This window comes from Lissotriton vulgaris, chromosome 3_1, assembly GCF_964263255.1.
Source record: "Lissotriton vulgaris chromosome 3_1, aLisVul1.2, whole genome shotgun sequence".
In the NCBI taxonomy this organism is placed as follows: domain Eukaryota; kingdom Metazoa; phylum Chordata; class Amphibia; order Caudata; family Salamandridae; genus Lissotriton; species Lissotriton vulgaris.
The window spans coordinates 1952724835-1952796923 of record NC_141689.1 but is presented as its reverse complement, the minus strand read 5'-3'; positions in this window follow the sequence as shown (position 1 = coordinate 1952796923).

The window sequence follows — 72089 nt, the reverse complement described above, 5'->3', positions numbered from 1 at the left end:
AACCTTGCTATTATCGCAGAAAAGTCAGCGATATTCATGTATTATCGAGCAAATGCTCTTAGCCATGTTATCCACCTCCCATTGGATAACATGGCTAAGAACTGCTCAGGTCAGGTGTTAGCTTTTGGAGATATTCGCGCTTAGCGCGAATATCTCCAAAAGTTGGTAATAGGAGATAGCGATGTTAGGGACTGTTTCCAGTCGCTAACATCTTGGCACGCCCACTTTGCATGTCATTAGTGATAAGTATCACTGACATGCAAAGCGGGGCCCAAGATGGTCGCTATCTCCTTTTAGCTGTCACTAACTGGTGTTAGCGACAGCTTGGTAATAGGGAGATAATTTTATCTCCGCTTACTTGGCTTTTAAAGCCAAAAAAGCGGAGATAAACCCCCTTGATAATATGCCCCATGATTCCTCGGGGGTTTCAGCTGACAGGGCTTGGTATTGTGTTACGTGGTAATTCTTCCAGGAAACGTCAGAGGGTCGATGCAGGGGTTCTAGAAGGGGTGATAAACCATTTAAGCCTCATGAACAAGCGCATGGTCTTTTAAAGATCTGTGAAGTACTCGGGGCGGCGGTGTGTGTGTGTCCTCTTTCAGGAGCGGGCGGGGGGGGGGGGGAATGCCAGCAACTTCCAGGCTAGGCAGTGTTCAACACTTGCATCACCCTTTCTCTGCCTGCTATTGCGCTCCATGCTTCGGAAAGGTAAGAAAAAGAACGTGCATTTGAGTTTGAAATGTCCGATCCTGTAGCAGTACACTTGCAAAGCCCACACATGACAATAACCCGATTCAAGGCCCCATTCACCCGTTTAAAAAAAAATATATAACACTCCAACAAAGTAAGATTATAAAACTTTATTAACTTTTAAATATAATGAACGGAACAAAAACTGTAAAAACATTTAAACATTTTTCACCAAAAAAAGCAACAATGGTCAGAAGCTGTCTTTTGTGCGAATAGTCCCAAGGCAGCACAACGTGCTGAGTTCTGGACGGCACCCAGGTGATGTCGCCTGGGTGCCGCACTGATTTTGGTATCCTACAATGCTGCTCTGAAAATTGGCGTGGGGCGTCCCGGGTGGTGCGGGGGGAGGCCTCGTCAGTAGCGGTCTGTTGTGCGAATAGTCCCAAGGCAGCAGAACGCGCTGAGATGTTGATGGCACCCAGGTGATGTCCAGTAAACTGCCGCACTGGTTTTGGTATCCTACAATGCTGCTCCGAAAATTGGCGTGGGGCGGCCCGGGGGGGGGGGGGGCGTGGGGGAGGCGGCGTGAACGGGCCTCCCCAGGTGGCGGCCATCCAGCTGAGTTGCGCCCGCTCTTGCGGCTACACCGTCTCGCTCACCATGTTGTTGAGTTGCTCCCACTCTTGCAGTGCAGCGATAGGCGGCTGCCACATGACTCTTAAAATGGCGGACGGCTCTTCGGTTTTGGGCCTGGTCCACTAAAATGGCCCTGGGACAACTTGGAACTCAGACGCTTGCCTGCTAGGGCTTGGGCTCCATTCTCGAAAAGCGTCCCCTCAGCCGTGAAGATTCTACAAAAGTCTTGGGGGCCCTCGACTCCTGCAGGCTTCCGGTGGGGAGCGGCTGCCATGATTGCTCGCGGAATGACCACGACGGAGCCAGGAGATGGTGGTGCTCTCATGCTGACGCCAGCTTCAGTCTGAATGATCCAGAAACAAGGTGGGGCTTTCATCGTTTGGGAAAAAAAAATGTTCTAAACCAATGAAAAGTGTTATTTTTAGGTCATATGACCAAGCCTTCCATCTTTAGGAAACCAAAAGTAAAATGAACCAATGAAAAGTTTTATAAACAAGTCACATGACCTGTTATGCGGCATAGGGCTACAAAAAGCGTAGAAAATCCGTTGGCACGTGAGGCGGCGTCAGTAGCGGACCGATGTGCGAATAGGCTGAAGGCAGCACAACGCGCCGAGATCCGGTTTTCACCGAGGTGGTGTCCAGCAAATTGCCGCACTGGTGTGGCCATCCTACAATGCTGCGCCGAAAGTCGGCGTGGGGCGCCCCGTTGGCCTGTGAGGTCGCGTCAGTCAGTGGGGGCTGTGCGTCTCCTCCAAGATGGAGGCTCCTCGGCTGCAGTGCGGCGTCCCTTAGCGTTTCACTCGCCGTCCAACTGAGTTGCGTCCGCACTTGCGGCTACAGTAGGCCGAAGGCAGCACAACGCGCCGAGATCCGGATGGCACCGAGGTGGTGTCCAGCAAATTGCCGCACTGGTGTGGCCATCCTACAATGCTGCGCCGAAAGACGGCGTGTCCAGCTGAGTTGCGGTCACTCTTGCGGTACAGTGACTCGAACGCGCCGAGATCCGGATTGCACCGAGGTGGTGTCCAGCAAGTTGCCGCACTGGTGTGGCCATCCTACAATGCTGCGCCGAAAGTCGGCGTGGGGTGCCCCGTTGGCTTATGAGGTGATGTCAGTAGTGGACCGATGTGTGAATAGGTCGGAACCAGCACAAGGCGCCAAGATCCGAATGGCAAGTCCTGGATGTTGAGTGCCATAGTTGAGAGTTCTGAGTAGTGCTTGTAAGACTGTCTGAAGCTTATTTGCACCTGCTGCAGCTTCACTATTGCCCTGGTGTGGCCAAAGGTCGCACATGACATAGGCGGCCGGCTCCCGAGGTCCGGCGGAACTTTTTTCCTTTTCCTTTCTGCTTCTTGTCCTACAATCCGTTTCATCTGAAGATACGACCAGGTCCCTGAATGTGTGCAGGGGGACGCTATTGATTGAATGAAAATGGCGGCTTGACACAAAGCTGACTCAAGCGTTGCTGTTGATGCTATACAGACAAAAATTGGTTTTCAGTTTGTACATTCTTCAGGATTTTTTTTCCATCCAAGGCTGATTGAGAGTTTGTAGAAAAATGGCTTCAGATTTTCCACATACTACTCTTCAACATTCTTCCTAAATGTAACTATGTGAAACTCACTAGGAGAACGGCTGTTTATGTTTCCTTTCAAAATGCTGCCAACAATATTTTCTGAATGGAAGACACCATCTTGTAGCATAAAGGGCCGAAAGGGGTTCTGGTCTGGCCGATGGTTGGTTGAGACATTTTGACTATATCTTGGACCTGCCCGGCCTCGCCCAAAATGGCGCCGGTATAAATGGGACTCGTAACTCATTCTTGTGTACTAGTTGAACAACCTTGATATCATGAGATATGAATGCAGTTTTGATGCTCATGGCGGGCGGGGACGAGAATTGATTGAATATTTCGACATCCCTATTGATATTAAGTTCTGATGTGTTATTGATTACTGTACTATTGAAAGTTCGAATTAACGTCCCCAATGGTACTTGCACGCAAATGTATATCTAGATAACTTTTTTGTAAGTGGCCCTGTCGTATTTTAATTACAAAATGTACGTCCACCGATTCCGCAACTGTTAGACACCTTAGTTCTTGCAACCTAATGGCCCGCTCGTTACGTTCCTCTACAATGTAAATGTCTCCTCATCATATACGATTCCAGTTTGCTCCGTGGCCGGCCCACGTGGTTATAGGCCCGTATTTGTATACTGACATTTTCACAATAAAGGTTTTTAAAACAAAACATGGTAGTAGTATTTACATTGGTAAAGTTTTTACTTTTAGTCACTGTTTTCGAATCAGTAAAAGGCAAGTGAAATAAAGTAGTCCAATTACATGACGGATAAAAGGTATAATATGTAGGAACGCAGTAAAGATAAATGGTCAAGGGCAGTTGTGTTTTTCACTTCTGCAACATAAAGTGATCGATAAGAATCTGATATTCAGGCGTATCAGCGACTAAGACAGCAGGCCGAGCCTCTTTTGATCAACGGCTCCGTCATGGGACGAAGAAACGCCCTTTTTCTCGAAAAAGGAATATATTTTACTTGCAGGACAGTTGTAAATTTTCCGGGAAAGTACATTAGCCTGGAATATTATAACCTATATGTTTAAAAAAAAAAAATAATGTTCGAAAACAATAAAAAGCGTAATTTTTAGGTCATATGACCAAGCTTTTCATCATTAAAATAACAAAAGTAAAATGAACCAATGAAAAGTTTTATTAACAAGTCACATGACCTGTTATGCTTACGTTGCGCGCTGCGCGCCGCGCCCCGGATCACTTCCGGGTGCGCTAACGCGGCGTGTCATATAACGCATTACGCGACAACGTAGGTCAAGAATATAGTCAAAATGTCTCCACCAACCAGCGTTCGGAACACAACCCCTTTCAGCAGTCCAAAAAGTTCTGTTAAATGACAACAGAGGGGACAGGCAACAAGAACCATCAGTCAAAGAGGGGAGGGCAAGTTCTTCTCTTCCGGGTCATGTTGGGGCGCTACCGGAACTGATCGAATTGGTAGTCTACAGTGTTTCTGGATGTTTCAGACTAAAGCTGGCGTCAGCATGAGAGCACTACCATCTCGTAGCTCCGTCGTGGCCATTCCACGAGAAGACATGGCAGCCGCTCCCCACCAGAAGCCTGCGGGAGTCGGGGGCCCCCAAGACTTTTGTAGAATCTTCACGGCTGAGGGGACGCTTTCGAGAATGGGACCCAAGCCCTATCAGGGAAGCGTCCGAGTTCCAAGGTGTCCCAGGGCCATTTTAGTGGACCAGGCCCAAAACCGAAGAGCCGGCCGCCATTTTGAGAGTCCTGTGGCAGCCGCCTATCGCTGCACCGCAAGAGCGGGAGCAACTTAACTACATGGTGAGTGAGACGCTGTAGTCGCAAGAGCGGGCGGTAAACAGCTGAATGGCGGAAGAGGCACAGTGTAGCAAAAGCGGGCGGAATGGCAACTAAAACGGTAAAGGGGCGCCCCACTACAGCGTGTCTTCAGGTCAAACGGATTATGGGACAAAGTCCAGAATAGAAGAGTCATCAAAAGGCAAAAAGTTCCGCCGGACCCCGGGAGCCGGCCGCCTATGTCGGGGGCGATCTCATGCTACACCAGTGCTATAAGACTTGGGGAGGGGGTCGGAGCCAAGCGTCTTCTCCGAGTCCGTGCCATCACACCGTCCCTCGGGGGCCTCCGTCAAGCGGTTTAGGGAGGTACCATATAACATTGTTTTCAAATGCAGTCAGGTCCACAAATGACCCTCACTTACTTTGAGAATAGTGAAGCTGCAGTAGGTGGAAATAAGCTTCAGACAGTCTTACAAGCACTGCTTTTGTAAACATTTTTTGATTTTTTTGTATTTTTGCACAGTTTTATATTTTTTTTTGTTTTTGATGGAGGGGAAACAACAAAGCACAGGCATTGAAAAAGGCTCAAACTCAGAACTATGAACTATGGCACCCAACATCCAGGACTTGCCATCCGGATCTTGGCGCCTTGTGCTGCTTCCGACCTATTCACACATCGGTCCACTACTGACATCATCTTATAAACCAACGTTATGTAAATAGTTATTTAATAAAATGTTTTACCCTGTTTCTTTGCTGGTGTGTTGTCTATATTTTTAATATTTGCATAGGGTTTGTCGTTATTTTGGGTGGGATGGGTGATGGAGCCGAGCTGTCTTGCAGCCCTCATGGTGTGGAGCTCAGTTCATCTCACTATTTTCGTATTTCTCATGAAGGGTTGTTTATAATATTTCTATTTTAGCGAGGTCAAAAAAAGATCCAATTAGTGGCCTACTGATTTTGCTCGATTACTTTTATTTTTTTAAACGATTTTTCACGATCTGCAAAGACTAAACAGAGTATTGCGACTTTGTGCTTGTTTGTAAATAGAGAATGAACCAAAGAGAATCAATTGTAAAACAGTAAATGCTTGGATAATAATCAATCAAATGGAGAGACAAGCAGGCAGGACGGATTACAACGGGGGTAAAGGCCTGCGTTAACTACTCTTCACTATCTGCAAAGAGAGAGTACTACTAAGAGAAAAGAGGGAAGGGGGGCAGCGTTCAAAGCACATCAGCGTGCATAAACACGAAAAAGTTTTTATCTATCACGTACTTGACATTTTAAAGCTTTTCATATTTGCTATTAAAAAACCATTGAAATTCACTGAAAAAACCATAGGTTATAGTCGATATATAGTTAGGAATTTGCATTTACAAAACCTTGAAAATTCAATGAAAAAACCATTGGTTTTAGGCCATATATAGTTAGGGATTTGCATTTACAAAACCTTATTTTACTTGCATAAAACCATTGAAATTCCATATATAGTTAGATGCGCTAACTATATATCGCGCACCCGCAATCCACTGCTGATGATGTCACATATTACATCATTCATGACATGGTCAGTGACATCACTGATGACATCACTGATGACAACTCAAATGACATCACTGATGACATCTCATTTGACATCACTGATCACATCACTGATGACATCACTCATGTGGTAATACAATGAACCTCTTCAGACTCTAATATAACCTTACATACACTCAGTATAAACAGACACTCACAGACTGTCACTCATCCATGGAGTTACTCACACACCTAGTCAGTCATGGAAAGAATCAATCACACCTCCATTTCCTCAACTATACAGTTATACACACCTTACTTATTCAAACATATTCTAACACATATTTACTCTCTTATACAATCCCTGATACAAGCTCACAGTGATCCATACAGCCACTCACACATTCACTGGCTCTTATCCACAGTTATTTATATATGTCAACTCTCACATGTATTGTGTTTTACATACGTATTTACTTGCACATGTAGCACTGAGATATCCATTCACTCACCAACACACCCATGCACAGTCAACCGCCCATATAGCTGTTTCCACATGCACTCTTGAACTCATACACCTAGTGAATCAACTGCTTACACATCTATGCACAGACTCACACACCTCCCAGCCACCCACACACATACTCAGTCTCCCATACAAATACTTGAGCAACCAATCAATAACCCATATAGTTATTCATATAGCTACTGATCAACACATGCAGCAGCTTACACAACAACAGACATACTGATGCACAAATTAAGACAGTTTAGTCACTAACCCATGCACTCAGTGAGACACATTTAATCACTCTTTCATACAGTCAGTCATGCACCTACTAAATTCTTCATCCAGACACTTATACATCCACTCATTCTTCAATATGTAAAACATATTTAAACTTTACAGAAACATACAGTCACTGGATGTTGTCATCAGTGATGTCATCAGTGATGTCACTGACCATGTCATGAATGATGTAATATGTGACATCATCAGCAGTGGATTGCGGGTGCGCGATATATAGTTAGCGCATCTAACTATATATGGAATTTCAATGGTTTTATGCGAGTAAAATAAGGTTTTGTAAATGCAAATCCCTAACTATATATGGCCTAAAACCAATGGTTTTTTCATTGAATATATATATAGATATATATAGAGATATATATATATATATATATATATATATATATATATATCTCTATATATATCTATATATATATATCTATATATATATATATATATATATATATATTACCTACTGGCGGTCGCCAGTAGGTAGTTATAGTTAGGATTATTTTCAATGCAAAATCTCAACATTCTATTGGGAATAACTTTGGCGCCGGTTGAGGAATCTGCCTGAAAATTTAATCAAATTTGCCTCGCGGCGCTCCGGTCCTTCCCTGAAAGTTTGGGGGGGATTCGTAAAGCGGGGGCCGAGATAAAAGGGTGGTCCCAAAACGTGTTTTCCCCATATTAATTTCCATAGGGTGGTCGACCTCACTTTTAGCCCGAACGGCTGAATGGATTTCCACCAAACTTGGCAAAATTGTAGGGACTGGTAGCCCGATGTGCCTTTGCTATGTCTCAAGATATGTGCTCCAGTGGTTTTTGAGTAATTAAGGTTCAAATAAATATCTATGGCTGCGCCCCGGTTCGCGCACCGGGGAGCGCACCGGGCGAGCTACGCGACTTGCGCGTGGAAAGCTGATTGGCTCTCGGGTGTCTGTAAACATTTGAAACAGTCCGGAGCGGCCACCATCTTGTGTCTTGGTAAGATCGAGACACAAGAGGTGGCAAAAACAAAGGGGGAAATGACCATAAGGGGGCAGAGTAGACCCCCCTGACCCGCTAGGTTTGATGTGGGGGCTATAAAAGGGCTCCACGGGAGAGAAAAACAAATTTAGAATTTCACGGGGGGCACCCGGTACACGCACCGGGGAGCGGACCAGGGAGCGTATCATGAGGAAAACCCAGTTTATTGACTGCGTCACCTCAACAACCCTTTCTTGCGTCAATACGCCCCTTTTGCGTACATAACACCTGACGTAGGTATAATGTGGCGCAGGGGTTTACAAAGTGACGCATCTACCTAGATGCGTCACTTTGTAAATATAACTCAATAACGTGCATGTTTTACGCTGCTGATGCGTCACAAAAACTGACGTACCTATAGCGTAAAAGTACAAAGTGACGCATCTACCTAGATGCGTCACTTTGTAAATATGACTCAATAAGGTGCATTTTTAACACCACTGGTGCGTCACAAAAAGTGACGTACCGGTGGTGTAAAAGTGAAGCATGGCCTTATAAATGAGGCCTTCAGTCTTCTACTCATGCATCATATTAAAAATATGACATATTATGTCGCAAGTACTTACAGATACGTCAGTATTTTAGACGTATCTGTAAGCGCAAAAGTGATTTATTGCTGGAGTGTGTCACAAAAATTATGCAACTCCAGCAATGCATCCTTTCACATGGGGCCAGGCCCATGTGAAAGGGCCTGCATCACTCTTACGCCTACTGTGAAACAGGCACAAGATTTGGACGCAACAGCGTCATAAAAGTGACGCAGTGATATCTCATAGATTTCACTGTGTCACCTCTACGACCCTTTCTTGCGTCAATACTTCCCTTTTGCATACAATACACCTGACGTAGGTATAATGTGGCACAGGGGTTTACAAAGTGACACATCTACCTAGATGCGTCACTTTGTAAATATGACTCAATAAGGTGCATTTTTTACAGCACTGGTGCGTCACAAAAAGTGACGTACCGGTGGCGTAAAAGTGACGCATGGCCTCATAAATGAGGCCTTCAGTCTTCTACTCATGCGTCATATTAAATATATGACGCATTATGTTGCAAGTACTTACAGATATGTCAGTATTTCAGATGTATCTGTAAGCGCAAAAGTGATGCATTGCTGGAGTGCGTTACAAAAATGATGCAATTCCAGCAATGCATCCTTTCATATGGGGCCAGGCCCATGTGAAAGGGCTGCATCAGTCTTACGCCTGATGTGAAACAGGTGCAAGATTTGGACGCAACAGCGTCATAAAAGTGACGCAGATACATCTCATAGATTTCACTGCGTCACCTCTACAACCCTTTCTTGCGTCAATACATCCCTTTTGCATACATTACGCCTGACGTAGGTATAATGTGGCGCAGGGTTTTACAAAGTGACGCATCTACCTGGATGCGTCACTTTGTAAATATGACTCAATAAGGTGCATTTTTAACAGCACTGGTGCATCACAAAAAGTGACGTACCGGTGGCGTAAAAGGGACGCATGACCTCATAAATGAGGCCTTCAGTCTTCTACTCATGCGTCATATTAAATATATGGCGTATTATGTCGCAAGTACTTACAGATACATCAGTATTTCAGATGTATCTGTAAGCGCAAAAGTGATGCATTGCTGGAGTGCGTCACAAAAAAGATGCAACTCCAGCAATGCATCTTTTCTTACCCTTCTACACCCCTGTTCCTTTTCTACATTTTCTTTGAATATCTACATTCCCCAAGTTCACTCTCCTTCTCCTTACTTTCCTTCCCAACACTCACCCTCTTTCAGTCCCCCTACTTCACTTCCTTTCTCCTCTCATACCTTTCTGTTCTTTCTTACTCATTTTCCTTTCCTTTAACAATGCACTCCACTTCACTTACTCTTTTTTTATTTTTTTAAGAATATAGCTCTTTGATGAGAATTGGAGGTAGTTCTGAAAAGAACTTTTTTTTGTTCTTCTTTTTTCTTTTTTTAGAACAAAAACAAAAACAGGGAATGAAAACTGCTCAACAGGAGCAAAAAAAAAAAGAATTAGGGCTGGGAACGGCAGCGATGGTTCTCCAATGATCGAACCATGAGCAGAACACTTTGCTCCCCAAAGCAAAGTAGCTGATCACAGTGTCTGCATTTAAGGACGCCTTTGTTAAATGCAAGCTGAATGTTCGGAACCAGCTCTTGTGATCTCCCCCTCACCGATGTTGTTGGTCCTCCGATTGATGTAGAGGCCCCATCACTGGGAACCTCTTGTGCCAGAGCCCTGACACTTTCCCGGGCAAAATTCTGGGGGGCCTCCTCTCCACATGGCGAATCATTGTGGAGTTCCCAAAAGAATATTTTTTAGTGGGGTCACCCCGTGACAGGACTGTGTGACAGATCCTGCACTCCACTTTTGGAGCATTTACCTTCTTCTGGTCATCAGGTATGGAAAAAAAATTCCAGATGAAATGTTCTTTGACCTTCAGCTGAGGAGGCTCTTCATCAAGGAATTCATTGGAGTCATCTTCACTGCTGGATGGTCTGGCAGCCATGATTATCCAAGATATCCAACAAAGAACCGAGAGCAAAAAGGCAGGTCTTTCAGTCACAAAAGTGAAAGAAGAAGTGAAGGAAATGGGTGGGGATTTCATTCTTTGCAAAAAGAACTGTTAGCAACCAATGAAAAGTGCTATTTTAAGGTCACATGACTTGACACGCTTACGCTGCGTGCACCGAAATGCTTCCGGGGGCGCTAACGCGGCGCGAACATAGGCGCTTCCGGGGCGCATACGCAGCGCGAACTAAGGCGCTTCCGGGGGCGCTTACGCGGCGCGCCTAAGTGACGTTTTGATAGTTTCAGGGAAATGCAAAATCATTTTCATTTCCTTATTCAAAAAAACTGCTTTTATATGTATGGTACTAAATGTCTTGCGTTATTATTTAATTTTCATTCATATTCTTTTTCACGAACGCAAATAGCGCTCTGGGTGCGCTTTCCGGAGAGCTTACCGGTGCGCGCACCCAGAGCACCCCAGGAAAAAATGATTAAAAAAATATATATATTATTATAAAAATAAAAAATAATAATTAATCCTTACACAAAACAGCAAATTTATAAAAAAAATCGTAGGTTAGAAACTCGATATAAAAAGGAATTAGCTTTTAAAAAACCTTTGAAATTCACTGAAAAAACCATAGGTTTCACACCAGTTATAGTTAGCTGGAAATTATACTGACATAAAACCATTGAAATTTCCACGTTATAGTTAGTTGGACTCACTATAACTTGCACGCCTGCAATGCTCTTCTGATGACGTCACATATTACATCACTCATGACATGGTCAGTGACATCACTCATGACATCACTGATGACACCATCCTTGTGACAGAGTAACAGACCTCCTTTCAGTGTAATGTAACCCTTGAAACACATATTCAAAAATAGAAACTAAAATTTTCATATAAATAGAGATACCCATACCAGTTACAACAACCAATCCAGTAATACCACCATCTATATACACATCCACTCATTTACCAACAGTTCTATATAGTCACTCATACATATACTCACTCATCATATGTAGTGATACACATATACATCCTGTTACACACCAGCAGTATTCCAAAAGTTACTCACACACATACTCACACATGCAAATAAGCTATTGAACATCCATTTATTTGCATATACAGCTATGCACACACTAGCACATTACTTCTAAGGAAACGTACGCATACTTACTCTCTTAAACAATCACTTATAGAAAGACATACTTATTTAAACAGGAACTCTTACAATCTCTCACTCTCACATATACTCACTTATAAACATCAATACTCACATATACTAGATTAAAACATATGTAGTTACTCATAAAGACACTAGTGATGCAGGCATTCACTCACTAACACACTTATATACACACTCATCCACCCATACAGTCCTGCACATATGCAGTCTTCAAAACACATACAAACAGTGAGTCAGTCACCAACCCATGCAGCCACTTATACACAAAGTGAAACACTGATACATATATTTAAATATTTAAAAATTACTTGCTAATATATGTATTCACTAAGATACACTTAATAAGCCAGTTAAACAATCAATTTTTTATTTAAAAAACATCCATTTACACACTTAACATTTATTCTTCCATCGACCTTTTCAAATACATATATAAAACATATTTATTTTTCAGAAAGACACACATTCACTGGATGGTGTCAACAGTGATGTCATGAGTGATGTCACTGACCATGTCATGAGTGATGTAATATGTGACGTCACTCAGCAGTGCATTGCAGGTGCGCAAGTTATAGTGAGTCCAACTAACTATAACATGGGAATTTCAATGGTTTTATGTCAGTGAAATTTCCAGCTAACTATAACTGTTGTGAAACCTATGGTTTTTTCAGTGAATAATATTTACATTTTAAAGAAACACATAATCAGTGGATGATGTCATCAGTGATGTCATTTGAGATGTCGTCAGTGATGTCACTGACCATGTCATGAATGATGTAATATGTGACATCATCAGAAGTACATTGCGGGGGGCGAGTTACAGTTAGCTGAACTAACTATAACAGGAGAATATCTATCATTTTGTATGAGTGAAATGTCCAACTAACTATAACGTCCCTGAAACCTATGGTTTCTTCAGTGAATTTCTAAGGTTTTTTAATGCTAATTTCTAACTATAACGTCTGTAAAACCTATGATTTTTTCAGTGCATATATATATATATATATATATATATATATATATATATATATCCAGCAAGTGCAACCTCCCAGGCTCCGACCACAGCGACCCAGGAAATCACGCAGGTCCAAATAGCTTACTTCAGGCACAAGTTTTATTAGGAGCTGAACCAAACAATCTGACGCGTTTCGGGCATCAGCCCTTGCTCACAGACAGTCAGTGTTGGAAATGGCCACATTTAAATACTCAATGCTTAACAGTGAAAGTGCATTTTTTTCGTTTTTTTGCTATACACCACGTGGTCATAGAAAGAGAGGACAAACTACCAGTACTGCATGTAGTAGTCTGTTTTCCAAACATTTCAAATTAGAAAAAATCGGAAATAAAGTTAAATTCCTGGTTAAAATCCAAAAATAATGCGACATTATTAGAACATGTAATACATGAAAAATGGTACAAAAAACATAAATGCATAAAATGCCTATATGCATAATACCTAATATTTACAATCCAAGCCCCAGCATATAAAACGAAGTTGCAGTGCAAAAATGCATAATAAAGTGCAAAGTGCATCATTAAAAATCAATGTCCGAATAGACGCAATAAAGATTAATAATAACAGTTATTTGTGCAAAATAAGCCATATTGTAAACATCATCATATTGCATCTATGCATATTTTTGTGCAAATCAGCGCTGTTTGTAAACATATGACTAGCAGCATATTGGTAGGGCAAAGACTGTTTGGTATAAATACCACAGGATTACTATTGTCACATATCCGATTATGTAAAAAACATTATTTCGGGAAAAACAGAAAAATGCCTATTGTCTATGTCCTCAGAAGATTAGTGTTAGCCAAAAAAAGATAATAAACCAACATAATTTGTGAATCGCCGTTAATCATTATTGAAATAATGAAAAAGAAAGATTGCGTGCATAAACCCAACAAGGAGATTTTTAAATTAATCATATAGGGATGGGCGGCAGCCTACCGAGACTCTCTTAACCAAAGCAATAAAGAAGGGGGGGCCAGTGCAGAACTAAATTACAAAAATACATGAAGATCCTCCGTGTTGTTAAGCCCATTTGGGGATCTGCTATCCAGCTCAAGAATAAAATGAGATTCCATTCTTCTGAGCATCTTGACCCTATCTCCGCCCCTTCTTGGTTTATCAATCGCAGAGATAACATAATAGGACAGGCACTCCAAATTATTATTATGTACAGCCTTGAAGTGCCTGGCCACCGGATAGGCTGGGTCATTATTAACGATGGCTCGTAAGTGCTGGAGGATCCTAACATGCACCGGCTGCCGTGTACTGCCGACATATCTTAATGCGCACGTGCAAGTTAGAACATAGATGGCAAATTCAGTTTTGCAATTGTATTGACCCTTGATCTGAATTGGGTCAGGACTGAACGGCGTATAATACTGCCGGGTACTTTTGCCAAATTTGCAGGCCCTGCAGGAGGTGCAGCGTTTAAAACCTGACCTAATTTTCATCCATTCCTGTTTTTTCCTGAGTTCAGGAAAGTCATGGCAGATGTGGGACCTGAGTGAGGGGCCTTTCTTAAAGGTGACAATGGGCGCTTCAGCAAGTTGGGGTTTAAGTACTGGATCTGTTTTAAGGACTGGCCATCTCTTGGTCACAATAGATCTTATTTGTCTTGCCTGTCTACTGTAAGAGGTTATGAACCTAGGATTTGTGGTGTTGTCATCAGTCGTTTTCGATGTTTCAACAGTGTTTTTGGTCTCCAGTAAAGAGGCACGGGATCTACATTTGGTTTTTTCTACTGCTGTTTTTAACACAGATTCACGGTAACCTCTTTCACGAAACCTCCCCAGGGCTTCGTCAGTGCAAGTTTCGAAATCAGATTCTGTACTACAAATTCTCTTAATTCTTAAGAGTTCACCCAAAGGGATATTATCAACTACATGCCGGAGATGTGCACTGCTAGCGTGAAGAATACTGTTGCCAGCAGTGCTTTTCCGGTGTAGCTTTGTCGCTAGCTGGCCATTGCGAATAAAGACTTTTACATCTAAAAAGTCAGCCTCACAGTCACTGATGGAACTCGTGAATTTGAGATTTTCATTATTGATATTGATAGAATCAATGAACATTTCTGCGCTATTCCTGTCCCCCTGCCATAACAAAAAAAACGTCATCAATATAACGAAGCCAAAGCAAAACATGATCAGAAAAAACGTTGGCGTGTTGCCGTCTGAGGACCTGCTCCTCCCACCAGCCCACGTGTAAACACGCGTAGCTGGGAGAGAAACAGGCCCCCATGGCGACTCCACGCTTTTGCAGATACAAATCACTCCCAAATAAAAAGAAATTGTTATTAAGACACCAAGATGTTAGCTCAATTAATACTTTGTTGTGTTGGTAACAATTCATAGGCCTTTTGCCAAGAAAAAAGTCCAATGCTTTCAGGCCGGATATAAGCTCTATGCTCGTGTAGAGCGATTCAATGTCTAAAGTAATCATGAGCATTCCATCATTCCACTGGGTATTTTGTATTTTGGCAAAGAAATCGCCTGTGTCTCTCACATATGTTGGTAGGTCCTGGACTAGGTCTTGCACGAAATAGTCTATGTATTCTGTGACATGCTCTGCCACACCCGCAATTGCCGAAATAATCGGTCGGCCAGGTACCGGTCTAGTCAACTTGTGGATCTTAGGGATATATATATATAGAGAGAGAGAGAGAGTATTATGTATGCATGTTTTAATTTTTTTCATTACATTTATTTGTTATATTTGTTAAGATGTATAATAAATCCACTTTTGTTTTTTTTTAATTATTGTTATTATTAAATATATTTTATATATAGATATAAAAATCGATATTTTGTACAACTTTATTTCTAACATTGACATTTTTTCGATGTTTTTGTACTTACCTATTAAATTATAGGGAGTCGGTATTTAAGCATCTATATTTTTTCATTGATATTTTTTACTTCTATCTTTGTACATCAATATTCTGTCAGTGAACCCTCCTTAATCACATAGTGTATAGAAGTCAATGGGACTGAGTAATCTGGTTGGATGGTTTTAACATGAAGAGAATTATTATGGCCTATTCCCTGTGTCCTGAAGTTTAAATTAAATACTCATATAAAAGGGATCGCTAGGGGTACCCTTATTCCCTGGCACTTCTGTGAGGAAAGGTCAAAATACCAAAAGTGACTGGTAGACAGATACTGCATGACTAAGGTAAGCGTCACAAATCGAATCTTGCATGGCCTCACATTATCAGGAAATGGCGCTTTGTGGGGGTACTATGGTAGTACCTTGGTACCAAGAAATATTTAACAAAATATGAAAGGTGAGGTAGGGGTTTGGGGGGTAGGCTGCATGTGGGTGGATGGGTGCAGGCAAGGTCAGGCTTTCCAACCAAGCTAGCACTGCACACTACCTTCTTTTTCCTGCCTGCAAAGGGTGGGCACATGACCCCATAGCATACCATGAGAAATGCAATATATGAGGTCATAAGCAATGCATGGTGAGGGTACAAGTTGTAGTTAGTTCAGTAAGGGAAAACTTGGAAATTTAAGAGGATATTGGTTTCTGAACATTAGTTTTTTTCCTTTTATGAACATCTAATTGTAACATTACTTTACTTTGTTTTTTTCAGTGCATATATATATATATATATATATATATATATATATATATATATATATATATATATATATATATATATATTCCATACCAAAGAAAAAATCGCTGCACACTTCTTGATATTTCATGCAGTTGCTTAATTTTCAAACGTGAGACAACTCCCTACACATTTCGAACTGTAGTTCCTGTTCACAGTAGTTTTAGTGATTTGTCCCTCTTCTATTTCTATGTTTCTGCCTGTGTACACGCCCTATTGTTAACTAGGGCATGCTGGGACTTGTAGTTTTATCAAATTTTGCCTAATGCTTTACATTACACATTGTGGGTTTTTACATGACAGCGAGGAGTCATTTTAGTTACTGCATATAAAAGCGTTCCCTCATTTTACAGGGATAATTACGCTTTTTAACGCTCGTGAAATTCACGTGCGTGTGTAATCAAGACTCAATGTACCTGAGAATTGATTATAATGCGCAACTTTTAGGACTGTAAGGTCCATTCACAATTATAGGCTGAGTGCCCTACGTCCCCGCTATATGTTCTAACCCGCAACCTGTGTTTCATTGTAGTCATTGGCTATATGTACGCAATTTTTCAACAATATAAATCAGTTTCTAGAGACAGCTATTTACAAGTACATTTCTAGTTCTTTTTAGAGAGACAGTTTGTATAACAGATGTCCAAATGTTTAGCAAGATTGTCAATTTATTAGTTTTTATAGATGAACATAAAGTTCTTCGTCACCATTGAGGCCAGCTGGCTGCTTCGTTCTGAACCTCATGATTAGTTTCGATTCCAATCGTCTCAGTTTTTGTATACGATTTCCCCCTCTTTCGTGCTGTTGGACGCTAGCAAGTCCAAAATATTTTACATCCAGCCAAGTTTTAGTTTCATGATTGGTCATGTGTTTTGCAATGGCATAAGAATGGTCGCCGTTCTGGATTGCACGAATATGTTGAAGTATTCTAGTTTTTAGGGAACATGTCGTACTTCCAATATAAGATTTTCCGCAAAAACATTGAAGCATGTAGACCACGAATGATGACTCACGGGTTATACTTGTTCTTATTACAAAGTTTTTCCCTTCAGGGTCCTTTAAGTTCTTAATATTTCGTCCAATCTTGTACGCCTTGCAGATTGCGCATTTACTAAATCCACGTTTTCTCATTTCCAACCAGGATTCTGGTTTCTTCATTTCGAAGTGACTTTGGGTTAGTTGGTCTGCGAGATTTGGTGCTCTTTTATACGAGATCAAAGGATGGTCTCCTATGGACATCCCTATGTCCGGATCTTTGCGCAGTACATGCCAAAATGTCATCATGGCTTTTTGTATTTTGTAGCTTTATTTGCTAAAAGTCATTATCATCCGTGGTTGTTCTTCTTTTTTGTTTATGTTTTGTGAAGATTCTTCTGTGGATTGATTTGTAGAACTTATTTTATTTATAAGCGGATCCGCTCTTGTTTTCATTCTGGCTTTTGTTTCACATATGTTAAGGTCTGTTGTTTTATATCCTCTCTGTTTGAAGCGTTCTTTCATTTCTTTGAATTTCTTCTCCATCTCAGTATCCTCGGAGCAGTTTCTTTTCATCCGTAGGAGCTCGCCCTACGGAATGCTCTTTTTTAACTTCTGGGGGTGAAAACTCAAGCCATGGAGAAGGCTGTTAGTCGCAGTTACTTTCCTGTGGACAGTGGTTTGAATTTTTTCATCGGCTATGTAGACCTTTGTGTCCAGGAATACTATCTCCTTGGCACTGATGGTGTATGTAAATTTCAACCCCACTTGATTGTCTTTAAGGATATTGAAAAATGTTTGGAATTCTGCTTCAGTGCCTCTCCACAAGAGGAAATGATCGTCGATGAAACGCAGCCAAAGAGCCACTTTGGCCATGTGATGATCGTTTTCTTCTCTCCAAGCCACGATTCTCTCCCACCATCCCATGGCGAGGTTGGCGTAGCTTGGAGAGAAGGAAACTCCCATTGCTGTACCACAGCATTGTTCATAAATAATTTTATTGAAAAGGAATACGTTATTGTGCAGGCGCATTGAGATCATTTCCATAATCATTTTTGAATTTTCTCTCCGGGTAATGGGTTGTTGGTCAAGGAAGTAGTTAATCGCTTTCAATCCAATGTCATGATTTATTGATGTATATAGCGATATCACATCGATAGTCACTAACAAGTAATCTGTTTGCCATTCCGTCTCCGTCAGGATTCGTAAGAAATCGCCCGTATCTTTTATATAAGAAATTAAGGTGGGTACAATTGGAGCTATGAAATGGTCCACGTAACTTGAAACATTTTCATAAAGGCTGCCACAACTTGAAATTATCGGGCGTCCAGGAGGTTTGTTAAGAGTCTTATGCACTTTCGGTAGAAAGTAAATGGTCGGAGTGATCGGATTCTCGACCATTAAAAATTTCCTTTCTACAACAGTTATCAAACCTTGATCTGCTTCGGTTCTGTCCACGGCCTCTGGTGTTGCTTTGCGGTGTTTGTTGCACTTGATACAGCAACTGCATCTCGTCTAAAAAAGAAAATCTACGTAATCCAGGGCGTCTTTGTTCGCCCTCACTGAAGTCTGATTCAGATCCGCTTGTTTGCTCCCCAGGTGTTGTGATGCCTTTTCCCCATTGTTGTTTATAAATGCCATATTTTTTGGGAAAAGTCAGGATAGTGCCATATTGGTAGTCGTCCTGATCTCTGCAGAATTTACGTTGCGGTTCTGTACCTCTTCTTCGTGTTTATCTAAATTTTTCTCCATTTCACATCTCAATTTCTTAAGTGTGCCAGTCTCCTCATTTGTAGCCATTATTTTTGTTTCTATTTCTGCAATTTTTTCATGTAGGTCTTCCACTTCTATTCTTGCGTATTTGATGATGATTAACATCATATTATTTGAACACCCCATGTTGTTATTGCCCCATTCTTCAAGCATTTCGGGCTTCGTGTCTGGGTGATTTGGGAAGGTAAAAATGCGGAGTCCTCTCGGTACCATTTTGCATTCCACATATTTTTCTAAGGTTATTATTTCCCATTCTCTCGAAATTTCTTTCCTCATCAGTTTTTCCAGTTGTGTGAATAACATTTTACTTGTGGTGGTAATCGATTGTGGCATTGTTGCTGTTTCATCCTTGTTCTTCGTTGTTGTGCCTGTTTGGAAAATGCTTTCTGCGTTTGTTAGTGTTTTTGCTCTCCTTTCTTCCATTATTGCCACTTGCAAACACAGTCTCTGTATGCTGAATTGTTGACAGTTTTACGTTTTTTCACAGGCATTGTTAGGGACCGTTACACTTCCACTAATGGTTCTTTAGTTCAGAGAAGGGTAAGTTTATAGTATACCCCTATTCACGTTCTGGTGAACTGCTATAAAGAGAAGCTCTTTGTGCGAGTAAGTGTTTTAGTCTTTGCTATCTATCCGCACATTGCCGCGCTTTTCATTCGCACGATTGCTTCACTGCGGCTTCAATACATGAAACACTCAGTGGCGTCACTAGGGTTGGTGTCACCCGGTGCAGGTAATTCATGGTGTCACCCCCTCACGACTTGCCACATGGACCTCCCCTGCTCCGAGTCCGCCAGTGGACACAGTTGGCAAATAACGGAAAGCAATATACAATCCTCCCTGCAACCAAGAATTTATTTCTGGTCCCTCCACTAAGGCTTTTTGCTAATGGGCGTTGTTTCTACATCTAGTGTAGCTTCTACATTCTGCCACGCAAGACCACTCCTATCTGAAAGGTGCATAAAAAAGTATGGGAACTGTGATTGTGAGTATGATGGGGAAGATCAGTGAGTGTGGGAAGGGGGTCCAGGCAGGTAACTAAAAAGAACAAAATATTCTATAGCTAAAAGGTATGGCCGCTTAAAGACTGTAGAATGCAACTCCTCATTTTGCAGCACTCGTGATCACCGCTTCCTCCATGCATAGGGGGCACGCAGCTGCCCTCCTCTGTGCCAGCCTCCCAGTAATCAGAACTGGGATTGCGAGTGCACACCATCCCTTTAAACAATGTTACAGTTTCTGCTGTGACTGCAAATTAATGTGTGCAAAACAGCGCTGTGCTCGTCCCCACACAGCTTTCATAATGATATAAGTAGAGGGCGACATTTGCGTCCCCAGCTGCTGCACTGCTGAAATGAGGAAACACTCCTCGTAATCAAACCATACTTTCACATTTTTACCCAAGTAATCCATAGTAGTGCAATGATTGTGTCCCATCTTTGTAATCCATATGTTTCAACAATTATTTAATCACTCCAGAGACAGCCAGATGAAACAAGAATGTTTTAATTCGCATTTTCAAATGTCATATGTTGCCCAAGCTTAACCATAGACATGTGCTTTCAACATTCCTTCGAACAAGCCAAAATTAAACCCAATGCATTTCGAACTCTTCATTAGTTCTTCATCAGGGGTACTGAAATAAATTAGAAAGGACCACGTAAACAAATACCCAAAAATGCAAACCATGTATTACTGCTCATTAAATGATTTAAATATAACCAGTGTGCCACCTGCTACTGAATTCCCTTCAGTCAACCCTCGTGTTACATAAATAAAACCAAATTACCATAAAGTACTGCCCCACAACCCCTTCCATTACAGCCTGCCTGAAATCAGTGTTATATAAGAACCATTGCTCTGTAGACTCTCCCTTCCGTGTGTTCATTAACAAGAAACAAAGACTGAAATGCCGATGAAATGCTCTCCACATACCCCTTGCTGTTCTCTCATTTATACCAATAAACAGTACTTCTTTTACGTTGTTACCGTAACCGGTGGCTTCAGCTATGTGTCCTCATTCTTGTGCCACGTAAACATGAACAAAGTGAACACCAGCTTTTGCCCTCCCTCCTAAACCGTTCTTAAAACCTCCTTACACACGTTTTCTAAATGAGTCCTTAATTGAAACCCCGTGGCCTCCTGCATTCTCTGTGCTGTGTTTTCAAAAACTAACATCCCCATCATGCACTAGTATAGTAATTGCAAATAGTGAACCAAAATCAATGCCCAAATCCCCAACTGTGATACATTGCCAAATCGAATGAGGAATCTAAATGAAAAAATAAAAGATGTAATTAACATGACCAAATTATTATCACAGAGAGTAGGTGGTTATATGAAACATAACGCTGCCAAGATAAAACATAAATCACTCATTGCAGTGAACAGACAAATCATCCCCTCTCGAATCGTGAAATGTAAATAAAACATGAAGTAGACGTAGTCGATGACATATTTGGCACTCCGCTCGAGTTCAAGAGATGTAATGCTGTCTCTGCAGCGAAAGTCTTCAATAATCCAGTTTTTCCAATAGCAAGTAAACTCGAGGGGTGCACGCCGCTTTAGGGACAAGATATTAGTGTTTGCTAAACAAAATTGGGATTGCGAGTGCTGCATGCACACCTTCCCTTTAAACAATGTTACCGTTTCTACTGTGACTGCAAATTAATGCGTGCAAAAGCACGCAGCCGCCCTCCTCTGTGCCAGCCTCCCAGTAATGCCAACAGGAACCAATGCCCAGGACGCAGGTGGAAGGGGGGTTGCTGCGCCCGTGGTTAGCGTTTACATCATCATGATCTCCTCAAGGCAAGTTTCGGAAGCCTTCTTTGAAACGTCAAAAGGCCTAACCCCTTGCCCTTTCCTTTTAAAGTTTTCCTGCCTTTGGCCCGAGCCCTGAACTTTGAAAATCACACCATCTATCGCCCCACTAACCTTTTTATTTAGACTCCGCTGTGGTTGTGGCTGGGCCCCTCTAGTAGGGGTTCTGTAAATCACACAGCAGCACTCCCCTGTCTCCCTGACTCAGTGGCGCGCTTGCGTGCGTGCGTGCGTCGTGGGTGCGTCAGAGGAGCACAGCGCGGGGGCTGGAAAATGTGCTTGCTTGATTGGTGTCACCCCAATGTGAAGGTGTCACCCGGTGCGGTCCGCACCCCCCGCACCCCCCTAGTGACGCCACTGGAAACACTGACACTGTCCTGGTCTCATCGCTGGCACCAACTGGATCGAGCACCCGCTGCGACAGGACAGGACATCTTCTGTGTTCATATATATATATATATATATATATATACGGTTCACAATCCTGCTCCGCTGCATCAGCACATGGACAGAAATCCAATCCGCATCAACGAAACCCACAGGTACAGACCACTCCACAGCGCGAAGAGTAAATTCAAAGTGGTTTATTCACACGCAATCGCCAGCATGACGCGTTTCGGTCACTACACGGTGAAAAATACATATATACACACACATATTTTTGTGTGTGTTCGATGCCAACAGTCTTGAATAGTTCTCCCTCCAAAAATGCCAGCACTCCATGTAAAGATTAGTTGCCACATGTGTTTGTTTAGCACATTAAAAGTCAACGCCCTCCAGCCCTTGTAGTGGGGGGCCTATGTCAGGATACAATGCAACTCATATTTTAAGAAGGAGTGCCCTCGTTTTAGAGTCTTTATCCATAGTAGCCTACTTAAATCTGATGTACCATGGATGTTTAGCACTGAATGTGGGGGTATGTTTTAGATAACCATTGCTGCCAATTTAAGGGTTTTATAAATGTGTTTGTACTTTGCTGATTTAATTGTGTTAGTTTTCTACAAAGCGTCATCGGAAATGTGACTACGTTTGCACTGTTTCTTACTTTTTTGCACACTTTGAAATTCTAATTTCTAATACTGCTAGTACTAGAAAGTTCCCCTGGCTGGTCTATATTTGCCTGACCTGCTTATTGTGGAGGGAAAAGGCTAGCCATTTTACATTTGGAAAATTGATTCCCTTAAAGCTGCCATTTTTGAGAAGGTGTGCTCTAGTCAGACAGGTGCATCAGGCCTGTTGCTGGCATGCCAAAGGGAAGCCTGTCTGTGCCTGTTCACTCCGGACCAGGGACCAGCTACTATGCTGGGAGAACCATTTACTCATGAGAAGAACTATGGAGCTATCAGCAAGTACATTCCCACCTGAACATAGACACTTTTTTCACCTTAAAAGTATTTGCATACTCAATTATTCTGCCAAATGGTTCAAGGGCTTCAGACATCTGTCACTATAGCACCTTTGAGCAGGCCAGAAGATTGTAATCTTTCTATCCTTCTAGGAACCCAAAGGAGATTAGGGACTTTTACCTAAACATCCGCTTTTTGGAGAAGAAAGAATTGGAGATTTTTGACCTGCTTCTCTCGAATAAACTTGACATACTATTACTGTCATACCCTTGCTGCACAGAAGCCTCAGTCCCTGATATTTTAACAGTCCTCCGAAATGCTTATCAGACCGTGAACAAAAATAGAGCAGCAGACAAAAGAAGGGGAGGAGGTGGCAGCTATATTACAACATAATCTAATAATATCAATGCTTCAATTTATAGACATGCAAGATGCTGATATTCTATTGCTACAAACATATTGCCCTCCTACTTATAAGACAACTTTCTCATAACCATTTATAAGATTGTTTGTCCGTATTAGTATATGCCCCTCAGTCTCTGATTTTAGGAGATTTGTAATTATTGTTTCAATGATTAAAATGCCTTTTCCCAAACATTAGAATTTCAGGATCTTATGGAAAGACTAAAATATTACCAACAATATATACCCACCCTAACTCATTTAAAGGGGCATACTCTTGATCTTATCTGGACCCATAATCTTGGACTTGCCAAACTTCAGACCGTCCATGTATTTGGTCTGGCCATTCCATAATTCTATTCAATGTTTCAATAAATTCCCCAAGATCCAATAGTAAACGCATCTCAAAATCTCTCCACAAGTGACATCAAGTATATAAAATGAATTTTAGATGCACTCTTTCTGATCCCACCCCTTCATTTTAATTCAATGTTAATGAGGTGGAAAAGGAATGTTCTACCGCTAAAGAATGATAGAATTATAAATCGTCTTAACCAGTTACCAGGAATTAAAAGAGGCCAAAGCAAAACTTCCACAGCTAGAATGACAATGGCAGCGAGGTTTCTCTGCAAATAAATGAGGGATAATTGACCAGCAAATGACAGGGAATAAAGTTAAACTAGTCCAAGCAAAATCCTATTCCTCAATGAATAAAAGAGGGGAAGCTTCAAATAAGCAGAAGGAAATCTTTAAAACTTGGAGGACCAGGATTTACTAAGCCGATTGCGATGTGCTTGCCACATGGACGGCAATGCAAGGGCTTAAGTCAGATTTACTAAGCCTTACAAAGCCACCTTGCAAGGCTCCACATGATTTAGTAATTCCACAGTAATGCAAAGTGGCTTGAATCACTGACTTGCATTACACTGCATTGGGAAGGCTTTCCATAGGTGTAGCAGAGGCATTGCCATGCACTCACCCATAGATTATGACGCAATCCCAGACTTACTAATGGTGGTAAACTTCTGATTACAACAAAATGTTACGCCTTCCAAACAGAGGCATAATGAGGAGAAATATCTTTATTTCTCTTCATTATTTCCTATTTCTCTGCATTCTGCAGCACACATTGAAAGAGGAAAATGCCTCAAAGGATTGTTTTTGTGCAGGAAAGGAAATTTGCTGTAATGCAGGCACCATTGTACCACAAAGTATATGGGTGACTGCATTGGCGCTATGCAGCACTCAGTGTGTCAGCACAGGGAGAGAGCAGGAATGTGTCATATCTTAGTAGATATGCCGCATTGCTGCTCTCTCCCTGTCACACAGCATGGCACTTGTCTTACTAAGTCACACTGTGCAACATGTTGATATCTGGCCCTGAATAAATTGTCTGCATTTAGACAGTCACTCAAAACACTGTTCCTTCCCAAAATCTATGCACCCGCCTAAATAGCTTTTTTCATTGTAAAAAATAAACGAATTAAGTCTAACATTCCTCCTAGCAGCTCACAAAGCAATCTAACTTTACATGCAATGACTCCTATCAGTTTACATTCATTGTATGTGCTTTATACGGAACAGCTTGATACCCTGCTGTCTGAAGTAAAGTCAGGCTCGCCTCTGGATCCCTGCCCACATGTATCTTTAGGTCAATAATTCCAGAATGAAAATTCAGTAAGGGATAGCTCCAGAATCCTTAAAAGCTTCTGTAGTGATCCCTCTTCTCAAAAAAGAAGGGGAGTACACAACTCTATTCATGCACTACCATGTGATTTCCATCCACCCATTTCCGTCTAAAATAATGGAGGGCCATGTCACTCAATACCTTTGTCGGAATCTGCAGGAGACCAAGTACCTTGACCCGCTTAAAGCTAGCTTCTCTCCAGCCTTTTGCAATGAGTCTGTTATATATACTCTTAGTTCTATACGACATGCGTACGGATGGGGACATAGATATACTTACACCAACGCAAAAGATTGTTCTATCAGCATCCATTAGCAAGGTCGACCATAAAATTCTGATGAACCATGCGGAGACTGCAGGCCTAAAGGGCATTACCCTCAACTGGGTAAAGTTCTTCCTAAAAAAATCCACACAAGCAGTCCGTCTTGCCAGTATAAAGCACCAGTGGCTCAAGTAAAATATGGATTATCCTAGGGATCATCTTTGCCTCCTCATTTGTTAAACATCTCCATCAGTCTCTTAAGTTAAGGTGTTGAGAGTTTGTCTAGTTATGCCCTAGCGCCAAGAAACCATTGTTAAACCTATGCATTTAAAAAAAGTCTAAGCATTAAGGGGTATCACCTCCACATAGTGCTGAAGGAAATGGGATTAAAAGCTTGGCTTTGTGAGTCAGGGATGGATAGAAATGGGGGGGGGAGTGAGAGAGAAAGGGGAAAAATGTAAAACAAAAGCAAGGGGAAACATGAAAAAATTTGAAAAAAAGTAAAATAAAATATGACAAATGGGGTAGAAAAAACTGAAGCGTGATGGGTAGGAAATCAAGCAGGAATGAGCAGTCTGGCATCTGTAGTCATACTACCTCACTTACTTTAATTTTAATTAGGTAATTGGTCTGGAAAGGAAGTTTGTAGAGCATTTGTAGAGAGACTAGCAGATCTTCATTATGCGGTCCTTGCAGGGTTTTGTCAAAGATATGTGAGTCTTTTAATATTAATGACAAAATGTTTCCATCTGAAAAGGCTCAATATACTGATTTCATATTTTAGCTTGGATTTTTAGTGAGTCTTTTGGTTGTGGAATAAGGTAAAATAAGCTTTAATAAGGATTTGCTCCTAAAATATAGAACAACATCCACTTGAAATAAGACTAAACTGCTCTTGCACCTTCTTAAAATTCCGTTTGTAAAATCAATATGCCAGGGGTAGCTTTGCATCCTTTAAGAAAAATCTGCAAGAACAATGCTTTAGCCTAATTAGATTAAGCGCACAAAATGCAGGCACAATACCACACCTACCACTTTTAGAAACCAACTTTCCCTGCGTTTAAATGAGGTGCCTTTGGTTTTTCATGTCACTTCTACCTAACCTTAGCTAAACTATGTATTTGTTTTTTATACATATCTCAACCATTTGTTTTTCTATCATTGAACATTTTCAAATATGTTTTCTGATTTAACATGTACGATGGCATTCACAGTATGTATTCTGCGATCTTGTCTACTCATATTTCTTAGCTTAATTTTCCTTGTATACAAGCTTTCTATTTGGAAATCAATTTTCTTTCTTTGAGGAATAGCTGACCCACATCATACAGTTAAGGTGACCTACAAAGTGCAGTGACATTTAGATTTAGCTGTAAATTGGTTTTCAAAATGATACTGTTGAGTAATGAAGAATGCATGCAGGTGGACAAAAGTTCCTTGTTGTGCCATGTCCTTTTTCTGAATTCAAGGTAACCTATACCGTAATGCAATTTAATACCACAAATGTTGTTAGTTGCCTCTAGTACCTGGCAGTAAAATTAATGTAGAATTTAAAAACGAGTATTTTGAAATCAACTAATCAGTCAAATGTTTCCTGGGCCTAGAGTAGTAATTTTGCTTTTGCAATACCGTGAAGACAACCTTCAAAGAGACAGCAGAATATTGTTGCAATGCTCCATTTTCATAGTACACCAAGAGCCATGTAAACATGTAGGGTTCAAATTAATTGTATAACATTTAAATGAGACCTGTAAAATATGCAAATTGAAAATTATACTTTGCATCATGTGAATAGGTTTCTATTTTTAAGTATTTGCTTACATTCCAATGCAATACATTGAACATTTCTATGTGCAAAATATTGTTTTTAGGGACATTGGTGGCATACATGTTTTTGTGTTCCTAGTTTTGACTAATTCACGGGAAGCATAGCATTTGGAAAGGTGTGTTTTTTTGTGCTAACATTATTTGTACCTTTGCCAAGGATGTTTTTTAACACACTGACATATTTTCCATGACAATTAATTATTAACGGAACTTCTCATTACACTTAAACACATTTTCTGAATGTCTTAATTGTGATCCATTTGCTATTACATGGGTTGCTAAAATAACATCATGATATTCCCTTTGATAGAAGCATTTTTCTTCTTTGACTTACCATTTACTTGCACGTAGCGAGTGTTGGACCTTGCAGGTTCACCCCGAAACTTTTTGCTTTTTCCTTGCCTGTTTCTGTGACCTGGTGTTGGTGATTTTAGGCCTCTGCGCACTTTTTCACTGTGGTACAGTGTAAAATGCGTGAGCTCTCTGTGTGTGTGGTGAGAGTGACCTGCCCTCCCATAGGAATGCATGGGGAATATGTATGCCCATGGTAGTTCCTGATGTGTGGGGAGTGCAGGGTCAAGTTTGGTATGTGCGAACTCGTGAGATTGAATGCTGCGCAATGATATATGTGGCATGATTGTGTCTAGTGTGGAAGTGCCACTTCTAGAAGTTGGCATGTTTGTGTAATTTGTGTCTGGCGCGTGATTGGCTGGAGCTGGCTGGTGAGCCTGGCTCCAAGAGTCTGGGTGGGCCTGCCCCGGTGGTGAATGGAGTGATTAGCATGCCTATGTGAGGGGAGGGGTGCACCTGGGCCTGAACAGGGCTGGGTTTTCCCTCCACAATGCTGGCTCCACCCCGCGGGGCTCCCAGGACTGAGGGAGAGTCTGATGTCCCTAGCCTGGCCAGTGAAAGGAGTTCCCTATAACCAGTGGTAGCTGGTTCTCACATTGTCTGCACCCTGCTAGACAAAGGATTTTACTGTATAAAAAGGGGCTGTGTCCCCTTACAAAATGTTCTTGTTTCTGACTTGAATCCTGCCAGGGGCGTGCTGCTGCTTGGGCCCAGGGAAAGGCTTGCCTCCCTGAGCCCTGCCCAGCCCCTGGATTGCTGGAGGACTTCTTTTGGACCCTTCTGCCTGGCCTGAGGATGGCTGGGGGACTTTCTCCTTGCTCTGGGAGACTTTCCTGTGGGGCCGGATGGTTGCTGTGCACCAGAACCTAGTAGGTGTTTGTTTCCCCTAAAGGAGCCTTTGTTTCTGCCCTGCAGCACTGGGCTGCATCGTGTGCTGGGGATTCTCCTCTTTGTGCCTTCGCAGGAGCCTACCCTGCGTTATGCCCCCGCATATTTAATTATTTTTATTGATGGGTGCCACCCCATTTATTTAATTATCTAACGGGTGCTCAACCCGTTTCTACTTTTATTTTTACAACCGAGGCTGCCCACACCTCGTTATGCCCCTTTGTTCTACCGCCGCAGCCCGGGTACCGGGATCGAGGAAACCGGAAGTCAGGCATCTCCTGTCAGGACGGGGGCGGGGCCTGCAATCCAGCAGGAAGGCCAGCCCACCACCGCCGGGGGGAGAGAAAAGCTGCCCGGGAAAGGAGGGTAGCCGTGAGAGAGAGGACCATGGTGCCGCCGGCGCGGGGCTCCCAGGACTGAGGGAGAGCCCCGCAGGTGCCACGCTGCCCGCCGAAGTCGCCAGAGACGTCCTGCCGCCACCAGAGGAGACCGGCCGCCTCAAGAGACGGTGAGTAATGCCGATAAGGAGGGAATTGTCTCCCGGGCGCCCCCACGTGGCAGTGGGCCGCCCCCACGGATGGCAGTCTTTGCTTAAAGAGCCCTGGGTGATTCTTTCCTGGCCATAGTTGTAGCCCCGGGCCCGGAGGGACCCATGCTCATTGATTAAGGGGCCCCGGGGGAAGCCTTATTTCGTGTATGAGTGCCTGAGCGGTCCCACATAGCAGAGGGCCGCTCCAACGACATGGCGAGCGACCAAGAGAGCCCCCACTGGGGCACAGTTGTTTACAGAGCCTAGATGGCTCCGGGGGCATGTTTGTTTTAGAGCCTGAGTGGCTCCCTGGGGCCACATTTATTTGCGACACCAGTGTCTGGGGCCCAGGGATCTGTCTTTTAATGGGTGCACAAATCGTCTAGGAGCTGGGGGGCTCCTAGTAGCAGGTTTTATTTCCAGAGCCTGTGTAGCTCCACCGTTTGTTCTTGGGACGCAGTTTCTGTTCCTGAGGGCCCATGTCGCAGTTATGTTGTCTCCCAGCTGCCCAGCAATTAGTGGGCAGCTGCACCGTTTAGGCGCAATGTGAGAGAGAGAGAGTCCCTGTGTGGGACGGAGATGGCACAGAGGTGCCAGGCCTTCTACAGCTGCGCAGCACTTAGTGCCAGCTGCAGCATTTAGGCCCTTGGGATTGTCATCAGCTGCCCAGCAAGTAGTGAGCAGCTTCAACGTTTAGGTTTGCACTGGTGGCGCACCACTGACTGGCGCTGCATTGGCAGCGCGCCCTGACATCCTGGACACAGGGATTTTTGAGTCCCCTTGTTGGATGGCCAGTTGGCCAGGGGGCTGGTATGTGGGTAGGGCGCAAGGCCCTAATGTGATTTTTGCGCAATGTGATTTTACGATGTTTATGATAGTAATTGCCTAAGGTGATGTTTGCGCAATGTGATTATGAGGTTATTTTACCTATGTAGGTTTATGTTAGTGAGATGTTTTCACTCTGTGAGTTACGCCCCTAATTATGATTTATTCTTAGGAGGCAGAGTCTAATGTGTTTAGACTAGTGAGGAGATTGCCTACTGTATTTTTACCTATTAGGCCCAAATGTGAGTTATGCGTAATGTGCTATGCCATTATGCCTGTGACACCTATGAATGTATTTTATGCATTGTGTGTCTTACCTACACCTCTGAATGTTTTTATGCATCATGTGTTTTCCTGTGCTGCACCTCTGAATGTGTTTAGATGCGTCATGTGCCTTGTTCCTAACACCGCTGAATGTATGTTTATACATCATGTGTCTTTCCTACACCTCTGAATGTTCTATGCATCATGTGTGAAACTTCTGATTGTTATTAGTTCAAAGTGCAATTTCTAACAGTATTTCTAGTTCTAAAAGTGTCGATTTTGAAAGAGGCCCATGTGGCCCTGTTCTGTAAATAATCCCTTGTGAATATTGCCCGTACCAGTTGGCACAATGTATTTTGTGTGATTACTATCTGATGTGTTTTGACAATACAAAAGTTATTTTTATATAACCTTGTGTGGAGTTCCTTTTGTGGTGTGCCTAGGATGTTGTTGCTGAAGTGTGTGTGTGTGTGAATGCTTTACACATTGCCTCCAGGATAAGCCTGTCTGCTTGTGCCAAGTTACCAGGGGGTGAGCAGGGGTTATCTTGGCGTGTGACTCCCTTGCCCTGACTAGAATGGTGGTTTCTGCCTGGCTTTGGCGTAACCTTAGCCAACCAGAAATCCCAGTTCTAACAGTGAGCAAATTTTGTGCATACTATTTAAGAGTAATTTTAAAATAAATTTACGGCAGTTATTTGTCATAAGCAGCATTTAGACATTTGTCCTTATACTGTGATCTATCGCTTTAAATGGTGATTTCAGACAACAGTGTTGTTGTTTCATTGGTAGGGAAAAATGAATTGTTGGTGTATATGTATTTGAAGTCACTGAAATGTAGACCTTAACAACAATATTTTCTTTATTTCTCTAAATGCTCTAAAGTTTTCGGGTGAGTGTGAAGCGCACATTCATGCAGGAATGCAAGACGTCACAGTCTGGATGACCAACAGCTGCCTAAAACTCAAAGCCGAAAAGACAGAAGTCCTCGTCTTCGGACCCACCCCCTTAACATGGGACAGCAGCTGGTGACTCACCGCACTCGGAAGCCCACCTAACCCTGCAGACCACACCAAGAACCTCGGCATCTTACTCAATTCATCACTCACCATGAACCAACAGGTCAACGCTGTCACCTCTAGCTGCTTCAACACCCTACGCATCCTTCACAAGAGCTTCAAATAGAACTCTCCTGAGTCAAGGAAGAAAGTCCCCCACCCACTCATCACCAGCAGACTGGACAACGTAAACGCTCTCTATGCCGGCATTAACAAGTCCCTACTCCACAAACTCCAGACAATACAGAACACCGCGGCCAGATTCGTCCTCTGCATCCCCCGGTATGAACACATCAGCCAACACCTGCGGAAACTCCACTCGCTCCTGGTGGAGATGAGAGTCACCTTCAAAGTCCTCACCCACACCTACACATGCCTACACAACAACGGACCCAAATACTTCAACAACAGAGTAAACCTCCACGTACCCAAAAGAAACCTCTGATCTGCTAACCAGGCACTGGTCTAAATACCACAGGGACAGAGCAGGTGGAAGATCTTTCTCTCACATTGCAGCCAAAACCTGGAATGAGCTACCGGCAGACATCAGACGTGCCCACTCCCTGAACACCTTTAGGAAGACCCTCAAGACCTGGCTCTTCGGCTGAAACAATCTGCCCCCAGCCTGCTCCTTGAGACCGTCACTGGTGAGTAGTGAGCTTACAATTCCCAGATTGATTGATTGATTGATTGATTAATTATTTTCTAAAATGATGAAAGAGACCTCGGAATGACACACTGGCCAAATTTTACTGTTGTCTACACAAGTGAGTGCTGTATAAATAATTGCAACTGCATAAAATGGGAAATATAGATGAGCACCAATATGCAAAGAATTATGAGATGTCATTAGTGATGTCATTAAGATGTCAAAGAACATGTCATGAGGGATGTCTTAGTTGAGGACATAGCAATAAGCAGTGCATGATGGCGAATGCAAGTTATAGTTAGCGCTGCTGGTGGTCACCAGTAAGTAGTTATAGTTAGGACCATGTTTCCATAGGAAAGGTGGGCCCGATTCACAGAACTAACTTAAGACAAAATCCTAAACTTACTACGATTTTGGTATTCACAGAAGGCACTTACTCATTTTGGTATTCACAGAAGGCACTTACTCATTTTGGTATTCACAGAAGTTAGGACTCCTAACTTTAGGACTCCTAAATGCCTTCTGTGAATACCGAAGGTCTTAAAATTAGGATTTTTCTCAGTTTAGGAGTGGTAAAATTAGGACTCCTTATATTGCTACTGCTAAACTGAGAAAAATCCTAACTTTACGACTTTAGGTATTCACAGAAGTCATTTAGGACCCCTAAAGTTAGGAGTCCTAACTTTACTACTACTAAATTGAGAAAAAATCCTAATTTTAAGACTTTCGGTATTCAGAGAAGGCATTTAGGAGTACTAAAGATAGGAGTCCTAACTTTACTACTATTAAACTGAGAAAAGTCCCAATTTTAAGACTTTTGGTATCCACAGAATGCATTTAGGAGTCCCAAAGTTAGGACTCCTAACTTCTGTGAATACCGAAATGAGTAAGTGCCTTCTGTGAATACCAAAATGAGTAAGTGCCTTCTGTGAATACCAAAATGGTAGTACGTTTAGGATTTTGTCTTCAGTTAGTTCTCTGAATCGGGCCCTGCGTTTTTTGACTTTGCTATATCTTTGGCACCTTTTGAGACATCTTCACCTTTTCCCCAAAAAGTATGCCTGTGATTCTTGTTGCACTTGGAATTTTTTGGGGTGATCTGTCAAGTGGGGTGTGAGAAAAAGTGGGTGGTCAATACAAGTGAGTTTCGAATGTCAATTCCAATAGTCTTTAGACGTCTGCAGCCTGAACCGCTGGACGGAATTACACCAAATATGGCAGACAGGTAGATTTTGGTTTGCAGATCACACTGACAGTTTTTGGTGTAAATACATTCAGTAATTTGTGAGAAATTGAAGGAAATCCAAATTTGTATGCCTATGATCATTAGCTCAGCAGAGATCTGCAGAACTCTGATTGGCTGCCAACACTTTAACCAGGAAGTGTTGCTATCCATCTTGGGACTTGGCTTCAGCAGAGTCCCAACAAAAAATATGAAAGAAACAAAAAAGGGCAGGGTAGGAATTCCCTTACCTCCAAGGCTTGGTCTTGGGGTCCCAGAGAGTCCACACCAGGGCAAAAAAAGCACTTTAAAAAAATTGCTGCCCTGAAATTTTTACAAATCACTAATTCAGGGCAAAAAGGAAAAAAAGCACAATCTTCGCGCTTGTTCTTACAAAACCCCCGGTGGGCCAAGTTCCCAAGTTTATGTTTTTACTATTTCAGAGGGGCTGCACTGACCCCCCTGGGCCCAAGGACCACTACATCCTTGGGGCTTTACTTTTAGCAAATGTTGGAAGGACAACGTGGACCCCCCAGGCCCTTGAAACCACTTCCTCCCCTTGACTACAGTAGAAAAAAGAATATAGGAAGTCATGTGGACCCCCACGACCCAGGGACCACTACCTCCCCGGGGCTGAATAGAAAGAATGTGGGGGGCCCCACCGACACCCGGGATTACCACCTCCCCAGGGCAAATAACTTTAAAAAGTGGAATGGGGCCATGCAGCCCCCCTCCTTCTGGGCCATATATGGCCCCTGGGGACCACCACCTTCCTGGGGCCTATCCGTGAAAAATAAAGTTGGTGTGTTTTGTACCAGGGTGCCCACCCCCGGGACATAGCTGTTTTCTTTTAACCAGAAAACTTTTATCTTCACCCAAATCTCTATGAGGAGCCTTTATACATTTTTCAAGAAAGGTCTGACTTGTGAGGCACACAAACTGTTATAGATCAGGTGAGCTGCCTAATTTTGAATAACCTGTAATCTGCATATTAGCAAGTTGGGCAAACCCAAATAAATTCTCGTAGTCTAGTCTAAAGTAGATTAAGGCTATTATCATGAGTTTAAGTGCTCCATGTGTCAGAAACTGGGAAATCTTTGTAATCTTTGTTAGCATGTAGATGCAGTTGGCAATAGCAGCTCCAATTTGTAGCTATAAGGAGAGCTCATCATCGATTATAACCGCTTAGCTTTTGGCTTGTGATTTAGACATAGAAAGGAGGGCCATCTAAAACGTCTAATATAGCTATTTCCACAGGGTTGCATTGTTGTACAGTAACACAATGTATGATCTATTGCATTGAGTTTAAGGAAATTGTTTTTCATCCACTTGCAAATGTAGCACGTAATATTTAAAAAATTCTGTTTGGAAGTGGTGCTGCCTTCTAAATGGTAAACGAGATGTGACTCATCTGTGTAATTGTAAACCTTGCAGTCTTTATTCTCAACTCCTTAATAAGAGACCTGATGTAAATGTTTAACAAATGAGGAGGCAAAGATGATCCCTGGGATACTCTGAATTTTATTTGAGCCACTGGTGCTTTACATTGGTAAGTTGGGCTGCTTGCGTGCATTTGCAGGGGGTGGGGGCTGTCAAAGTACAGACATGCAGGCAGGGAAAGAAAATAAACTGTTGCTCTTGCATACAGGGTGCTCCATCTCCAGCAGCTCCCTCACTCAATCAATCAATCAGGGTTGGTGAAGGGCAACTATTCACCTGTGAGTGTCTAAAGTCGCTGGGGGTACGTGTGGGTGGCTCTGTTGAGTGTTGGGGTCATCCAATGTGCCTAGTCTTGAGGCCCTTCGTGAACTGGGGCAATGTGGGAGATTGCTGGAGGGGAGAGTGTTCCAGGCTTTGGCTGCAAGGTAGGTAAAGGATTTTCTTCTCATTCTGGTCTTGTTGTTACTTGGCGCGGTGGCCAGAGAGAGCTGGGCTGATCAGAGATGTCTTTTGGGTGTGGAGTTGGACAGGCAGCCGTTCAGGTATACCGGTCTGTTGTTGTAAAGGGCCTTGTATGCCTGGGTGGAGAGTTTGATGGTTATTCTTCTTTCAACTGGAAGCCAGTGGAAATCGCAGAGGTGTAGGGTGATGTGACTTTGAGGTGGGATGTTGAGGATCAGTCTGGATGTGACAATCTGGACAGTGGAGATTGCTTATTGGTTTCGGTGTAGATAGCATAGCCATAGTCGAGTCTTCTGCTGGTGAGTGTGTACTTGACATTTTTCTAGATTTGGTGGGGATCCATCTGAAAGTCTTACGGAGCATGCAGAGGGTGTTTAAGCAGGTTCAGGATACGGTGTTGATCTGGCTGTTCATTGTGAGTGATGAGTCCAGCATGATGCTGAGGTGTTGTGTGGGTTCTGTCAGGGTGGGATAGTTTCGAGGGTTGACAGCCACCAGGTGTCGTTCCATGCAGCGGGGGTGGAGCCAAGGATGAGGGCTATCTTTTTTGAGTTGAGTTTCAGGCAGCTGTTCTTAATCAAGGTGGCGATGGCTTTTATCCATTCTTGGAAGTTATGTTTGGTGATGTTGGGTTCAATAGTGAGGGATAGGATCAGCTGGGTGTTGTCAGTGAAAGAGATGATGTTGAGCCCATGGTTCCTGACGATGGTTGCGAGGGGGGCCATGTAGACATTGAAGAGTGTGGGGTTGAGGGAGGAGCCCTAGGAACTGCACAGTTGGTCTCTGTTGGTTCTGTGAGGTAGGGCAGGAGTTTGGCCCTCTGAGTTCTGCTGGTGAGGAAAGAGCATATGTCACCAGTGGTGGCAAGTAGGGTGGTCTCAGTGATGTGGTTGTTTCAGAATCTGGATGGGGAGATGTCCAGGATGCTGTTATCTTCGATGTAGTTTGCTAGCTGGGTGTTGACAGCCTTTTCGATAATACCCAGCTGTGTATGGAAGCAGGGAAATGGGCCTGAAGTTCTAGAGGTATGTTGGGTCCGCAAGGTTTACATCAGGAGGGGATTGACTTTGGGTTGCTTTCAGGCATAGGGGAAGGTGGCAGATTCGAAGAAGCAGTTGATTATCTAATGTAGTTCAGGCGCGATTGTGTAGGCAGCTCTGTGGAAGATGTGGCGTGGGCAGGGTTCTGCGGGTACTCCACAGTGGATGCTTTTCATAGTCTTCAAGTGATTTTCTCTCGTGAGGTGGATCCATTTAAGTGGGTCTATTGGATGGTGTCACATGAGGGGGAGCTGGATAGGTGAGGTGGTCTTAGTTGTAGACATTGTCATAGATCATCTTATTCTTGTGGTGGAAGAAGGTGGTGCATCTTTTGCACAGTTCTTGGGGAGGGTGGGATATCTGTTGTTTTGCTGCAGGGTTTTGGGAGTTCCTTGATGATGGAGAAGAGCTCTTAGGTGTTTTGTGCATTGGTGAGGATTCTGTGTTGGAGGGATTTCTTCCTTGTTGATTTGAAGAGTTGGTGGCTTGCAGTGGTGGCTGTTTTGAAGGCGCAGCATATTTTTGAGTCATCTGCAGCAGTGTCTGGATTCTTTGAGTACACGGGGGAACCAGCTTGCTTTCTTGATGTATCTTCCAGTGGCTTTCTTGAGGGGGAAAAGTGTGTCAGTGCAGTTTGTGATCCAGCCGTTGAGGTTGTGAACTGCAGAGTTTGTGTCTGAAGTAGTAGGTGGTGGGGTACTGATGAGGGAGGAGGTGAGCTAGTCTTCTGTGATTTTATTCCAACTTCAGCAGGGAAGACAGTGGACATGCTTGTGTATGGTGGTTTTTTGAGGGAGAAGTGGATGTAGTGGTGTTCTGTCCAGAGGAGTTCCGTGGTGTGGATGTAGGAGATGCTGTTTTCTCCAGTGAAGATGGGTTCAAGTCTGTGTCCCACTGTCTGTGTGGGGACTAATTGTTTTAATCTTATGCTGGCATACTTCTCTAGGAGAGAGGCAGTTTCTGGGTCACCATGGTTATCCAGGTTGAAGTTTAGGTCTCTGAGTAGGATGTAATCTGTGGATGCGAGCGCATGGGATGTGATGAGGCCGGGGATGGTGTCGGTAAAGAGAGTGTGGGTGGTGTTCTGCCTGTAGATGAGGGTTCTGCTTAGATTTGTTTTGGGGTTGGTCTGAATCTGGAAGTGAAGGTGCTCCATGAGGGTCGTTGTGTCATCTGGGAGGGTTGTCATGCGGAGGGTGTTTTTGTGAGCAAGGGCAACGCCTCTTCCAGGATGGATGGGTCGGTCCTTGTGCTAGATTTTGGGTCCGTCAGGAATGATTGTAGAGATGTGTGGTATAGAGTTCGCATTGGTCCAGGTTCCCATGTGAAAGACGACATCGGGCGAGAAAGTGTTGAGGAGGTACCAGATTTCTATGGCGTGCTTGCGTGGGGAACATACGTTGAGGAGGATTCAGTTGAGTGGTTTGTGAGCGGTGATGAACCTTTGGCTGGGAGATGCTACTGGGATATGGAAGTGGGGGAAGGTGTGGAGGCAGTGTAGACTAGAGAAAGGGCTGTGGGAGTTGGTCAGCATTGAGAGCTGGCAGTTGTTATTGCATCCGGGTTGAGGTCATGGAGGTTGCTGGAATTATAGTGGAGGTGGGTCGGAGGACCAGGGTCCCTGGCTCTGGTCATGGTTGGGACGTGGACGGTCGCTGATGGGCTGCCTTTGGTTCATGTCTTCTGCGTGGCAGAGCAAAGGCCATGCAGCGGCCACTAATAAGTAGGGATCAGGGGAGGGTTGGTCAGCTGGGAGGAGGGAGTGGGAAGAACACACTGGAGGTGGGAGGGGATGCAGGGGCAGCAACAGTGTGGGATAACAAGGGGAAGAATGAGAAGGGAAAACGGAAAACTGAGGAAAACAAAGGAAAGTGAGAAGTGAAAAGGAGAAAAGTGACAGAAGGGCCGAACGAAGAAAAGAGGACAAGGGGCAGGAAAGAATAGAGGTAAGAGATGCAGAGGCAGAGCAGCAGGAGAGCAGAGTGCTCTACCACTGAACCACCAGGGATGTGGCATAGGCATGAGCCGGCAGGTAGAGGAGGGCCTCAAACATCCTGCAACAGAGCTCAGGGTATAGCACTTAACGGTTTAGCTGTGTGGACGAGGGCAGTAACACTGACCAGGGAAGTGGTCTTGCTCTTCTTGCAGTGCATCGGTTGCTATTAATAAGGGATCCGGGGAGGGTGGGTCAGTTGGGAGGCAGGAAGGACACACTAGAGGGGGAGGGCCACATGGGCAGCAGCGGCAGGGCAAAAAGAAGGGAAGAGTGAGAAATCAAAAGTCAAACTGAAGGAGAACGAAAGAGTGAGAAGTGAAAAAGAGATGCGACAGAAGGACAGAATGACAGAATGAAGGAAATCAGAAAAGGAAGAATAATCAATAAAAGGTTCTGGCCAGAAATGAGCAAGGCTAGGCCAACTGAATAAACAAAAAAACTGAAATGGCAATGCTGATACCACTGATACAGACAACTCTACCAATAACTCGTGCCACTCATAGTGTTTGAAAAGAATCTTTCAAATTATTTTAGATTGAATTATTTTTTAATAAATCCTTTAAATCTATTATTTGGAATCTTTTTTTCTTTTGATAAACAAATAAACTATTTGAAACAGGACCAAATAACAATATTTACATTATACACATAATTGCATCCATATACATTTGTACAACGCAATCAAGCTGTACGCCCACTTTCCCACACAAAATCAAACAAAAAAGAAATTATAATAGAAAAGAATCAAGGAAAGAGAATACAAAGATTTTCAGAGAAAAATAGAAGGGGAGGAATAGATAAAATCCCAATAATTGGTGGCAAAATTAGTATACATTTTAGGTTTCAACAATGAAGATCTATTGATTTAAATATTCTTTAAGTCAACCTGAACCTTTATTCTATACACGTTTCAAACCCTACAAATCATTGGTGGGGTTCTTCTCAGGACCATGGGAAAAGAGCTGCAAAAACAAAACAAAAGTGCTTGTGATACATCCATATAACATTCAATCCTACTCACACACCACAACTAGCATCGGATTAAAAGGGGCACAAAAGGAAAGAGGCAGAGCTGCAGAAGAGCAGAGTGCTCTCCCTCTGGACCACCAGTGATGAGGAACAGGCTGAAGCCTGTTGATGGAGGAGGGCCTTGAACACTCTGCATCAGAGTTTGGTAAATATTTTAGTAATTTACCTTGATCGGAATTTCCATAATATCAATAAGGTCAAGCATGAAGAGCAGAGGTTAGACTTCAAGGGTCTTTATTCAGTAACTCGAGTTAAGGGAGAGCTCCGTAACCTAAGGAGGCTCGGGTATAGTCTCTACTTTAATCAAAGAAAACATGGTATTTATACATTCTTGACATAGAAAAGAGGAAGGAGCTTCCCTTGAGCAACTTTCAGTTATTCGTGTAGTAATCATACAGAAGTCATGACAGGAGCAGCGTAACTGTGTCATAAACATGAGAAAGAGAAGTCATGGCAGGAGCAGCGTAACTGTGTCATAATCATGAGGAAGTCACGGCAGAAGCAAAGTGTTGAGAGATAACCCCAGGCTGGTTCCTTAGAAAAGAGAGAGAGAGAGAGAGAGAGAGAGAGAGAACTGGTCGTGACAGGATGTCTGGTGTCTTGTCTTAGCAAACAGGTGCTGGTTTCTCGGAATTGGTCGTTGTGTCTTGGCAAACGGGGGCTTATTTCTCGGAATCGGCCTGACCATAAGAGTGTGTGGTTGCAACGGGGCTCGTTTCTCGCAATCGGCTTGGACATAAGAATGTGTGGTTGTAGTTAGAGAAAGAAGTGCGTTGTGTGCAACCTTATGTTTATGTGCCCGGGTTTTCTAGTTACCATCATGGTGAGCTCAGGACTTGAAAGAGAGGGTGTATAATGGGACATAAATAACGAAAAATATTCATTTTCCACATTCCCTCCTGGTCCCATATTATACCCTTTTAACATTGTCTTTCTTAATCTACCTCTATGTTCATTAGGTTGTCCACATGTTCCTGTAACATGATCTTTTCCTTCTTTTTATTTCTAGTTTGGGGTCTGGGAATGCAGGTAGTGATACAGAAACTACAGAGTGCTGGGCCACATTGAATACAGAGGCAACAGGCGAAGAGAATGGCTAGAGCGAGACCTATGACTGTAAGTGCCTTCCATCCCCATGAGGACAGGAGGCCCCATAGCCATCCCGTCAGGGACAAGGCATCAGTGTCTGCATCTAGTTTTCTGGAAAGTACATGAAGGTGGGAAATAGCAGAATACACCGAGGGTGCATTATCTGGAATATATATACAGCAGCTGGACCCGATCAGTTTGCATATGCCACCACGGTCAGCCAATATAATATCTAGAACGATACGGTTCTGCAACGTCATGAGTCTGTTAGCAGCCATCTCAGCCGTGATGTTGCTTAACGCACCAGCGGTCTCGTTTATGGCTCTCTGGACTACACGAGTTAGTTGTCTTATGTGGCGGCTGTTGATCATAAGCCCCCAGAAAGGGATGAATCCTTTAAAGAAATTGCCAGCCTCTTGGTCCGCTGTATCTTCAGCATCTATGATCCCCCTTCGCCGTCTATTAATTACGGTCGGAGGATCACTTAGATGGTAATCTGATGGGGCGGTGTAGGTAAGGGGAAGGAGAAATGCAATGTAGCACTTCCCGGACCAGCCTTGAGGTAGCCAAGTACGTGCGTGAGGTCCACAGATAAGATAGGTGTTGGGGGCAGTGGCCATCGTTGGGAAATTTAGGTCAGGCAGGGTGTATGTCTTATTACACTCGCTGTCTCCCATTTTCTGACCCTTGCCCTTTCCTCTTACACAAAATAGGCCCTTATGGGGCACAGCCCATCCTCCCTGTTCTGTCTGTCTCTTTTGGATGGAAAACGTTTTCCTAAAGTAGGTAGTGTAGTTAAAAAGGGAATAACTGGTATTCTCATTATTATCTGCTCGTCCCCATGTCGCAGTGAAATTTACCATCTTTTCAACAGCTCGTACTGTCTTTGTTTTTATCTCGTTCCAGGTACTAGTGTTCTTGGCCTTGATCTCAGGAATGTTTCTAACAGAAGCGGAGAATATCATAGAGCATGCATAGGTAGATCCAGCATAGACGAAAGGGAGAGGAATAAAAGGCATTCCTCCGTGTACGGAATGTGGCATTAAACCACAGACCCAACAATTGGTTTTGTTAATAACCATTTGATTTTGGTGGAATGTGGAGATGAACGTGTTATTGAAAAATTATTTTCTTCTATTCTCGAGATGTGGAAGGAGATCTACATGTGAATGCATAGCTGTGTTATTCAAAAGCGTGGGGGAAGCAGGTGGGAAAGCAAGATGAAGGAACCAACCTAGGCAAGCCGTGATACAAAAAAAGAAGAATCATGATAGAGAGGAAAATTGAAACTTTGTTATGCAATAAGTTTACGATTTTAAACATATTTTCCATGGTTTGTCGCTAGTCTGAATCAATTGTGCATACGTGACTGGACACTTCCCAGCAACCACTTCACCAAGACTACGTCTTGGACTTAATCAGCCACCGGTAGGTTGAGGTCAGATTCAGTGTCTCTAGCTTGTTTCTGATGGGATCGCAGCCGCGATCTGTACTCGTCTTGGGGGGAAAGTTCAGGAAGGGGTGAAACAAAGTCTGTCGCTTCAGTGTTTATAGTCTCGGGGTTAGCAAAAATGTCAGTAGGAGTTGGTAGGAAGAATTTTTTGCAGTGGCTAGCATGGAGCCATCCTTTTCGTCCTTCGACCTTGACTGCAGTCCTCGTCGTGAGTGGCACCAACTTGGGAGATGTCCACCTTCTTTCCAGGGGACTGGCACAGTCAAAATTCCTTATGAAGATCCAGTCCCCGGGTTGGATGGTGTGTTCCTCGGGCGTTGTTTTGTCTGGAAAGGCTGCAGCCACTTGTGAACGACAAGAACGTTGTGCAGACATCAAGGAAGCTAGGTAATCCGTCAAAACATTTGAATCAATATCAGTTAACTTTCTAGGGGATGGGACAGATATTCAGAGGTCTCCCATATGTGACTTCGAAAGGGGACAGACCCGTCCGGGAATGTGCCACTATTTGCATGTAGGAGAGAGCAACCGGAAGAGCTGTAACCCTGTCTATTTGTTTGTCAGCACATATTTAGCTAGTTTGGTCTTTAGAGTCTGAATATGTCGTTCGACTAAGCCTGCTGCTTGGGGGTGTCGAACACAATGGAATTTCCAGGTATATCCTAACAGTAATGAAACAGCCTCCATTAGTTTAGAGGAAAATGGTTGTCCGTTGTCAGAGTATATGACTCTTGGCAACCCATATCGGGGGAAAAATTCCCTTACTAATTGTTTATCTGTCATTTGGGCACCGTAGTCTGGTGCGGGGTATGCTTCAGTCCATCGGGTCAAGGTACAGACTACTACGAGGACATACTTATGTCCTCAACATCTCTCCATTTGTATGTAGTCCATTTGGAGGACTTCAAAGGGGTGATTTGGGGGATGGAACCCTCCTTGTTCAACTGAGACACTTTTCCCTGGATTGAACTGACACCACTCATACAGGTTCGTACTTTTTGTTTGGCTGCTGAGCACAGATGCTTGTTATGCCATACCAAATTTAGGCTGTCCAACATTCCTTTTTCTCCTAGATGTGCAGGACCATGGGCAGTTTCTATGATTACAGGAACCATTATGTCACGGAGAAACCATTTGGACTTATCTTTTGTTACCCAGCCCTGGTCTGTGTGAGAACCTCCCTCTTCTTCCCATTTTCTCTTTTCGGTCTCTGTAGCTTGGTTTTGGATGTCTACTACATCTTTGGTAGGATCGATAACTGGATAAACAGTCTTAACGGTAGTTTCAATATTCAGTGTTCCTGTCTGAACAGTGTGTTTAGCTGTGGCATCAGCCAGAGCATTACCTCGGGTGATGGAGTCCATGACTTTTGTGTGTGCCTTCCATTTCAGTATAGCTACTTCTGTGGGTCTGTGTATTGATTCTAGTAGCTGAAGAATAAGATCCCCATGTTGTATTTTACTTCCATGAGAGGTCAGAAAACCTCTCTTTTCCCACAAAATTCCAAAGTTATGGAAAAATAAGCACAGGGACGATGTTTATTGGCCTGGATTTGTGTGAGCACTGACAAGGCTGTACCTTCCCGTTCCGTGATGAAAAGGACAAAAGGTTTGGCATAATCAGGTGTAGCTAGGACAGGTGCAGAGCATAATGCTTGTTTGAGAGTGTCAAAAGCAAAGGTATGGTCAGGTGTCCACGGCAATGGAGAAGAGGTGGCAAAATCAGAGGTCGTTAATTGTTTCGGGGGTTTGGCCAAATAGGCGAACTGGGGAATCCACTGCCTACAATAGGAAGTGAGGCCAATAAAGGCACGGACTTCTTTCTGTGTCTTAGGGACAGGAATCTTAAAAATGAGTTGGATTCTTTCAGGTGTGAGTGCCCTACCCTCCTTTGACAGCAGGTGTCCTAAGTATGCCACCTGCTGTAAACACAATTGTAATTTAGAGGGTGATACTTTGTGGCCATGCTGTGCAAGAAACATTAGGACAGTTCGTGAATCTTGTTCGCATTCTGGTTCGGAACGTGCAGTGATCAGTAAGTCATCAACATATTGCAACAATGTCGTATTGGAGGGCAGAACAATGTCATCTAACTGTCTTTTAAGTGCCTGACTGTAGATACTGGGACTTTCTGTGTACCCTTGAGGAGCTCTTGTGAAACAGAAACTACGACCTTGCAGTGAGATTCCGAATAGATACTGACTGTCTGGATGAATGGGTATACTGAAGAAAGCATTTTTAAGGTCAATAACTGTAAAATGTGTGGCATCAGGATCTATAGCTGTTAGCAGAGTACTGATGTCTGAGACCACAGGGTACTGTGGTACCACACATTTGTTGAGTTCTCGAAAATCTACCACAAGTCTGTAAACTGGTGGTGCACCGTCATCTGTCTTCTTTCGCACTGGTAGAACTGGTGAATTACATATGTTGGAAGGTACTTCTATGACTACTCCTTTTTGTGTCAAGTCATCGATAATCGGAATAAGGGCTTGTTCCGCATCTGGAGGTAACTTGTATTGGCGGACACGAGGTAGGACAACACCTTCCTTCAACATGACTATGTGTGGTGTAATATCCATGAACCCTACGTCAGTTGGATCCGTAGCCCATAATGTAGTAGGAATTTCCCTTAATCTGACATCTAACTCTCGTGTCGTGAAATGACCTTTGAAATCTCGGAGGAATAGTCGGATTCCTTCCGGGGAACAGCATATCACAGCACCCAGCTCCTTTAATGTCTGGATGCCGAGTAATTTTCGGGACAGGACTTGGTAAGTACCAAATCGGTGGAAGCTGTAAGAGGGCCAACCTGAAGTGATACTGGTTCAGAAACTTTGTTAATGACAGGTGTACCTGAGAAACCCAAGGAAATACTATTTGAGCCAGAAAGGGGTACCTTGGGAACTTCATTGTGTTGTACTGTCGTCCTACTGGCCCCGGTGTCAATCAGAAATTTTGTTTCTTCACCTAGGAACTTAGCATGTACATAGGGACCCTTTTGGTCGACCGGGACCAGGATCAGTGGACGACTATTGTGTTCCTCCCAGCTGTCTCATGAAATTGTAGGGAATTCAGGATAGGATGCCACTGGATACTGATAGAGTTGTGTGGCTAATTTAGTATCAGCTGGAGGAGCTGATGTTGGAGCAGAGGGACGAGTGGTATAGGTGCGAGGTTGTGTCTTTCCAGTAGCAATATTGTGTTGTAAGACTGGACAGTCATGTACAAAATGGCCAGGCTTTTTGCAATAATTACAGGTAACATTTTCTTGTGTTTCTGGACGTTGCTTATGAGTCTGAGGAATTGTATTGGTCTGTGCTACCAATACCTTCATTTTAGTATCTTTTGTCCTCTTTTTCTCCTATTCCTGTTCATCTCTAATTCTGTTCTGATGGTACTGGAGCATCTGAAGTGCTTGTGAAGGGAAACTTGCTTGCCAAGTGCTTTCAACCTTTAATACCCTATCTTTCATTTGAGGTAAGGCATTTTCTACAAATTTTGAAACAAACAACCGAATATAGGCGTCTCCACCTGAAGAGAGACCGCTATTGATAAGGAAACATTTCTCTAATCTTGTATAATAGTCCCCTATATCCTCATCTGGTTTTTGCTTGCACGCAGAGATAGCATCCCAATCTTCCTTTTTGGTGGCCAATAACTGGGAGAGTATTTTCGGGAGAAGGCGAGGGAGTTCCAGGACTAGATGTCCCAAGCCTTGTCCAGGAGTACGAGTAGTTTCTTCTGTCTCTAAAGCTACCCATGCTATCTTTTTCCCTTCTACCTCCCAATCTTTCCCCTTTAATTTGTTGTATGTTCCTTGAGGCAGTAGGACCTTGAGGAGAATATTGAGGTCCTTATAAGTAAAGGAACCCATTTGAAGGATATTTTTGAGTTCCCTATGGAAACCCCTAGGATCTTTTTCATGAGAAGAGACCATTTTCTTCATTTCTAATATCTTTATTTTTGTCAGGGGATTGTAGACAAATGTTTGTTGTAGCTTTCCTGCAGAATCTACAACGGGATGTACTTCTCGGAGAGGAAATTGACCTTGGCCATATTGAGGGGGATTTGAGTCATAAACATTAGAAGTTCAAGTTCATGTTCAGGTATTTGTATAGCGCACTGCTCACCCAGAGGGTCTCAAGGCGCTTGGGTAAGGGGTTCATTATTTGTCGAATATCCAGGTTTTAAGTTCTTTTCTGAAGGAGATGTGGTTTTGAGTAAGGCGGAGATGGGTGGGGAGTGAGTTCCAGGTCTTGGCAGCAAGGAAGGAGAAGGATCTGCCACCCATGGTAGATTTTCTTGCCCACTCTCTAGCGAACTATATATTTAATTCTAGAGGAAATATTATTTCCACTCCTAGGTTTTTCATATGAACATACCAAAAAAAACATAATTAAAACGGATCCTCTTTTTTAATTATTCACTTCATATTAAAACTAATCGAAAGATTTATGCGGACGTATATTTCTTTTAAAAAAATTAGTCTTGTTTGTGTGCACTCACGAGTTATTTAAATACCTAACCCCATAGGAAATATTTAGACCTTTTACATGGTAAACACGCAACGTCTAGATGGATCGTCTGTCTGAAGTAATAACAATCCTTTTGTCACTAACGATAAACATTTAAATTCAGTTAGACAGATAGAGACAGCATCTGCCTTTCTTTATTTTCGTACAGTCATCGCAAAGGCAACTGAAAGAGCAATACCGGCTTTCCGTGTCTGTTCTCTAATCAGTTACCACTCGAAAAGAGTAGTCTTATCTCTCTTTTTTACCAAGACGTAGTCCACAGGTGAGGGCGTTCTTAGCCAATTATCTACGCTATTTAAACCGGAGGGAAATCAATCACTTTCTCTCACTGAACCCACGATCAAGTCGCACCGTTCCCGACGTCCCGCCGCAGGACATTTTGAGCCCTGCCGAACATCTTCAGGTACGAAGTGCCCCTGCGTGCGATAAATAGAGTAGAGTCTTACCCTTAAATTCTACCTTCCCTGCCTTCCTTTTGCGTTTATTTTATTTTTTCTTATACCAGTCATTATTCTGTTTTTATAGGCAGGGAGATCTTTTAAACCATCAATAGAAAGAGCTCTGCCGAAAAACTCGGGTAAGATGCCTCGTTTTTGTATATTCTAATAAATAGTTGAAACTAGAACTTTGTCTCTGGTTCTATGCCTAATATTTTTCATACCTCCTCCCTTTTCTTTCTTTTCTTTGTTACGCCCTACAGGCAGGGAGATCTTTTAAATAAGCCGCCTCATATTCACTGTTTACAAATCTTGGAACGTCTTTCTTAAATCTTAAGGTAAGCTTGTTACTTGACAAGAATTTCGAGTTGAATGGTAAATAAATTTAAATAAATAGAATAAACAGAATATTCAGCCTTCCCCCGGTGATATACAAGAATTAATCGCAGCATAAAAACCGAGGTGAAAATAATAAATACTTTATTACTCTAATTATGAAGCCCAAATGTGGGACACCACTGATACATGAGGCGAAATAATTATTGGAATAATATAACAAAAACACCAAAAGGGAATGTAAATATGTTTAAGTTACTTACCCAGTAATCTTTATACAGGTGACATAAATGAAAGAGAGTAACATCAAAAGCTTAATCCAAATACAACAAATAAACAAAGGATATTATTATCCTTTCTTTCCACTTCCGGAATAGATAAGTCAGTTACACAGAAGAAGACGATACCAAATTATCAAAAATGATTAATTTATGACGAGTCTCCGGCTGGCAGTAATTACATTGAAAAGCTGTATCGAATCAGGTAAACATAAAAGAGCCAGATAATTATATAATCATTAATGGCCAGCAACAATATATAGATTTACCAAAAGAGATGTCACATTCCACCTCTTCCTCTTTTAAGGTTCTACAATCCTTCATCAACTTAGAAAATACCCTGGCATTAAACCAATTATCTATCAACTTTCGGTGTATTTTCATTTTTTATTTGTAAGTATCATTAATCTACAAGACGTCTGTTTGTTTTCAGAAAATTCATTAAAAACCTATGCCTATAAGAGCAATTGTAAATCAATGCTAATAAGAGTAGTTAAATATGGTTTTCGCTACCTTAAATGTATATATATATACCAAGAGGCTAATATATACTTAGAGGACCATTACTTGAACTGTTTTGTATAAGTGTTCACGTGTTTTTCAATGAAATCTTAGTCTTGAAAGACAGAGAATCAATTTATGTGTATCGGTCATTCCGAACTTCTTATCCAAATGATAATACCCTAGATAAGGCAAGGAAATGAAAAGAAAGTAATCCTTGATTAGAAATAGGACAATTTGGCTACCATGTTATAATTTAGGAGATTATGTGTTCTCTTTTTTTAATTGAATGGTGTATAATTAATGCCCTTTTATATGTATCTTTTTAGAGTTTGTGTGGCTAACTCCAGAAGAAGGCGCTGGTTCGCCGAAACGCGCGTAGAGACCCATTCCGCCACTTATAATAATTGTTTTAAGTTTTCTAAACCTTGTGTACATAAAATGTTATAAATGTATGAATTTTATTGATATTGTATGATTCCAATTGTGTTCATTGTCCCTTCTTTTTATTTATGCTATTTGTTTTCTTATATGTCAACAAATTTATAATAAAAACATGTACTTTTATGATATTGTGTAGCCAATTGTCCTTATGTATACTACATTGTCAAATACTAGTTGCCTAGGTTGTTTTTTGTCATAAATTCTGCTTTCCCTGACCTAGGAACCATTGTATCCATAACCTCAGGGGGTCCTTGTTGAATACACACCATCATCCACAGGGACACCATCCGCATCACGACCAACACCGACGACACCCTGACAACCGCCGAACACCTGCACTTCCAGATCCACACGGACCCCAAGACCACGCTCAGAGGCACCCTCATCTACCGACCCCCGGGACCACGCACACAATTCAGCGAAGACATCGCCGACTTCATCAGCCCGCACGCCCTCCCCTCCGCTGACTACATCCTCCTGGGGGACATCAACTTCCACCTGAAGAACAACAACGACCGCAACACCACCACCCTGCTTGACAACCTCGCCAACCTCGGACTCAAGCAGCTGGTGACCACCCCCACCCACCTCGCCGGACACACACTCGACGCTGTCTTCTCTTCCAGCAAGGACATCGCCTTCAGCCACGCCACCGGACTCCACTGGACGGACCACAGCTACGTCCACTTCACCTTCAGAAGATCCATGATCCACCACCACCAGCAACAGGTTGCTCGAAGAAACTGGAACAAGATCACAGCAGATCAGCTCGCCGCTTCCCTGAGCCAGCACCCTCCCGCCAGCTCTGAGAACCCCAGCCAGGCCGCCGACAACCTCACGAAGTGGATCAGCAACTGCGCAGACGACCTCGCCCCACTGAGGACCCCGCCTAGCAGACCCGGCAGCAAGAAGGCCCCATGGTTCACCGACGAACTCAAGAGCTCCAAGAAGAACTGCCGAGCCCTCGAGAAAGCCTGGAGAAGGGAGCCAACACCGGACAACATGACCACCCTCAAGCTCGCCACCCGGAAGCACCATCAACTGATCCGCGCCACCAAGAAAACAGCATTCAAGGACCGGCTGGACAACAACGCACACAACTGCAAGGAACTCTTCAACATCGTGAAAGAGCTCTCCAACCCCAACGCCGGAAACAACGACATCACCCCGTCGCAAGACCTCTGCAACTCCCTCGCCTCCTACTTCCACAACAAGATCGCTGACATACACAACAGCTTCAGCCCACAAACAACGCTCCCCACGACCGCACCAACACCCCCCACCACCACCCTCAGCGCCTGGACCCAGATCAACACAGAAGACAATATCTGCACGATGAACTCTATCCACTCCGGATCTCCGACCGACCCCTGCCCCCACCACGTCTTCAACAAGGCCGACGCTGTCATCGCACCCCACCTGCGGGACATCATCAACACCTCCTTCGACACCGCCACCTTCCCTGAGAGCTGGAAGCACGCCGAACTCAGCGCTCTACTAAAGAAACCAACAGCGGACTCCACCGAACTCAAGAATTACCGCCCCATCTCGCTCCTCCCGTTCCCAGCCAAAGTCATCGAGAAGACCATCAACAAGCAGCTGGTCGCCTCCCTCGAGACGAATGGGTCCCTCGACCCTTCACAGTCTGGCTTCCGAGCCAACCACAGCACTGAGACCGCCCTCATCGCTGCCACCGATGACATCCGAGCCCTGCTGGACAACGGTGAAACAGCGGCCCTCATCCTCATAGACCTCTCCGCGGCGTTCAACACTGTTTGCCACCGCACCCTAGTGCAGCACCTCAGCAACATCAGAATCCAGGAGAAGGCACTGGAGTGGATCATCTCCTTCCTCGCTGGAAGGACACAGAGAGTCCGCCTACCACCGTTCAGATCTGCAGCCACGGAAGTCATCTGCGGCGTTCCTCAGGGCTCCTCGCTCAGCCCCACCCTCTTCAACGTCTACATGAGCCCCCTTGCGGCCATCGCACGCTAACACAACCTCAACATCATCTCCTACGCCGAAGACACCCAGCTGATCCTCTCCCTAACCAACGACCCCGCCGCTGCCAGAACCAACCTCCACGAAGGGATGAAAGACGTAGCCGAGTGGATGACGACCAGCCGCCTGAAACTGAACTCAGACAAGACGGAAGTCCTCATCCTGGGCTCCTCGCCCTCCGCCTGGGATGACTCCTGGTGGCCCCCCGCCCTGGGCACCGCACCCAAACAGACAGACCACGCAGGCAACCTGGGCTTCATCCTGGACTCCTCCCTCTCCATGACCAGACAAGTCAAAGCCGTCTCCGCGTCCTGTTTCAACATCCTGCACATGCTACGGAAGATCTTCCGGTGGATCCCCACCAAGACCAGGAAGACGGTCACCCAGGCCCTCGTCACCAGCCGACTGGACTACAGCATCCCCTCTACGCCAGAACCACCGCCAAGCTCCAGAAGAGACTCCAGCGGATCCAGAACGCCTCAGCCAGACTCATCCTTGACATCCCCCGATGCAGCCACATCTCCGGACATCTGAGAGACCTGCACTGGCTCCCCGTCAACAAGAGAATCACCTCCTGTCTCCTCACCCACGCACACAAAGCCCTACACGAGTGTTGGACTTGGCCCTTAAGGCAGGTTCACCCCTAATCTTTTTGCTTTAGATCTGTGATATGCGTGGATGATTTTCTGGTCTGTGCGCACTTTTTCTCTGTGTCCCAGAGTAAAGTGAGTGCATGTAGTTAGGCTGGCCTGCTCTCCCATAGGGATGCATGGGGAATGTCTGTGTCCCTAGTAGTTCCTGATGTGTGGGGAGTGCATGCTCGAGTTTGGTATGTGCGTGTTCGTGGGAATGAATGCTTTGCAATGGTGTATGTGGCATGTGTGTGTCATGAGTAGAAATGCCATTTCTGGGACTTGGCATATTACTGTAAAATATGCCTGCAGTGTGATTGGCTGGAGCTGGCTGGTGAGCCTGGCTCCAGGAAGGCTGGATGGGTCTGCCCGGTGGTGAGTGTGAGATCAGCATGCTTGATGGCTTGGGAGGAGTGCACCTGGTCCCTGATGGGCCTGGACTTTCCCCAGACAATGCTGGCTCCACCCCCTGTAGCGCGACTGAAGGCCCTAGCCCTGCCAGTGAATAGAGAGGGTGGTTGAGGTAAACAGAGTACTTCAAAACCAGCTGCAACTGGTTTTCCCCCACCCTGCACCCTGAGACAAAGGGGTTTTTCTGTATAAGAAGGGGCTGTGTCCCCATACAATTTGTCCTGTCTTTGGTTTCCTTCCAGGATCCTGCCAGAGGGGGGCTTCTGCTGCTGCAGGGGCCAAGGGGACCGCCACTTGGCTGTCTCCCTGCCTGGAGACCCAGTGTGCTGGCTCTGGCCCTGCCTTGCCCCTCTGCCTGCCTCCAGACCCTGCTGGAGCTTTTGCTGTGCCTGGAAGCGCTTGTATTGGATTTATAGCGCTAGGAGCGCTTTCCTGGTGCCCCAGCGCTCCATAGCGCTCTGCTTATCTTTTTAGCGCTGAGCGCGCTTCTTCTTGAGCCCCTGAGCGCTTGGGAGCGCTTTATTGACCTGGCCGGTGCCCACCCGGCATCGGAGCCGATTTCGCCGATTTTTGGCGTAGCGAGTGCCACCTCGCTTTATCTTTTTAATTTGAGAGCCGGTGCCACCCGGCATTGCCCCGTGTCCTTTTATTGATTACGAGCCGGTGCCCACCCGGCATTGCCAAGGAATCACCACCGCAGCCCAGGAGCACCGAAAGCTGTTGACGGGCCGCTGCCTTTCGCGACCCGGAAGTCCCGCCTCCTGACCCCCAGGGCCGCGCTGCCATTGGCGGCCCCGGCGGAAGTCAGGCAGACGGACGTCGTGACGAGGCCAGGCGGGAGACCAAGGAAGCCTGCTCCCGTGTCCTCGAAGGCTCCCGAGTGAGAAGAGGAGCCCCGCGCTGCCACCAGGAGACCCGGTGAGTGCAGCGGGGCCGAGGGAGAGCGAGGGAAGGGAGGAGGGCGTCGGGGCATATTGTCGGTGCCCGCCCCTCCCCTTCCGTGTGCAGACCGGGCCTTAGAGCGGCCCTAGTGAGGAGAGCCGCCCGAGGCTCTTGGGGGCATTTGTGTGGTTCTCGAGTCCCCCGTGAGGGACTCCAACGTGGCCGCAATGCGGATTTAGGAGCCCCGAGGCTCCTGGGGGCAATTTTGTTTATTTAAAGCCCCGAGAGGCTCCAGTGGCCACAGTTAATCCACGAGCCCAGCGAGGCTCAACGCCCACATCGCATTGAGAGCCCTGAGAGAGGCTCCGGGGCACTTCCATTATTTTAAGAGCGCTGGAGCTCTAATTTGCACATTTGCTTTGTGAGCCCCTGAGAGGCTCCTTGCCCACTTTGTTCTTGAGCCCTCCTGGCTCCAACATTGTGCATCTGTATTTACAACTGCCCAGCACTTAGTGGACAGTTGCCACGTTTAGGCTTTGTGTTCTGTGCTGCCTGCGCAGACCTCCCTGACACTGAGACTCAGGGCATTCCGCCCCTTTCGAGGCCAGTTGGCCTGAGGGACATTTGTGAGTGTTGTGCTATGTGCACCCCGCGCATTGTAATTTCTTGCTATGTAATTCTTGCGCATGTGTTCTAATCTGCACCTCTGTGTTTAATGCCTCATGTGCAATTGTTTATGTCCGCTTACCTTTTCTAAAAGTGACCTGATTAGGTATTTCATGTTTATCCCCTTTGCTAAGAGTGACCTGCATAGAGGATTGTTGATGTCCCATTTTATGTTTATCCATTATGCTAAATGTGACCTGCATAGTAGATTGTTGATGTCCCATTTTATGTTTAGGTTTCCTTCCCTTTGCTAAGAGTGAACTGCTTAGGTGTTGGTATTCCTTCCTTTCTAACAACGACCAAGGCCCGAGCTACCTCAACAACCGCCTCAACTTCTACGCTCCCAAACGCCACCTCCGATCGACCAACCACGCCCTCACCGTCGTCCCCCGCATCCGAAGAGCGACAACAGGAGGAAGGTCCTTCTCCTACCTGGCCGCCAAGACCTGGAACACCCTCCCGACCAACCTTCGCCTGACCCAAGACCAGCTCTCCTTCAGGAAGAAGCTCAAGACCTGGCTGTTCGAGCAGTAGCGGTACCCCACCCCCCCTCCCCCCAGCGCCTTGGGACCCTCCGGGTGAGTAGTGCGCTCTATAAATGCCTTGATTGATTGATTGATTGTCTGAGTTGAGTTTTAGGCGGCTATGTTTCATCCATTCGGCTACTTCTTTCATGCCTTCGTGAAGATTGGTTTTGGCGGTGTTAGGGTCTTTGGTGAGGGAAAGGATTAGTTGGGTGTCGTCGGCGTATGAGATGATGTTGAGGTTGTGTTGACGCGCGATGGAGGCGAGAGGGCTCATGTAAACGTTGAAGAGGGTGGGACTGAGTGAAGATCCTTGTGGTACGCCACAGATGACTTCAGTGGCTTCAGAGTTGAACGGGGGGAGTCGGACTCTTTGATTTCTCCCAGCGAGGAATGAGGTGATCCAGTCTAAGGCTTTTCCTTGTATTCCGATGTTGCTGAGGCGTTGTATAAGGGTGCTGTGGCAGACTGTGTCGAAGGCGGAGGAGAGGTCGAGTAGAATGAGGGCCACTGTTTCACCGTTGTCTAGTAGTGTTCGGATGTCGTCAGTCGCTGCAATGAGGGCGGTTTCAGTGCTGTGTTTGGCTCGAAACCCGGATTGAGATGGATCGAGGGATTTGTTGGATTCAAGGAAGGTGGCGAGTTGTTTGTTGACGGCTTTCTCGATGACTTTGGCCGGGAATGGGAGGAGGGATATGGGTCGGTAGTTTTTAAGTTCAGAGGGGTCTGCTGGGGTTTCTTCAGGAGGGCGCTGAGTTCGGCATGTTTCCAGCTTTCTGGAAAGGTGGCAGAGTTGAACGAGCAGTTGATGACATCACAAAGATGGGGTGCGATGATGGAGTCTGCTTTGTTGAAGATGTGGTGGGGACAGGGGTCGGTTGGCGAGCCAGAGTGGATGGAGTTCATTAGGCGGATGGTGTCTTCAGTGGTGACTGGGTTCCAGGCGGTAAGGTTGTTAGTTGGCGGAGTAGGATCTGAGAGAGGTGGGGAGGGTTGAGCGCTGGGAGTATTCTCAAAGCTGTTGTGGATGTCGGCAATTTTGTTGTAGAAGAAGGAGGATAACGCATCGCAGAGGTCTTGGGAGGGAGTGATGTCGTTGGATGCTGCGGTGGGGTTGGTGAATTCGTTGACGATGTTGAAAAGTTCCTTGCTGTTGTGAGTGTTGTTGTCGAGACGATCCTTGAATGCTGATTTCTTGGCGGATCGAATCAGTTGGTGGTGTTTGCGGGTGGCTGCCTTGAGGGTGGACATGTTGTCAGTGGTTGGGTTTTTTCTCCATGTTTTCTCCAGGGTGCGGCAAAGCTTCTTGGATTTTTTACGGTCATCATTGAACCAGGGAGCCTTTATTTATTTTTTTTAAATTTTGGAAACCTTTATTGTGCAGTATCAGCAAACAAATACGGGCCCACAACCATCCGGCCGGCCTCGAAAACATTGTAAGCACTGTTGCAGGCTATACGGCGACTCGATAGCATCGCAATACAAATTGACAAGCATTCAGAGTTACACTGAGTATCATCGTACTACCGAGAAGTAGGATAAGGGAAGGTTAATTTTTAAGCATTTTTAAATATAAAAACTAAGAAGCATCAGAGTCCAGTCCCTTCATCTACGACATGAATGGGCAACTATCCACAACGAAACCCAACTAAGAAAAATTGTGGTCAGAATAGCGGCATAGGGATTCATACAACAGGATATTCAAGCAGACACCATGGTTCATGCCGGTCGCTACCCATCACGTATCACGCAACCCACGGACCCAAAGACAGAAACAAGAAAAGAAAAGAAAAGAAGTTAGAAAGGAGAAAAAATTAAGGCCCATAGAAACTAAAACGAACAAAGTAAACCCCCCCCCCCTACCCTCCACCCTACACGCATGCAGAGGCTACGGCCTACCCCCCCCCCCCTAGCAGTGTGCCTGTCACCCAATAAAGAGTACCCGAAATATAGACATAGAAGGAAAGGAAGAAAAGAAAAAGGAATCATATGAAACCGGAGGAGGGCCAAATCCACTTGCTCCCGGACTCCCCAGCCCTGCATAAGACCTCCACCCCATAAACAAGAATCAACAGCGACAAATGTCAGTTACAGCATTAAATGGGGAGAGACATCACATATCGCGCAGCCAAGTGTATCAGAAAAGCGTTCCAGTCCGGGTCTCCGCCAGCCAAGCAGTCAGAAATAGCGAAAAGGAAACCATCAGCCCTGGCCTGTTCGTAAAAACCCCTCCAAACATGGCCCCCGAAGAGAGCCCGCCCCAAGCAGAACAAAGGGACAAAATGGCCACACTCTGCAAAGAAGAGGCGTGTGAAAACAAAATGGACGTCGCCAGTTACCATTGAATCCATAGTCCCAAAAGATGAGTACCCCCAAGGTCGCACGATGACACTCATTCCACTGTAGGAAGAAAAAGGCTTGAGAGGCGAAGGCAGCAAGGGGGGCCAATAACTGAGGAAATGATGTTCGAGGCAACAGTAGCGACATCATGGGCAAAGTCTCAATCTTCGGAGAGGAGGGAAACACTGTAGCGCAATCAAAGCTGGTGGACGAGCATAAACCAATATAGCTAGGGATAGTCCGCTTTTCTGTGCACACGTGTGGCAACATAGTAGCCGCCTCAGCAACAGTCAAAGGTAGATCAACGCAACGCTGGGAGCCGGTCAGCCGCGTTCGTCCCAGTGTGAGTGCGGCATCTTCAAGCTTCCGACCCAGCTCGCGGGTGCCTGCCAGCCATGCAGTCTGTAAATCGGCAAGAGCGGCCAGAACTGCACCGCAGGTCAAAGCAGGCTGCAGTTCCAACAGTTCCTCACTACAAAGCGGTACACGCAGTCCAACACCCAGCTCAAGACCAGGCAGGGTGAAACATCCTTGAGGCGAGGTAGCACTCGTCTCCGCAGTCAGGGAGCCAGCAGCCATTTCCACCCCGTCAGGGGAACCACAATGGAAGGGGGGCGAAATTTGCACCGGGAGGCTGCAGTCCGGATTGCCGATAGGAACATGACACACAGCTAGGGAGCGACCCACAGCGAGAGCCATTCCACCTTCAGCTTAAGATGGGGGCCAATTCGAAGGTGGTCCGCCAGTAAAGTGCTCCAAGATGGGGTCGGCACAACCCGTCACCAGCTTTTCACAGAGGAGAAGTAGTTTCAAGAAGGGCTCCCGCCTCGCCAGTGCACGCAATCCGGTAGCAGAAAATCCCCTCACAGCGGAAAGGATCTCCTCCGTTTCCCTCTGCGGCAGGCAGCGCGTCCCCGAGTGCCGGCTCCGCCCCAGCTCAACTATCCGATGCCGCTCCAGCAGCATCCAGCGGCGCAGATCAACACGGGTCCCGAAGGCGAGGCTATGGAAGTCGCCAGGCAAACTCGACAAAATCTCCAGTTATACGGCAGGCAGAGACCTAAAAAGAACGCGAACAGTAACAGCACGTTTATATCACCATCCCGCTGCAGCATAAGTACAGGATACAGGTCAGGATATCGGTGCGGGAGTGGAAGGCTTGCGGAGCCGGGAGCCTACACGACCGTCCCGATCGCCATCTTGGCTCCTCCCCCTGCAGGGAGCCTTTTAACTGGCTGATTTGATCTGGTGTTTTTTCAGGGGTGCCAATTCGTTAGCACTGTGGGTGATCCATTGCTTGAGATTGGTGGCCGCTTGGTTTGGGTCCAATGAGAGGGTGGGAGGGTTTTGGTTGAGAGATGAGAGGAGTTGTTCGGAGGTGATTTTGTTCCAGTTTCTCTGAGGAATAGGTTGTGGGCTGTTGTGGGTCAGGGTGGTTTTGTAGCTGAAGTGAACACAGCTGTGGTCCGTCCAGTGGAGAGCTGTGGTGCTGTCGAAGGAGATGTGCTTGCTGGAAGTGAAGATGGGGTCGAGCGTGTGTCCGGCTACATGGGTGGGGGTGTCAACAAGTTGAATGAGTCCGAGATTGGCCAGGTTGTCCAGAAGGGTGGTAGTGTTGCTGTTGTGTTTGTTTTCAAGGTGGTAGTTGAAGTCTCCTAGAAGAATGTAGTTCTCGGAAGCGAGGGCATGTGGGCTGACGAAGTCAGTTATGTTGTCGCTGAATTGACTGCGGGTACCTGGAGGCCTGCATATGAGGGTGCCTCTAAGTGTGGTCCTAGGGTCGGTGTGGATCTGAAAATGGAGATGTTCGGCGGTTGCCAGAATATCATCGGAGCTGGTCGTGATTTTGATGGTGTTCTTATGGATGATGGCGATGCCTCCTCCTGTTTGATTGGTGCGGTCTTTCCGATAATCTTGTAAGTGTCCGGTATGGCTATGGCGATGTCGGGAGCTGATGATGTGTTCATCCATGTTTCAGTAAGGAAGGCAATGTCAGGTGATGCAGTATCGATAAGGTCCCAGAGTTCGGTTGCGTGTCTGTTGACCGAGCGGGTGTTGAGCAGGATGCACTTTAGGTGGTTAGAGTCGGAGCTGTGTTTGGAGGACGTGGATTTGGTGAGGGTTCGGAAGCAGTTGAACTTGCAGGAGAGGCAGGCGAATGGGCCGTGGGTACGTCCTGGAGTAGCTTCGCAGCATAGTTGTGTACGTCCGGGGTTAAAGGCGAGGAAAGTAGCGGCATCATATGTGAATCTAGAGGGTTGGGGGCGGCGGGGACCAGGGGGACAGGCGCTGGGCGCAGTCCAGGCGCGGACGGGCGTAGACGGGCGTAGACGGGCTTACCGTTGGCGCACCTTCGGCGCGCATGGGGCGCGAACGCTGCGCGGGAAAGCTCCTGTCATATATGGATGGTGGAGGGGGCGGGGGCGAGGGAGGATCAATCTGGGAGGCGGGGCGGGGTGGGCAGGCACAACAAACAAAATGGCAACGATACCCCAGTGAAACTGGCCGAGATTGGGGCACAGAGGTGGAATGTGCTATCGTCTCGGCGCAATCAGGCCAAATTAAAGAAGTTGCGTTCCCACGTTCCTAAAAGCAGACTCACACTAAACATGCAAGTTATGCAATGCGATCGCGGAATAAAGTACAAAGCGCTACAATATCTAGGCACAAAGCAGGCAATGGGGAGAGCGCTAGGATACCAGAGGCAGTCAGTAATCAGGCAGGCAGTGTGAGCAGCAATGCAGGGCGAGCAGGGAGCGACCGCTTCTCACGGTGCAGCGAGAGAGGTCACAGCGCTATTTCCGGCGAGGCAGGGCTTTAAAGTCCGTGGGAGGAAGGATCAATCTGGGAGGCGGGCGGGGTGGGGAGGCTGGCTGCAGGCACAACAAACAAAATGGCAACGATACCCCGAGTGAAACTGGCCGAGATTGGGGCACAGCGGTGGAATGTGCTATCGTCTCGGTGCAATCAGGCCAAATTAAAGAAGTTGCGTTCCCACGTTCCCAAAAGCAGACCCACACTAAACATGCAAGTTATGCAATGCGATCGCGGAATAAAGTACAAAGCCCTACAATATCTAGGCACAAAGCAGGCAATGGGGAGAGCGCTACGATACCAGAGGCAGTCAGTAATCAGGCAGGCAGTGTGAGCAGCAATGTGGGGCGAGCAGGGAGCGACTGCTTCTCACGGTGCAGCAAGAGAGGTATTGGACATAGCGTTGTTGTTAATCTAAGAAAATGTTTTGGAATTCTTGTCCCCTTGTCACCCACCTCCCTTCTAGACAGTCTCGTAAGAGAAGATGTAACATTTTGGGTGGGTAGCTAGTGTCTTGATACAATGTAATGAGGTGTTGAACCATATAGATACTGTCATGGGGAGCGATAAAAACATTTGAGCGACTATGTCAGGGCCATATATAGAGTATTGGGACACCCAATGGGTGCTTGATCGAACAAGTTCTTTTTCTTGTGTGGTGAGTGGAGGTTCGTTGTCTTATTCCTAAGTTGTCCGCTACTTTGGGAACGAGGGATACGGAAACGTACTGACTACCCTTGAAAAGCAGTTCCTTCTTCCCTGTCTTCATCTGTACCCCCATTCTCGGTCTCTTGGGTAGGGGCACTCTTTTGGTGAGAGTCGGAAACCTTACTGATAAAGAGAGGGATGAAGAAATCTATTTATTTTATTTTATTATAATTCCCCGCTATCACTGCTTGATCTAGCTGAAGTAGTTCGTCGGGAACCTTTTTCCCAGCACTTGAGATCATACGGATAAAACAGGTAATCATAAATCGTGAGAGACATTTTTATGAGCGATAGGTCTATTTTTAATAGCCTCTTGTATGACTTCTAAATTTTCTCCTGTTCGGAGAGCTTCGTAAATTTTATTTAGGCAATTTGTGATATTTGGTACCTCCTGTATGCCTTCTAAAGCTTCCTGTAAGCGATAGGAGACATCTGCTTGTGGACCTTCTCCTGGAGTCGGGTCGAATTCTCATTCTAACATAAGTAGAACACCATCTGAAGTATCAGGATGGGTTCCGTCTGGGTAACTATCCGTCTGACCGTTGTTTGCTTAGTATAAGCAGGAGGTGGTTCCAATACATAGGTGGTAATGAAGTATTCGGATACAGAAGAGCTTTAGGACATGGAGGTGCTGTGGGAATACTAGGGTCTGGACTATCATCGCACTCTGTCCTTTGTGAAAGGACGGGATATATACCCGTCACGGAGGCCGAGACCTCCCTTTTTCTTTGTTCGAATTTAATATCATCATTTTGATCCCGTAACTTTCTCATCTTACTTTCTTCTGACATTCTGTTTGCTTTCTCTACTTTCCTTTGCTCTTTCTGTTCCCTTTGATGTGCTTCCTTTCGCCATAATTCGATACTCTCTAACATTGAGGGTCTTGCTTTCTTTTCAATTGCCATGATACAATTTAAATCCCATGTGCCACTCTTTGGCCATCTAATTGCAATTTCTAAATCTTGAGTGTAATCTTCCCAAAGATCTCAGTACAAAATGGCACCAATTCCATATTTTGTATACATGAAGAAACTAGGAGTATCCTTTGGGGGGACTGGTACATCTTGTTCCAGTACCCCCCTCCGGGTACCCAGTTTACACAACTTAGAAAAAAAAGGCATTGCGTCAATAAACAATAAAACTTACACTTGATAAATTGATATACCCTGAGTATCAGAGTACAAACATACCATTTTCTAGAAACCTAGAACCCGTCTCTGAAAAATCAGAACCCGTCTTGATGCACCCCCAGCAGTACTCACCGAGGGGCAGAGAACTTGAAGACCTTGAAGATCTGGACACTGGACTAGTTACGCTGCGCTCTTGATCAGGGACTTGTCGGGGTTCTGAAGGCCTCGGACTCGGCAACTTCGCAAGATTCGGGCTCTGGGTCGAAACTTCCGCTGTCGTCCTCACGGCCTCGTATGGATGGCTAGGCTGCGGCTCAGCCCCTTCTTGACACGAAGGAGTTCATGCAGGAACACCCTGCAGTGTGCACTTTGAAGTCCGTCAGTATCTGGAGAGACAGTTTCGAGTCCTCATCACCGGCGTGTGGGGAGAAAGGGAAATCCCTGTTCGGGTTCCAATTTACTGTGGTAAATATTTTAGTAATTTACCTTGATCGGAATTCCTATAATATCAATAAGGTCAAGCATGAAGAGCAGAGTCCGTGGTGGTTAGAGTTCAAGGGTCTTTATTCAGTAACTCGAGTTAAGGGAGAGTCAGTCTCCTAAGGAGGCTCGGGAATAGGCTCTACTTTAATCAAAGAAAACATGGTATTGATACATTCTTGACATAGAAAAGAGGAAGGAGCTTCCCTTGAGAAAATTTCAGTTATTCGTGTAGTAATCATACAGAAGTCATGAAAAGAGAAGCGTAACTGTGTCATAATCATGAGAAAGAGAAGTCATGGCAGGAGCAGCGTAACTGTGTCATAATCATGAGGAAGTCACGGCAGAAGCAGAGTGTTGAGAAATAACCCCAGGCTGGTTCCTTAGATAAGAGAGAGAGAGAGAGAGAGAGAGAGAGAGAGGGAGAGAACTGGCCGTGACAGGGTGTCTGGTGTTGTGTCCTAGCAAACATGTGCTGGTTTCTCGGAATTGGTTGTTGTGTCTTGGCAAATGGGGGCTTATTTCTCGGAATCGGCCTGACCATAAGAGTGTGTGGTTGCAACGGGGCTCGTCTCTCGGAATCGGCTTGGACATAAGAATGTGTGGTTGTAGTTAGAGCAACCTAACAATTATGTGCCCGGGTTTTCTAGTTACCATAATGGTGAGCTCGGGATGTGAAAGAGAGGGTCTATAATGGGACATAAATAACAAAAAATATTCATTTTCCACAAGAGCTCAGGGGGCCCGGGGGCAGCACTTAATGGTGGAGATGTGCAGAGTAAGAGCAGTCACACTGACCAGGTCAGTGGTCTTTCTCTTCTACTGCTCTTCTCCTTGTGTGCAATAGGGAATGGGGTCCCTGAAGCAATAATTGGCCCAGGGAGGGGGGCTGTGTGGCCTCCACATGATTACATTTTGGTCAGGCTGCTCCTCCATGATATATAAATATATATTAAGGCCAGACCCCGGGGTATGGAGTCTTTGAGGCAGAAATTGGGATCTCATCAGTGATATTATCAGTGATGTCACTGACTATGCCGTGATTGACATAATATGTGAGATTATAAGCAATGTATTGCAGGGCGTAAGTTAGCTCAAGTAACTGTAACTTCTGAATTTCAGTGGTTTTGTTTGAATGAAGTCTGAGCTTAACTATAACATCCCTGTAACCTTTTATTCAGTGAATACGTTTTTTAATATATATATATATATATATATATATATATATATATATATATATATATATATATATATATATTTTTTTATTTTTTTTATTTTTTTTCTGATGTGGCAGGGATCCTTACAGGAGGCACATTCTTTTTTGGAACAACTAAATATCAATGATTTGAACTTAGAGTTCACATCCACAGTTAGTAAAACTTCTGTCTGTTTTCTTGATATAGAGGTTTATGTGGAGGATAGTGGGTTGGCTACAAGATTACACAGGAAGCCAACAGCAGGCAATACTGTCCTACATGCGGCTAGTCAGCACCCCCACCATCTGATACGCAGCATCCCCTTTGGGGAGATGCTACGCATCAAAAGGATCTGTAGTACTGAATTGGAATGCTCTAAAGCCCAGGAAGCCAGTAAGCGGTGGTTCCTGGCTAGAGGTAATTCAGAGGCGATTTACAGAAAGCAATAAATCATTTGAAAACCATTACTAGAACACAGGCCCTTATACCTAGAAAATCTGACAATGTAACTAATGAGGAGAATACATCAGAGCAACCCAGGGTCATTGTCACATATAATCGACAATTTAAAGAGATCAGAAAGATCTTTACCTGTAACTGGAACCCTGTCATTGGAGATACAGTGGGGAAGAAATTAAATTTGACCTACAGAAAATCCACATCTATGTCTGATAAACTGGTTAAGAACTACATGGAGCAACCTACGTCTGCAACTTGGATGACACTAAACAAAGGATTTAAAAAGTGTCCCAACTGTAAAGCGTACAGATTGGCTACAACACAACTCAATACCAGGTCCCCTTTAAGAATGCTCCTGTACTAATAACAAAACAGCTGACCTGCAAAAGAGAATTTGCAGTATATGTGTTGCAATGCCCTTGTGAGCTACGGAATGTAGGGAGTACCCGACTGCCGGCTCACAAGCGGATCTTGCAACACATAAGGGCCATCACTACTAAAGACCAAGCATACCCGGTGGCCCGGCACTTTGCGAGCACCCACGACAGTGACCCAAAGCATCTACAATACTATATCATCGATTGTGTGATGCCTCTGAAACGGGGTGGCAATAGAGATGCGCTACTACGGGTCCTTGAGACCAGATATATATTAGAGCTTGAGAGTAGAACCCCGGGGTCCTCAACACAAGTGAAGATCTTTATACATGCTTATAGATCTTTGGGGAGTCCTATCTAACTAAATTAATTATATCAGGTCTTATCTAGGTAATATTCAGATGACTCCACCAATCAACATCATAAGTGGGGGTCAACATAAATAGTATAACCTGCCCTGTACAGAACTAAAAGGAACAAATACATTTTTAACGGCTCTTCCTTTCCAAACAATGTATTTTAATTTATGAAATAACACTACACACTTTATGGTTATATTTGCACTATATTTGCACAGTTGTTCTGCACTTTAGGAAGAAGAACCAATTGTTTACATGTTGCGATAACATTGCACAGGCACTTTATATTATCCCACCTGGGATATATTTTGCACATGTTTTTTAACCTGGAAACTAAAAAGACGCGGACAATAATATATAAATATGTTTTTAACCATTTTTATATTTGTATTTATTGCCATTTGCGTATTTTGCACATATTTATAATATTGTATACATTTTATATAAGGTTGGATGTGATCTATTGTATTTTGCACTACATGCAGATTTGACTAACATCTAGCTATAGTCTGTTTACACTTTCCATGTTAAACATCACTAAAGAGAATAGTGGTAGAAACAGCCCGCCTTTTGTATCAACTATAAGTACCTCCCCTTGTTCCAACAAACACATCATGTGATCAAGCCTGTGGATACAGGCGAAACGCGTCATGGCAGGCATGCTGAGCGTTAAAAGGCACTAATAAAGCACCTCTGTTTGGCACCAGAATTGGGTTCCACTCTTCATCATTTTTTGCTGACAGGAACCAGTTGGTGGCGCTGTGGGCGTCTGGCGAGATTCTTTCATATATTCTTTCATATATATATATATATTTTCACTGAAAAAACCATAGGTTTCACACCAGTTATAGTTAGCAGGAAGTTTTACTCGCATAAAACCATTGAAATTCCCACGTTATAGTTAGTTGGACTCACTATAACTTGCGCGTGCAATGCACTGCTGATGACGTCACATATTACATCACTCATGACATGGTCAGTGACATCACTCATGACATCACTGAGGACACCATCCACTAAATGTGTGTCTTTCTGAAAAATAAATTTGTTTTATATATGTAAAAGTTGATGGAAGAATAAATGTTTGAATAAGTGTCTAAATGGATTTTTTTAAATAAAAATTGATTAGTTAACTGGCTTATTAAGTGTTTCTTAGTGAATACATATATTAGGGAGTAATGTTTAAATATTTATATATATGTATTAGTGTTTCACTTTGTGTATAAGTGGCTGCATGGGTTGGTGAGTAGGTACATGTGTAGGTATATGGGTTATTAGATGTTTTTTAGTATCAGTATGAGTGTTTGTATGGTTTGGTGGGGGTATTACGTATCACATAGATGCATGAATGACTTACTCTCTCTTTGTATGTGTTTTGAAGACAGCATATGTGCAGGACTGTATGGGTGGATGAGTGTGTATATGTGTGTGTTAGTGAGTGAATGACTGTCTCACTAGTGTCTTTATCAGTAACTACATATGTTTTAATCTAGTATATGTGAGTATTGATGTATATAAGTGAGTATATGTGAGAGTGAGATATTGAAAGAGTTCCTGTTTAAATAATTATGTGTTTCTATAAGTGATTGTTCAAGAGAGTAAGTATGTGTAAGTTTCCTTAGAAGTAAGGTGGTAGTGTGTGTATAGCTGTATATGCAAATAAATGGATGTTCAATAGTTTACTTGCATGTGTGAGTATGTGTGAGAGTAACTTTTGAATGACTGTCGGTGTGTAACAGGATGTATAGGTGAAACACTACATAGGATGAGTGGGTATATGTATGAGTGACTATATAGAACTGTTGGCGAATGAGTGGATGTGTATATAGATGGTGGAATTATTGAATTGGTTGTTGTAACTGGTATGGGTATCTCCATTTTTTTGAAAATTTTAATTTCTATTTTTCAATATGTGTTTCATGGGTTACATTACAGTGAAAGGAGGTCTGTCACTCTGTCACAAGGATGGTGTCATCAGTGATGTCACTGACCATGTCATGAGTGATGTAATATGTGACGTCATCAGCAGTGCATTGCACGTGCAAGTTATAGTGAGTTCAACTAACTATAACGTGGGAATTTCAATGGTTTTATGCGAGTAAAACTTCCTGCTAACTATAACTGGTGTGAAACCTATGGTTTTTTCAGTGAATTTAATAGGTTTTTTAAATGCTAATTCCTAACTATAACTGGTGTGAAACCTATGATTTTTTCAGTGAATTTCATAGGTTTTTTAAATGCTAATTCCTAACTATATATAGGGCCTCAAACCTATGAAATGTAATATGTTTTATAATGAATCCTATATTGTACATTTATATAATACTTTTTTTTTCTTTTTTTGCCCTGGTGCGCTCCCTTTGCGCGTCCTGGGGCGCGCACCTGTTAATTTCCCGGTAGCGCTATTGCCCCGAAGGAAAACATCATCGTGACGTATCGCGTAGCCGCGTGATACGCACGGCGTAAGCGCACCCGGAAGCACTCGAGCGAATACGATCGCGCAACGTAAGCATCCGACGCGCTTACGCAACACACCCCTGGGCGCGCCCCGGGGCGCGTAGCGTAAGCGCGTTGGGTCATGTGAGCTAAAAATAACACTTTTTATTGGTTCAGGACAGTTTTGGTTTCCAAATGATGAAAGCCCTGGTCATGTGACCTTAAAATAACTCTTTTCATTGGTTGTTATCAGTTTTTTTTACAACTAAAGAAAACCCCACCCATTTCCTTCATTTCTTCTTTCACTTTGGAGACAGCAAGACCTGTTTTTTTCTGTCCTACCATTTTGTGGAAAGAATGACAGCTAGACCTTCCAGCAGTAGTTAGGACTCAGATGGCTTCATTCAGGAAGAACCTCCTCAGCCCAAGATCAAGGAGCATTTTATTTGCAAATTTTCTTCAATACCTGAAGGATTAAAAAAGGTGAATGCTTCCAAAGTAGAATGCAAAATCTGCCAAACTGTGCTTTCCCGAGGAGACCCAAAAAGGAAGTACAGTTTTGGCAATTCGACAATGATTCGCCACGTCCAACGCAGGCACCCCCTGAACTATGCCCGGGAGAGTGTTCGAGACCTGGCACGTAATCCCCCAAGGGATGGTGCCTCTACATCTACAGGAGGAGCCACAACATCAGGGAGAGGACGTGCAGTGGAATTGGAGATTATTCCGAACATTCAACCTGTTTTTAGTGACATTACTATTAAGTGCAAGCAATGCGATGAACTGCTTTGCTATGGTGAGCAGAGCATCAAGCTCATTGCACGCAAGAGGCAAGAACACCGCTGCGTTCCCCAGCCCTAATTTTTCCCCTTTTTTTGCTCCTGTTGAGCAGTTTTGCATTCCCTGTTTTTTTTTTTGTTCTGAAAAAAACATAAAAAAAGAAGAAAAAAACAGTTCTTTTTAGAACTACCTCCAGTTCTCAGAAAAGAGCTATATTCTTATCAAAATCAAAATGAGTAACTGAAGTGGAGTGCAGTGAGAGAGGAGAGGAAATGAAAATGAGTGAGAAAGCAAAGAAAGGGACGAGAGGGGAAGGGAAGTGAAGAAGGAGGACTGAAAGAAGGTGAGTGTGGGGAACGAGAGTGAGGAGAAGTAGAGTGAACATGGGGAATGTGGATAAGTGAAGAAAAAGTAGTGTGGAAGGGTAAGAAAAGACTGACGCAAGCCCTTTCAAATTATACCTGCGCCAGGTGTAATGTATGCAAAGGGGGCGTATTGACGCAAGAAAGGGTCGTAGAAGTGACGCAGTGAAATCTATGAGATTTCACTGCGTCACTTTTAGGACACCATTGCGTCAAAATCTTGCACATGGGGCTGGCCCCATGTGAAAGGATGCATTGCTGGAGTTGCTTCACTTTTGTGACACACTCCAACAATGCATCACTACCTCTAAGCACTTTAAATTATTATTTTACTGTTTCACTAGGTTTTTAACATGGTACGCTCCCCGGTGCACGTACCGGGCGCTCCCCCCGTGAAAATCGGAAAAAATAATAATAATTTGCCCCGCGGGGCCCTTTTATGGCCCCCACATCAAACCTAGGGGATCAGGGGGTGTCTACTCTGCTCCCTTATGGTCATTTCCCCCTTTTGTTTTTGCCTCCTCTTGTGTCTCGATCTTACAGAGACACAAGATGGCGGCCGCTCCGGACTGTTTCGAATCTTTACAGACACCCGAGAGCCAATCAGCTTTCCGTGCGCAAGCCGCGTAGCGCGCCCGGTGCACTCCCCGGTGTGCGTACCGGGGTGCTGCCATAGATATATATATTTTTTTTAACCTAAATTACTCAAAAACCACTGGAGCACATATCTTGAGACATAGTAAATGCACATCGGGCTACCAGTCCCTACAATTTTGCCAAGTTTGGTGGAAATCCATTCAGCAGTTCGGGCTAAAAGTGAGTTCGACCGCCCTATGGAAATTAACATGGGGAAAACATGTTTTGGGACCCCCCTTTTATCTCAGCCCCCGCTTGACGAATCCCCCTTTCAAGGAAGGACCGGAGCTCCGTGAGGAAAATATGAGGAAATTTTCAGGCAGATTCGTCAACCGGCGCCAAAGTTATTCCAAATAGAATTTTGAGATTTTGCATTGAAAAAAATCCTAACTATAACTACCTACTGGCGACCGTCAGTAGGATATATATATATATATATATATATATATATATATATATATATGCAAGTCCACTCGTACAGAAAGTACAACGCACTCCACACAGATGAAAGTCGGACAAGATACTGTCTGCTTAATCAAATCCTTGGTTTATTTCAAAAACCACAAGCCAAAACCAACCCTACGCGTTTCGGCGGACAACCGCCTTGCTCACGGGTAAGTGTTGTTGTTTGTCCATAGGTTAAATAAAGTGCATGTGATGCATTAAACCAACAACATCAAAAGGGGACAAAAGTGCTGTGAGGAGTCGGCCATCTTACAATGGGTTAGTTACAATGCGTGAAACAACATAGGATATGCATTCGAGCCAAAGAATAAATATTACATTGGTGTGCCAGTTAAAATTAAAATTAAGTAATGTTCTTTTGAAATAATAACAATGTCGTGGAATGGAACCTCCTGTGTTGGATACATTGGAGAAACAAAGGATTCGCCTGCCCAAATGTTAATGGCAAAACGCTTGCACCAACTTAAATTGAACAATGATCTTTAGGAAAAATAACAAGATCATATGATAAAGCCTCCTGCAATTGATACATTTGGAAAGATATAGGGCTCGCTTGCCCAATTAATGATGGCATAACGTTTGTGGGAAACCTGGGTACATTAGGGTATTGTACTAGCCAAGTGGCATAAAGCAATATACGGATTATATCACCAAAGGTAAATGTACATATTTAAACATTTGGTACGATTAACGTTTGAAACTCATGATTTTAGAAATCACATATTTTAAGCCCAGTGGCAAATTAGAGAGAAAAGGATAAATGTACCCATCAGGACCTGATCCATATCCTGGTATTCATAAATATAAACAATATAGACAAATCAAGTAGATTCCAAAACCCAAGTGGGGTAGTCCATGATCTTTTCCACCAAGTCTCTTAATTTCTATCATTCCCAAGTTCATCAAATAAGTCATAATATAACATTGAATACTATTCCTTAACATCTTTCGTTTCCCAGTTGGGCAGGCAAGTTTCATATCCATGGATTGTCCATTCCATATATTTGCCGGAGTTCCCAATCTGCAAGAGAAACATCCCTGGCTCATTAACTATACCAAATTGTTTCATCTATAACCCAAAGTGTGGACATTCCTCCTATTCATCAATTAGTTACATTAAAAACAAGTGAAACAGTGAATGTTAAAATTACAGTGGAAGGCTTTGGACTCAGTATATATACAACAGCATAACGAAGTATTCAAGTGCAGATAGGGCAGGTCGGTCAGTAGAGCAATGCCCCTTGCTTAGTTACCCCTGTTTCCAGAGACAGAACCAGACGAGTTTTGGATAATTCATGTAAGGTCTACTCTCCCAGGAACCATGCCATTTCTTCCTCAGAATTCAGACCTATCGGGATCTTCGACTCTAGATTGAGAATATATTGGGATTCTAGCTGTCTAAGTTTGCGAATTCTGTCCCCTCCCCTGTTGCTGGTTGGTATTCTATCAACAACACAGAAACGTAACAGATCCCTGTTACTGTGATGGTACTCTTCAAAGTGTCGGGCAATGGGTGAGAGCTTATCTTTGTTTTGGATGGCTCTCATATGCTCCAATACACGCTTTTTGGCAGCAAACATAGTGCTGCCCACATATCTCTTGGGGCAGGGACAGGTCAGTATGTAAACGCAATGGTCTGAGAGACAGGTTAAGTGTTTTTCAATTGTTTTCTCCACATTTTCCACCGGGTAGAATACCTTCTTGACATTACAGCTATATTTGCATGCCTTACAGGACATGCATGTAAAGAAGCCCTTAACATCTGATGGAGATTCTTTCTTTTTTACAATATCATTGCTACATAGCCTATCTTTTAGCGATTGTCCCTTTCTAAAGATCACATTAGGGAAATTTCGTATAGCTTCTTCAATGGTAGTTTCAGTTTTCAACACCTGCCAGTGTTTAGCCAAACACTGTCTGACCTTCATGGATCCTGTGTTATAGGTTGTAATGTATCTGATATTACCATCCTCCTGTCTATCATTGGATGAATCTAACAGTTCACCTTGGGAAAATTGACTAGCCTTTGATCTAGCCAGGCGCACGACCTCTTTGTTATATCCTCGCTCAACAAATCTATTCGTCATGAGGTCGCACTCTTTCTCAAAATCAGCATTGGTTTTACAATTCCTTCGGGCCCGAAGGAATTCCCCATAGGGGATGCTGCGGATGAGCGAGGGAGGATGGCTGCTGGCTGCGTGCAAAAGTGTATTGCCCGCTGTTTCCTTCCTAAATAAGGTAGTCGCCAATTTGTTGTCTGACACAGTTATCTCTAAATCCAGAAATTTGGCATTAGTCTTACTTGTGGTGTGTTCAAATTTTAAATTCCAGTCATTATCATTAAGACTTCCCACAAATGACTCGGCCAAGTCTATGCTGCCATTCCAGATCAGGAATAAATCATCAATGTATCGCAGCCACAATACTACATGGCTGCGATACAGATGATGTCTCATGGGCACTGCCTGCTCCCATCTGCCCATGAATAGATTGGCAAAACTGGGAGCAAAGCAAGTGCCCATGGCAGTGCCCTGCTTCTGTCTGTAAAAATTCCCATTGAACACAAAAAAATTATTTTCAAGACAAAAATAAATCATCTGAACAATCATCGCACTGTGCTCTAGGAAAGAAATAGATCTGGATTTCAAGTAGTGTTCACAGGCTTTAACACCATCCTCATGTTTAATTGAAGTGTACAAACTGCACACATCAAGTGTTATCAGCAGGAAGTTTTCATTCCAAGTGACATTTTCTATTTTCTTCAAAAAGTCACGGCTGTCCTTCAAATAGGATGGCAATGTCTCAACATATTGGCGTAAATAAAAGTCAATATATCTGGAACTGTTTTCTAGCAGTGAGTTCATGGAGGAGACTATCGGTCTCCCTGGTGGTCTAGTTGGATTTTTGTGCAGCTTGGGCAGCAGGTACAATATCGCAATTTTGGGGTTTCTATTTAAAAGGAATGCATATTCATCATACTCCAACAGTCCATGTTTGTGCCAATCTTTCAGCTTACCATAGTAAGTGTCATTGGACTCCTGGATACGGGATTTTGGTACTGTTTCATAGCATTCCTGATTACTTAATTGGTTACACCCCTCAGCAATGTAATCTGATAAGTTTTGGACAACCACGTTTCCACCTTTATCACTCTGGCGTATCACTATATTAGTGTCTTGTTTAAGCGACTTGATAGCCAGTCTTTGAGCTTTAGTCAAGTTGTCCTTTGACCACATTTTGTTTTTGGCCATGTTTTTCAAATCTTTTATGACCAGATCTTCAAAGGTGTCTATACCACTAGATGGTACCACTGGATTAAAGGTGGATTTAGATTTAAAGTTATTGCAGCTGCTCAGATTTGTTTTGTATCCCAACATCTTGGCATCAATGGGTGGTAAGTCAGGATTATCGCGTTCTAGTTCCTCGAGAGCCATCAGTGTTTCTACTTCATTGATGGTCTCTGCTACCGGAACCTCTGTTTTGGAACCCTTATTAATGTTACCCCCCTTCGCCTTTAGTTTGTTCCATTTGTGAAGGCGGAGTTTTCGTAGGAAACAGAATAGTTCAACACGTTCTCGATGATAAGAGAACTGACTAGTGGGACAAAAGGATAAGCCAAATTGCAGAACATCAAACTCATCATCAGTTAAAATATGATTTGATAAATTTACCACATTGTTGATGTTCATTTTCCACGTCGTTTTTGGCCCCGTGTTTCCACTCCCATAGGGGTTGCAGTCGCCTTTCCAGCCACCTCTCCTGACTTGTTTCCGGATGTTGCTGTATTTTCTGTAGTTTTTCCTCTTCCTTTGCCGCGTCCGGGGAATCCTCTTCCCCTCCCTCTTCCTCTGTCCTTTTGCCAATTCGGGTTGGTCTGCGTTTGATTCATTGCTTGAAATTCCTTCCAAAAATTTGACGGTTGGGCGGTGGTAGTATCATCCACTGGGTTTCCATCTTCATAGATATCGCTCTCACTGATCTCCCCGTCTACTGTTTCTGCACCTTGTGTTTTGTCCAATGCGCCTTGTATACCTTTCCTTATCAGGTTGTCATACTTATGACTAAAGGTAAATACCCTTCCGGAGCGGTAATCAATTTCATCCCTCAGGAATTTGCGTTCTTTCTTGGCTATAGTTTCTT